The sequence below is a fragment of the Gymnodraco acuticeps genome, unplaced genomic scaffold, assembly GCF_902827175.1.
Source record: "Gymnodraco acuticeps unplaced genomic scaffold, fGymAcu1.1, whole genome shotgun sequence".
NCBI lineage: Eukaryota > Metazoa > Chordata > Actinopteri > Perciformes > Bathydraconidae > Gymnodraco > Gymnodraco acuticeps.
In genome coordinates, this window is record NW_022989979.1 from 2,319,732 (window position 1) to 2,391,820 (window position 72,089).

Sequence of the window (72,089 nt, forward strand, 5' to 3'; positions counted from 1 at the left end):
TCCCAGAACACCCGACTCACTCACAAAGAGACCAGACTCGATTCGAACACTGTCACTTGATAGGCCTCCACAAAAGCCTTCACCCCTTCGGCCTCGTTTACAACCCCCCAGTTGACAGTTGGCGATGTCTCTGGCCAGTGGGTTGTATGCCTCCTCTCGCTGATGGTAAAGTTGAGACACCGGCTGGACTACTTTGGAAGTGCCAGGCTTCCTCCACTGGCACTCAACATCTGTGGAGCTGATCTGCCACATGGCAAATATTGCCAATGCTGCAGCGTGGCTGCATTTGTACATCTCCTGTGCACAATCACAGACAGCGCTCTGCATCGCGCCATCGTCTCCCATGCAGATCTGTAAAAATAAAGTAAGTACCATTTGTTAGCATGCTATAATAGATTGAATGAGCAATAATACAAGGATGGTCCGGATCTGGGGGTGGGAGGGTTTATTTTTCCATAGTTGTGTCCTCTTGTCTGTTGTTATTGTTTGTTTTTCTGTATTTTTTGTAATTTGTGTTGTATTGGTTGTGATTGTACATTGTATTTTTCTAAATGTGTATGAATACGTTTTTGAAAAACATTTGATCAACAATAAAAAAGGATTTGGTCAGGATCTAGACTCAGTGTGTAGTTTATTAATTAATCAATGCTCTCTACATTAGGAAAACACATACCGGTGTACCAGAGGGAGTCACACACAGCTGTGACTAGATAACCAAAATCCTTGAATCGACACACAGCAAATAAACTCAAATGACACAACGAGAAAAAGGAGATCACACATACAGTATAGTCGATATAAAACTGGCCGCTTCAATCTGAAGAGCAACAAAAACAAAACACGGGAGTGTACCTTGTTCTTGTGAACACTAATGTTATCCACAGCATACACAGAGACCACGAAGTTCTTAAGGAGAAAACTAGTTGCTAAAACAAAACACGTTAGTGTACCTTGTTAGCTAATGTTAGCTAGCTGACATTAACGTTACACATTGCACTCATATTACTCACCGAAACCTTGTAAAGCCGGTCCCGCATGCTGGCTCTTACAGAACCGACTAACTCCCCTTTCATATAGGTACAGCTCTCAACGTGCCCAGACTTGTAGTGATTTTCACCTCGTAAAATACTTTTATTCTCATTCTGAAAGAATGTGGTGAAATGTGCTAACGTGACGGCCATCTTTATGTTGGTGACGCGTATTGTGCGAGACGAGAGACCTGTAGTTCACTGAGCGGTTTCACACGAAAAAATGTGTAACTTCACAGTTTTACGACACATTTTTATTTTTTTGACTTGCAAAATGTTCTTTTAAATTGACAAACATCATATGTGTCATTCGTGGCAGAATTCAAACGGGATCAAAAGATAACCTTTCTCTCTCCATTGACTTCAATGTATAATTTTCCGCTTCCGGGGTCCCATGGAGGCTTTCGGAAGGGGAGGGACTTCGCCTCTCTATTGTGTCTGTTTTGATCCGCTCTGTGTGCATTTACGGTAAAACACTGCGGTCCCACAGACAATATTGTAATATATCTTTAACAATCAATACCTGAAATGGGTAAAGATGGTCGCTTAACGTAAGGTAGGCTACAACCTGCCTCAGCGCCCCTAAACGTCGGCACAAGAGCAGACATGCAGAGCCGGACCGACGCAGTAAAGTTCTACACCGCCTGACAGCAGACATGAAACAATAATTTAAAACAAGACGTACCGCAAACATGCCGCAAGCTCATCCATCGGCTATGACTCCCCCCTCCCCACTGAGCTCGGTTTAATGTGCATAACTTTGGGCAAGATTAATAGTTTTAAATATTGTAAAGTGTAGAGCCGATGAATGGGAGTCGGAGGCGGCGTGTTGATTATGGAACTCCACACTTTATTTTCCATTAGTTTACAGAAAGGTAGGAACAACTTCTTTACATGCTACTCAAGCTAGAATGATAACAAACCACAGGAGGTGCAATTTAAACCAATAAATGTCGTATAATTAACAAGGATAAACTGATGTGTTTTAGTTGATGAGTACTGCAGATATCACTGTTAAATCATTGGTTTTATTATGAAAACGTCGAGACCGGAAATACTGTTTTCAACCCGTAACTTTACATGGAGGCTGCCGCATACCTCAAATCATCTTCGTAATATCTATCAAACTATAGATCCTACATATCGACTGGACGTGGATTCTAAAAGTACAATATACACTTCTCCTTAGAAATCTAATCAAAAAGCGTTTTAATGGCCAAACTATCCTACAATTTAGAATTTTACAGAGAGGGTTATTTGTGAATAAACGACCATCTGTAACGTTTGCATTCAACGGTAGCACAAGAGGGCGAAAACTTTAAAACGTAATAATAGGACGTATTAAGCGCTTGAACAAACAACATACTTGGTCGTAATAAGGGCCTGAACAATCGGCCTATTTGGTCGTATGAGTTGGAGGACTTGTTGTAGCATGTACAATGAATGTCGAAGTCAAAGGGCAGATGCAATGCCATGCATCTTCCTTTACATGTTTCTATGACTTTTGGTACAGAAGTAAAGAATGTAAAACTATAATTCATGGTTGATTCAAAGTCCCAACAATGAATGAATTAGTGAAGATTAACCTTTACTAAGTAAGTGGAAATGTACCTTAAATTAAAACTGTGCATAAGTACATGCTCACAGAGCGCCTAGTTTGGCTTCAATACTTTAGTCCGGTCCAGTTTTTGTGTGAAGAGTTTTGTCATCAAATATACACAGTAGTGCTTTTATGTATCAACTGGTTGATTCTCAAGCCCAAAAAAAGTCCCCTGTCAATTCCTGTTTTTCCTGTTAGGGTAGAACACCTCACCCCCTACTGTCTAGGAATGGGTAGATTGGTGGAACACTTCCTCTAACCTGAGCACAAGGTGTGGCGGTCGGTTTTGCAGGTTTTGCAGGTGTCGAGGTTGCCTTTTGAGCTGCCTATGCATAGTGAGTGTGGGGGGGGGGGGGGGGGGGGGTGATTTGTTATTTATGTAGTAACCCCTGTTAGTTAAGTGCTTGTGTTGGATATGATGCCTCAAACTGCTGGTACTTCAATGTGAAACCTTATTACATGTTATTTGTTTTAAATGCAAGTCTTTCTCTGCTCAAATATTAAACAGTAAGTAATGAAAAGCATGTCATGTTCTGCAACTCTGGATAGCAACATTGTTCTAAACACTTAATTCAGTGCAAACTATTTGTTTTCAAGGGTAAGGCCTGGTGAAAACTGTATTTGAATCACACTGCATTCATGTTATGGCATTATTCTGCTGACATTTGTCAAAAGACAAAACAGAAAGGGGTGTTTTTAAAAATGTAAAGAATGGATAAAAAAAGATAAATCTTCAGCTGTCCAGGTCACAGCTCACTCACATTGCAAACAGGTTAATGCCACTGGAAACTATTTATTGCAAATAAACTATGCAAAACTGAGATTAGATACGGCAAAGGATAAAATCACAACAAGCATGTGATCAGAAATGATTACCCGTGAAAAGATTAAACACATTAAGTGTCACGATTCTTGTGTTATGTCACGTTTTTAGTTTTGTATGTCTTGTTATGGGTGTTTTGCTGTTCTCCCTGTCATGTTCTGACGCTGATGAGCACAGGAGACACAGAAGGGAAACAGGTGAACACAATTAGACAATTAGACACACCAGGGAAACTAACGGCAGGGAGGAAAACACAGGGAGAAGGACCAGACAATACACAAGGAGGAAAACTGAAGTTACCTACTGTAACTCCAGCTTCTATGAGTATTGGCGTAGCCCTCTAAGGCTATCGCTATTGGGTAATCCCCCTGCGCACCCGCGCAGCACTGAAACACTTGTAGTCCACGCCCGCCCGCCCGCAAGGTGTAAATAGGAAGGAGGCCCGACAATCTGCTCCCTCTTTTCTTCAGCACACCGTTACTGAAGCACAAGAGACACTTCAATTGCAGAGTAAACATGAGTAACAATTGTGTGAGATATTGTCCCTCATGTGGCCCTGGGTTCATAATGAGTTATGACCAGCACACAGTATGAGAATCCTGCCTGGGGTCAGAGCACGCGTACGCGGCTCTAAACCAGCAGGTATACACACACTGCAGGCATGCACACACTGTGCCCGTCTCCCCTCGGGCGACAGGAAGCGGAGAGCGGACGCTCTTGCTGCTGCGGCCGAGGAGGACGATTGGCCCGTCCAGGCTTACGAGCCTGCGGACGGGGCCTCGTGTCCCTGGGGCCGAGTGCCGGGCAGGAGTCCGACAACTCCTACCCCGCCTCCCTCCACGGTTCACCGTTCGGTTCTCCCCTCCCTCCTCTCCCCCGGACAGGGGAGACAGAGTCGGAGCAGGGTGCCAGCTTGGCGGCCGAACATGCTTTCCCCCTCTCCGTCACCACAGCGCTACCGGCGATAGGTGGCATCCTAGGGGAACTGCCGGAGATCATACGCAAGGCGGCCGCCTGCAGAGATCTCCCCGTTCCCCTAGCTCAGGAGAGGTGTGCTCCGGACGACATGAACGGAGTTTTTTCGCGGGTGCAGACGGTCAGGAGTGACCCGATCTGGCCACGCTTCCCGGCCATCAGGAGGTTCCAGGAGGGGGCGATGGGGAACCCGAGGACCCTGAATGCTCCGGTGGCCACATTTGTTCCCCTCACCAAGGTGGAGGGGTTCACAGATGCTGGTTTCCCAGACCCGTCCTCCGGACCCCCTCCACCCACCCTTTTGGATATTTTGTTCTGTCACGATTCTTGTGTTATGTCACGTTTTTAGTTTTGTATGTCTTGTTATGGGTGTTTTGCTGTTCTCCCTGTCATGTTTTCCTCCTTGTGTATTGTCTGGTCCTTCTCCCTGTGTTTTCCTCCCTGTCGTTAGTTTCCCTGGTGTGTCTAATTGTGTTCACCTCTTTCCCTTCTGTGTCTCCTGTGCTCATCAGCGTCAGCCCCGCCCCTGATTGTCCCCACCTGTGTCTTGTTAGCCTGTATTTAAATTCCCATGTCTCCCAGTGTTCAGTGTCAGTTCGTCTTGGCTTTTGCCATGGTCAGGTCTATGCTCTTTTGTGCTCAAGAAAAGTTTTGTCATCTCAATCTGAGATTAGTTAGTGACCATTTTTTGTTCATCGTGTTTTGGAAAAATAAAGTATCTTACCAATACTTTACCTCTGTCTCCCGGGTCGTGCAATTGGGTCCTACCTGAGTTCTTAACATTAAGTGTGATCGTCACACATACAAGTTTAATATTGAATATGTTTACATACCTGTGTAACTTTGAGGGATGACTAACTATGATTTGGTGATGACATGATGCAGGTCTTTGAGTTTCCTGAAGTGTTAAGGACCCAAAAGGCATGATTTATTTATCCTATTATGTAGTCTGAACTAATGAATGTGTTTTCTTTTCAAATAAAGAATCCTCTTTACATATGAAGTAGATTAAAGCGCCCCATTACCCAATTCCTAACAAAGATTGTTCACAGAAGTTCAAAATAACCAGGGATATTTATAAACCTGGCAGGATATATACCAAAGAACAATTTATTAAAATATAAATATATATATACAAATGCTTCTGTCCTGTGGAAGATGCATTTCATAACTAAAATAACGAAAGTAGGCATTGCTGTTAGAACATGGGTTTTCAACTGCCTTTAAGTCACAGCTGGTAATGTTTTTTAAGTACTGTTTATTATTATATGTTATTTGTAAAAAAATATCTCTGAATTGACCTATTTGAAAAAAAAGAAATAAAAATGACAAAAGTTACATTTACACAACTTTGAAAATAATATAATGAATCATTGGGCATGTGAGCAAACCACAACGGTGCACTCTGAAGGCTTGTAAACTCTCACATAGCCACAGGGCTAAAGTCAGAGGACTAAATGTGAGACTGCATTGTTAGTTACCTGTCTTTGCCTTGAATCAAGCCCTTTTGTACACAGTGGATTAGAAACTGACTGGGTGGATTTGTGAGCCTCCTTTAGACATGGAAATGCACATTAACAAAGCAGGTCTTACAGTTATATAGAGAGCCTTGCCAGAGAGGTTTAAAGTGCATTTAACAATATCTCTACAGAATTGTCCTTAAGGAATTAGGATTAATCATATATTATATTATATATAAATATTCACATGGCTGTATACTAACGGGATTTAAAAATTATCCCTAGGAATTACTTTTAAAATACAACAATAGGCTATAACAATTTCTGAACATTACATTGTTATGCTCTCTAACATACTGCAATGAAATGGCATTTTTCTAATAAACAACTACTTAGCACGTTTAGAATCACCTATAATTGCCATGGCTGTGTTACACCGCATTTTTTAAATGTCATAAGGAACTATAGACTACTTTCTAATTGTTTGACCGATTGGATGCATTTTGATGTGCATATTTTTATTAGCTTACAAGAAAAAAGGGAATTCTTGACTACTCCTCTGGGTGAGTCATGTACCAGGAATGCTCATCTGATAGACTTGTTTCCAGAATGTTGGAAAACCTGATTCATTGTCAGAGTGGTTTAAATTCCTGTACTTTTTGAAGCTACCTTACTACAGTCGTAAATTTGTGTGGTGTGTCACAGCCATTCAGACTTAAAGGAGTCACATGGGGTCTTTCATTAGATTATTTCCTATACTTCTTGTTAAACATTAAGCTGTCTTTGGCTCTTTTCTGCTGGAACAAATGTAAATGTCCCCTCTGCGGTACGATTAAAGGTATTCTGATTCTGATAATATAACTTTGCACAATGTTTTCAGAACTGTCTTCAACATAGAAATGACAAAATTGGTTGTTTCTTATTTTTGTTAAATGTGTTTACATTGTTTTGTTTGTTTTCTCTCTGAATACCCCTTGTTTTGTGTACTTATTTTTCTTTTTGTTTGTGCCAGATATCAACTTTGTGATCTAAGAAAATAGAGATATGAGTTATTTTTGAACACTTCTAAAATATGTTAAATGAAACATGATTTAAAATCAAGAGGACCAACCTTTTCTGAGTTCCCATCAACGTGATGAGCTTATACATGTGTATAATACATTTACCACAATGCATTTATTTACAGTAACACATGAAATAAAGTTGTACATATGTCAATTAGGTTCCTATATTGATCAAAATTATATGTTAGTAAATATTTGATTCAAACAGATGTAATAAGACTTTGTTTACTTTTCTTTTTCATCTTTTTGCATTTAGATCTATTACACCTTGGGTGTGTATTGCTGTGATCATTTTTCTTTTTTTCAGTCTACCCAGTAAACCTACACAAACCTTTTCAAAAAGGGAATACAAAAACAGTCAATGGCATTTATTGTCAGATGTTTGACAATGCTGTCACTGTCAGTGAAACACACATGATATCCTCACGGCAGGAACAGAACATCCAATGTTCTGGTGTTATCCTTGGAAATACCCATGCACGTGACATTACGGTCTCTTAGAACAAATATTGCCATGTTACTAGATACTAAACCATAGAGGCTTTAGAATGTGTGCATAAAGCCCCTGTCACACTGTCCCGAAATTGACACCCGATGGACACACGATAAAGGAAATGTTCAAATTCGGCTGTGATCGTAGCAACATCGGGCCATTCGTGAGGGCATCTTATGCCCCGGCCACACGAGGACAAAAACGGCCGTTTGCGTTACTGTTTAGTGTCATATAGACCATTCGGCCATACGAGGACGACCGAATACGGCACTAAACGACTGAGGAAACGATAACGGGTCCCAAGGTGGATAGAACGGCATACGCAACGCTCTGGGGGGTCCAACGGCTCCGTGTGTACGCCCTATACGATAATTTTCCGATAATGATGAGGCAATAGCCCCGCCTCTCCCCACCTCTGCTGCTCACCCCCGCGTCAAAGTAAACTGCACACTGAATTCAGATTATTTATCTTTCTCTCAATATGAACATAAACGCGAGTGAAGTCTAATCTGACAGGACGGAGACACGCAGCTCTGCTCACCTGCAGCTCCTCCCGCTGTGATGCGGCGGTGAACGGAGTAAAACACACACTTCAAGTCAGATCATCACCCTTAGCTATTTTATTTATTACCTCTCAAACTACCTAAACTAGTTATAAATATGTTTATTTTTACTGTCGGCCGAGTCACTCATTACTGGATCAGCTGCTGCATGAAACAGACACTGGCGTGCTGTCCGAAGAGAGGGAGGAAAAAGAGAGGCTCCGTGTATTTTATTATTATATTATATAGAGTCGTTATTCATTTGTTTTAAAGCTCAATAAATAACAAAGAAGACCTTTGACCGGCACTTTTATAATTTTGTCGGAAGATTTAAACTTTAATACACGTTGACTGGCGAAAAACTCTGCCCGGTTCCCTTGGCCCCCACCGTGGAGAATAAACAGAAGGGCAACCATGACAACCATGCTTCTTCGCTGCTTTTGTGGAGGAAGTTACAGCACCACGTACAGGCTCCTGCATATGTACTGCAGCTTCTCCAGCGGTTGGAGCTAAACGGAGCGGTCTCGTGTGGGCAGACACTATCCGGATAACTATTGCGTGTGGACGGAAGCTTGTTTACGATTGCGTTTGCGTTAATCCTATGCGTTTAGCCGTTTTCGTCCTCGTGTGGCCGGGGTCTTAAGCCATCGTATGACCGCCGGTGGAGTTTCTCAGGCTCCGGCAGCAACTTCGTGAGCGGCAACTTCGTAAGGCACTCGTGAGGGCATCTTGTCAAATCGTGTCATCTTCGTGTTATCATCGGTGCATTCACCCTCACTCTGATCGTGGCGAATGCCCGATGGCACCGATGATAACAAGATGCCCTCACGATGGCCTTACGAAGGGCAACATTTACACACGAATTCAACACGAAAATGAACCTTCGCAAGGTCCTTCGGCAATTTTTTGGCATGCCAAAGATTTTGCCACCGCTCACGAAGTTGCTGCCGGAGCCTGAGAAACTCCACCGGCGGTCATACGATGGCTTAAGATGCCCTCACGAATGGCCCGATGTTGCTACGATCACAGCCGAATTTGAACATTTCCTTTATCGTGTGTCCATCGGGTTGTTTTATTGCACAACAAAATCATGTAAATATATTATGTAAATAACCCAATTTGTGTTCTGTGAAACTAAAAAGGATATAATATATTATTTTGAAGGACAGTTGACAGGAAGTTGTTGTTGTTATGGAAACAACATTACGGAGAAAACGTAATATCTTCTACATATAAAGACGGATAAAGTAAAGAACAAAGTCTGAAGATATCAGTACAGTATCATAGTACTGTAACATAATTGTTTTTGGTACTTTCATTGCAGTTGTATGTCTTAAATTTAATGTAAATGTTGCCTTCGTGTGTGGTTCGGGGCCATCTTCGTGCGAAATTCACAATTCCATATTCGTGTGTCCATCGGGTGTCAATTTCGGGACAGTGTGACAGGGCCTTAAAAGGTATACCAAATTATGCCTTTCTCAAACAGCAATACATTGCACACACAGGAAACAAAGATGATATATTTTCACTATTTTTGACGAAAACAAGATAAATACTCTTGACATTATGTACTTCCTGTTTTATTTCTGTGACAAAGAGAGGATTAAAACGTGGTAGGGAAAGTGGGGTAAATTGAGCCATTTTTTAGTAATGCTGTCCTCTAAGCAAGGAGAAATGACACATAGTAAAAATGAAAACACACACCTATAATTCAGGATGTCTCCTATCAATGGCAATGATAATAATTCATATTTGATCAAGGGCAGTGAAAATATTACTTCTTAAAAAAAAAAGTTGATCCAGGTCAGGGGGTAAATTGAACCACTGTTCAAACCTGGGCATACCTGTTCAAACCTGGGCATACCTACAACAAATCTTAAAGGTAACTATAAACTATAAATAACAAACCAAATACAAGCTTAGTTTTTCAAATATTTTTAATATAAATTTCGATTGAATTGATTGATTTTTTTTTAACATGTTAAAGGAAAAGTAATCATACAAATGGTGATACAATTTCATACATCTTACCAATCAAACACAGGGTAAATTCAACTTTAAATGTAGCCTACATTGAGCTCTTATTATCAACTTGGCCTACTTTCATTCATTTCTCCATTGAAAATCTGGCTCAACTTACCCCAAGGCCCATGGTTCACTTTACCCCATGGCCACCATTTTAGAAAAAATAGCCTAGCATTACAATTCAGAGTAATCTTTAGCTTAATGATTCACATGGTTTTAGTACGCTGCCAACACATCAACGTATACATATATGTGTTTAAACCTGGATACTTTTTTTTTGACATGACAGCCGATACAGCTGACATCTAGAAAATGTACTTTGACAAGCAAAAAACCTTTTTTTGTAAAAATGTTTACTTACCAGACCACAATGAGTATCTCTCTTTCACAGGCAATGAGAAATGGGTGGAGCTTGCATAATTTCTGGTCACTTGATTACAACTATAAGGCGTTGCCTGGTTACAGGGGGTGGTTCAACTTACCCACTGGCTCAACTTACCCCCTTCTCCCTATTTTCTTCTGCAGTTATTACAAGTTTTCCACTGAAAAAACTTTTAATAACTTTTCAGAATTTCAGGTCTGACATTGTGTGATTCTTTCTTTTTCCAAATCACCCCTTTTGTGGTCGCTGAAAAGCCCGGGAAAGATCTTCTCGGCCTGAAACCTCGACATAAATTATTAAGATCTACTGTCAGCTCTTATTACTTGCAACATTTTTCAAGAAAAATACAATAAACGATCTTGGCATTAAATCCAGAGAGGAGGGGTAAAAAGGGTCCAGTCGCTGAAATCACATGTTGAGACTATATCCTAAATAAATAATTAAACTTAAAAACTGCCATTTTAGTGCAATGTTTGGGGACCCTCATGACTGTAGTCATCATCCATCTCACACAGGTTTCAGGATGTAATGTCTTTAAAACTGACACATATCAGGTATGAACTGGGGCAACTCAGAAATTATTTGCTTGCATCTTCCTAACCTATTCCCCCCTATATTTTTATATATATTTGTTGGTTTAATATAACTATTCATCACGTTTTTATTAGTATTTATAAACAGCTTTCAGCAGCTTTACAGCTTTGATGAAAATGGGTGAAAGGGTAGTAGGGATCCTTACACATGACGGTTTAACTTACACTAATAAATAATGAAATGAATACAAAACTAAGAAAACATGGTACTGCACCAAGGTGAAAAAGGCTTATTTTTTCATCAAGCACTGTTTTTAGAAGAATGCCTTCTACATTGCCCCCTCTACCATGAACAAGCCTCTGGGAGGGGAGGCATCGGCACGCCTTTGTTCTGCTGGTTAAACATCTGAAATCTCCCTGTCAAAGCATTTATCTCAGTTTCTGTTGTGAGCCCACACCCAAATCTCCTGATCTGTTCATTACAATATGCAGATATACCGGCTAATGTAAGGCCTTAAGCAAGATGTAGTCATCATTAAGTCCATCGTTGCAGATGTGTGGTGAGGGAAAGTGATCCTGATTATTTGGCAATGTCATTTTTACTTATTTCCACCAATTCATGTATTGGTTGTTGTTAAATACTCTTTAGTACTTTCTATTTGGTCTACTTACTGTACACACCTCACTGACAAATACTTTTTCGAAAATCTCTTAAAAAGGCAAGTTAACCCTTGTGCCCTCCGCAAATGTTCAACCTTTGGACCCCTTTGTGGCAAAATTGTACACGCCCATAATAACTGCTATTAAATCATCATACATCAAAAAAAAAAATTCTACTTTTATTTTTTCATGAATCACTTAAACAACTTATAACGTACTCAAAACTACCAAACATTCAATCATTGTCAGGATTTTAACCCTTTAAACGCCTGTTTCATTATTTTAATTATTTCATTTATCTCAAAAATGCCTCATTGACTTCCATTCAGACCACATTTTTTGATCTCACTGCCATTGCAGTATAAAACCATGCATTTGTAATGTCAGCATTTCATTTAGAAGACAAGTAGTGATATTTGATATTTCTACTCTATTCCACCAGATTACACCATTTTCCCGCTGTAGGCCGATGCATGAAATTCTTACATTTTTGCCAGTTATATTATGGAGCCGTGTGACTACCAGGGGGCCTCGAGAGTGGTGTGTGTGTATGTATGTATGTATGTATGTATGTGTGTGTGTGTGTGTGTGTGTCATTTCCAGCAGCAGACTAGCAGGTCCTGCAGCATGTGACCTGGTGCTCTCTCAGGTCACACACACACACACACACACACACACACACACACACACACACACACACACACACACACACACACACACACACACACACACACACACACACACACACACACAACACACACACACACACTACACACACACACACACACACACACACACCACACACACACACACACACACACACACACACACACACACACACACACACACACACACACACAGAGAGAGAGGGAGGAGAGGTGTGTGCTGGTTGTGCACTGGCCTACAAAATTGTTGTTCTATCACCTGAGAGAGCACCAGGTCACATGCTGCAGGACCTGCTGGTCTGCTACTGGAAATGACACACACACACAGACACAAACACACACACACGCACACATATATACACACACACATATACACACACACACCACTCTCGAGGCCCCCTGGTAGTCACACGGCTCCATAATATAACTGGCAAAAATGTAAGAATTTCATGCATCGGCCTACAGCGGGAAAATGGTGTAATCTGGTGGAATAGAGTAGAAATATCAAATATCACTACTTTTCTTCTAAATGAAATGCTGACATTACAAAATGCATGGTTTTATACTGCAATGGCAGTGAGATCAAAAAATGTGGTCTGAATGGAAGTCAATGAGGCATTTTTTAGATAAATGAAATAATTAAAATAATGAAACAGGCGTTTAAAGGGTTACATTTCTGACAATGATTGAATGTTTGGTAGTTTTGAGTATGTTAGAAGTTGTTTAAGTGATTCATGAAAAAAAAGTAGAAAAAGATATTGACGTATGATGATTTAATAGCAGTTGTTTGGGGCGTGTATATGACACTACGTAAAAAATAATAATGCAGTGAAATACATTTTGCTGCTAATCTTTGACTCATCCAAGACTCTAATAACCACCAAAGTTCCGTCCCTCTACTAATTATTATATTGAAAAAAATTCATTTTTTGTGTTTTCTTTTAAGAAAATTAAATAATTCAAATAATGAAACAGGCATTTAAAGGGTTAAAATCCTGAACATTATTAAATGTTTGGTAGTTTTGAGCACGTTAGAAGTTGTTTAAGTGATTCATGGAAAAAAAAGTTTTAAAAAATATTGATGTATGATTTAATAGCAGTTATTATGAGCGTGTACATTTTTGCCACGAAGGGGTCCAGAGGGTGCAAAATGCATCACGAGAGTATACAAAACATGTAAGAGTAAACGACAATGGATTTCAAGAATTTGACTCAAAAGAAGACTTCTTGCAAAAATCCATGCCAAAAGCTGTAACACAGCTGAAATGATCACCAAATAAAAATAAAAAGTCAGGTAAAAAATGTACAAAAATGCCCGAGGAGGGCACAAGGGTAGGCCCTTGAGTTTGGATTATTTTGTGACAGCTATTGCCAAGGTCAAGCATTTAGCATGCAGTAGTTTACAAATGTGATCCATTAATGTTTTAAAATGCCTGCACAGTGCACAACTCTGTAAATATGTGAGTATAAATTAAGCTGTGCTCTAGGAAATACTTTGTCGAGGATGCATGACAAAAGAGAATCGGATCCTATACTGTACATTTCCTCAATAGACATAGGTGCAGCACTAACATTATTAACTTAGTGTTTTTGTTGACTGATTCTGAGTCGGATACCACAAACCAGAGGCTTCTAGTTAATTTAATCAAACCATCATTGTTGCCATTAGTTATACTTGTAAATTCCCTGATATAAGTCAATAAGTGTGCTTCGAAAAACGTGAGATTGTTTTAACAGATTATCTCAGACTATCTTTAGCATGAAGTTAGTTGAGCGGATCTCTTTTGTCACGTGATGAAAGAATGCATCTCTTCAAATAACATTGACAAGGACTTGAAATACAACATAATAAAGGTTACAAGTGTAAATTGCTGTTAACCCTGTTTCATATGTTGTTGTCCTTTGGTCATCTTTTACGTCATGGCAGGTATGACAGTGTGGTGATACCACGTCACATGTTTGCAGTAGCATTTGTCAAAGAAGCTGTGCCTAAAATTAGTTTTGTTTATGTAGGTCTTTTGTGTCAAGTTAAGTATTGTATATGTCAAATGGATTGGTAGCTCTTTTCAAATATAGTAATCACAGAATTAGTTGGATAATTATACTTTACCACTTACATAAAAAAGCACACTATATGAATTACAGTGACATACATGTTTGATTCCGGTAATAAAGAGCAAAGGGAGTAGGTAAAGGGTTAATTTGTGGTTTTACCTAGTGCACAGTCTAAACAAGGACTGTGCTGACTTTTGAATTCAGTTAGAGAAAACAAGGAAATAACATGAAAATAGCAGCCAACAAGCATCACTTCAAAGCAGTAAAGCCATCTTTCAAACTGAGACATTCTTTTTTGATTGAGACGGTTCGCTGCAATGTTAATGCATGGTCATTATGCAGATAAGTGATGAAGGTTTATAAAGAGCTTGTTTTGTTGTATACAATGATGTTGCTGTAATTCCCGACAAATCAATGTTGCAGCTCTGCGCTTTGCAAGAGTTAATGAGTAGTGTTTTGGCACCAGTTGTTAAAAATAGCAAATATTCTTCCTTTACACTGACAGCATTGGTATTTACATCTCTCATCTCTACTTCCACCAACCCTGCGCCCCCTCTAACGTTTACATTGTGCCTCAGGACCAACTTCATTATTTTAAACAACAAAGCAGAACAAGTCCTGCAAGTTAAGGGTTTAAAAAGAAGAATGTCTGGTCTCTCTCAAAAAGCTCTGACTCACTGACAAGTGTTCACTTCCATCTTCACATCTTCAGGGTGTGTTGTGCCTTCTTTGTGTCAGTTTCTACCATTGATTGAACTGCTGCAAATTTAACAATATTGCTGCACAATTGGACTTGGAACTCCAACGAGGTAAGAATATTCACCTTCATGTTTTATACATTTCAACCTTTAAAGAAATTAACCATGACCAATATCTGTTAACACTTTATTTTAAAATAGGCTGTCGCTAAACCACATAGTATGCAATTTGGTATAATGATGAGTTCATAATAAATGCCTAGGTAAAACATTTTAATTGGTGGTTTTTCTGTACAAGTTTTTTTGAATTAGAATTAAACTGTTTTGAATGAATAACTTCCATTTGGGCTCGGAAATGCATCAAGTGATTTCTAACTTTAATTCACAATCTACACTTTTCCTTTAATATGTGTACTGCTTTTAAATTGCACATTTCTATTGACTCTTACTATTTAGGTATTTGCTAAGAAACACCTTTCATTTTCATTATTTTTAATAACAAAAAAAATCCTGACAAACAAAGCATTAATACGTGTAATGCATGTTATTCTGAAGGCTGGAAAGGTTAAATAATAATTGAACAATATAATTAACATAATGGATTGCAATGCTTGGCTTGTCAGGGTTGGGCCGTGCTATAAACACGTTTGTTGAGTAGGAATTTCAATTAATTTAACCGTTGTTGCTTTTATTTAACAAATATAAATCACTATTTATGATGGAAAATAACCAAATGGTTCCTAATTGGACAACATAATAAAGTATGTATTCTGATATTCGAATAAATAAGGTTTATCACAGACACTAATGAATCCTGGGCTGAAATGTTGATACAATTGTTTTTCTGTTAAATATGAATGTTCAATATAAGATTTTAATAAAATGTTAAAGCCCTTTGGTGTAAGAATCAGAGTCCAGATCACAATCAAATTTGGATAAGATCATTTAACTATTTGATAAAATACATGTTTTTTTAAATTATTCAGTAGTCTTGTTGGCAGAGCATACACCTACATACACCATTACAGAAACTTGAATAGCCTGGCAGGTGCTACACCATCTGACAATGTGAAATACAAGAAAGTTACTGAAACGCGTCACTCAACAATGTTGGCACACCAGATTCTGCTTGTCTAACACTCACAATGTTCAGTCATTCAAGCATCTGCTAAATTGTGTGGTAGAGTTTATAATCAATGCATTGGGACACAGAGGACAAGGGTAGAAAACCATAGTCAAAAGCACTTTGGTAATTTCTGTACTAATTACTTATGTACAAGATTAAATATCTGTGAATTATTATTCCCAAAGGATTTGTAAACCTTGAGAACAACATTTGTATTAAACATCTAAAATAATAACTTAGACAGATGGATCAAATTTGTAACAATTTGTAACATAATTGACCCGAAAATGGCTAATAAATTACTTGTAAAGAACCATTATCAAGATAGATAGCTAGAAATGTGTAAATTGTTAATAATTGGTGTATTTTCCATCTATTTTTATAGATGTTTTACAAACATTTTCATACAAATCATTAATAAGCTCTTAATGAAAGTGATTTTTAAGGATATACTTTTACGTTTCTGTTGAATTGCATTTAGTTAAATATAGTGGTGTTTCTTAAATGTTGCATCCCAATAGATATAAATGGGAGCAACAACATATTACAAATACCTTAAACTATAACCTCAAACTGGTCATTCAGTTGAATAACCCGTCTTTAAGCATGAAACATGTGATGGTAGGATTAACTGTGGAGCTGTTTTGACAATTAACAGTGTAAATTAGAAGGACACATTTTGCATATTAAAATATATATATATTTTTTCTTTTATTTCACAGGAACGGGAAAAAGAGAAGATGATTCTTTTTATATTATTTCTCTTATGTGCAGGTATTTATTTGAATGTATGTGTGTTTGTGTGTGTGAGAAAGAGAGAAAGAGGGGAGGGAAGTGGGGGAAGATTAAGGGACAATTTAATTTAAATGTAATATTATTTTGAATCGGACTGAATTAAGTTGGATCATTGTGACATTTTCTTTACAGGAGAGGTGAGAACAACGTCGGCCTCAACCACTAGTGCAACAACAGGTAACATTATGATACTTCTGTACATTCTTTTAAGACAACAGCAATGAATGAGAACACAATATGTGCTGGCAGGTATCCTTGTTTCTATAAGTAAGTAATTGGAAATGATCAAACTTTATTACTCTGGTCATAAATCCATTGAAATGATATGCATTTTGAAGTGTCAGATTAATTGATAACCCATTTGTATTGGTACAGCTTCTTCTAATGCTTCCACCGCCACACCTACTGCTACAGCTGCCCCTACTGCAGCTCCAACTGCAGCACCAACTGCAGCTCCTACTGCAGCTCCAACTGCAGCTCCCACTGCAGCACCAACTGCAGCTCCAACTGCAGCACCAACTGCAGCTCCCACTGCAGCACCAACTGCAGCTCCAACTGCAGCACCAACTGCAGCTCCAACTGCAGCTCCCACTGCAGCACCAACTGCAGCTCCTACTGAAGCTCCAACTGCAGCTCCAACTGCAGCTCCCACTGCAGCACCAACTACAGCACCTACTGCAGCTCGAACTGCAGCTCCCACTGCAGCACCCACTGCAGCACCAACTGCAGCTCCAACTGCAGCACCAACTGCAGCACCTACTGCAGCACCAACTGCAGCACCCACTGCAGCACCAACTGCAGCTCCAACTGCAGCTCCCACTGCAGCACCCACTGCAGCACCCACTGCAGCTCCAACTGCAGCACCAACTACAGCACCCACTGCAGCACCCACTGCAGCACCAACTGCAGCTCCAACTACAGCACCCACTGCAGCACCCACTGCAGCACCAACTGCAGCTCCAACTGCAGCACCAACTGCAGCACCCACTGCAGCACCCACTGCAGCACCAACTGCAGCACCAACTGCAGCACCAACTGCAGCTCCAACTGCAGCTCCAACTGCAGCACCAACTGCAGCTCCAACTGCAGCTCCAACTGCAGCACCAACTGCAGCACCAACTGCAGCTCCAACTGCAGCTCCAACTGCAGCTCCAACTGCAGCACCAACTGCAGCACCCACTGCAGCACCAACTGCAGCTCCCACTGCAGCTCCAACTGCAGCACCAACTGCAGCACCAACTGCAGCTCCAACTGCAGCACCAACTGCAGCTCCAACTGCAGCACCAACTGCAGCTCCCACTGCAGCTCCCACTGCAGCACCCACTGCAGCACCCACTGCAGCTCCAACTGCAGCTCCCACTGCAGCTCCCACTGCAGCTCCGACTGCAGCTCCCACTGCAGCACCAACTGCAGCACCAACTGCAGCACCAACTGCAGCTCCAACTGCAGCACCAACTGCAGCACCAACTGCAGCACCAACTGCAGCTCCAACTGCAGCACCAACTGCAGCACCAACTGCAGCACCAACTGCAGCTCCAACTGCAGCACCAACTGCAGCACCAACTGCAGCACCAACTGCAGCTCCAACTGCAGCACCAACTGCAGCACCAACTGCAGCACCAACTGCAGCTCCAACTGCAGCTCCAACTGCAGCACCAACTGCAGCACCCACTGCAGCACCAACTGCAGCTCCCACTGCAGCTCCAACTGCAGCACCAACTGCAGCACCAACTGCAGCTCCAACTGCAGCACCAACTGCAGCTCCAACTGCAGCACCAACTGCAGCTCCCACTGCAGCTCCCACTGCAGCTCCCACTGCAGCTCCCACTGCAGCACCCACTGCAGCACCAACTGCAGCTCCAACTGCAGCTCCCACTGCAGCTCCCACTGCAGCTCCGACTGCAGCTCCCACTGCAGCACCCACTGCAGCACCAACTGCAGCTCCAACTGCAGCTCCCACTGCAGCACCCACTGCAGCACCAACTGCAGCTCCAACTGCAGCACCAACTGCAGCTCCCACTGCAGCACCCACTGCAGCACCCACTGCAGCACCAACTGCAGTTCCCACTGCAGCACCAACTGCAGCACGAGTTCCTTTAACCACAACCGCATCAATAATTTCTACCACATCCAATGAGGGAACCCTTGCACTAACATTTAGTATTGACCAAACATATACAGCAGATCTCTCAAACTCATCCTCAACAGCATACCAGACCTTGGCTGCAGAAGTGGTCAAAGAGGTAAGATAAAATAAAGGTTCAACATGTATTAATTTAACAAATATATTTAATTCAATCAGCTAACAATTATGCCTAATTTACTTTTTGCAAATATATATACGTATATAGTGAAGTCATGTTGTTAAAAGTCCTCCAGTGATCAGATATTACTCCTTCTAAATATCCACATGATTTCAATTGTGGAATCTTAATAATAATAATAATAATAATAATAATAATAATAATAATAATAATAATAATACATAACACTTATATACTGTAGCACTTAAAAACAAAAAAGACCCTTACATTTTTAACCTTAAATAAAAACAATTTTCCATCCTTATTTGTTCCAATATTTTGATTGTAGAGCCTGGTATTTTGTCTTTATCTTGTAAACATATAGTGTATACTAGTGCTGTAGCAAATATCGTCGACGACATATGTCCGCGTCGACGCGTCGCCACCATAGACTGTATATATGGTCGCCACACACACGTGGGTCACCCAAAGCAACAAGCAGTTCGCAATCGCACTTCTAACACAATGGAGACTGAAACGGCTACCACCTCCTCCTCACAGGATTGCGCACGAAGCCCTCAAACGAAAACATCTCGCCCTAGGTCTTCAAAAGCATGGGAATATTTTAAAGTTAGTCCAAAACGCAAAGATATTTATATATTTATATCTCACTGAGACTGCTGCTTGACCGGAAGCAGCAGCTAGCTGTGGTGGCAACCATTAGCAGCTAGCATTTGCTCTCCGATTTTTACATAAAAATGGAATTATGGATTATAAATTAAATAATTTGTTTATACATAGACGTTAAAAACCTATGGATTAACCGATTCAGCCGCGTTTTTTCTCATTTGAATGCCATTGAACACGTATTTTTGATCAGATTGACAGCTACGGCGGTGAGACGATCTCCCTAGAAGCTCTGTGAAGGTACGTGTTGTGATGACTGTATTTGCTTCCCCTGTCGCGAGTCCGGATCACTCAGTGATGATACTATGTACCTACATAATCTGTGGAGTCTCATCTTTAATCGGATATATTGTATGTGCAGCTACGATAAGTAATAAGGGTACTTTTATCTTGAGTTCTGTGCCAATGTCCGTTAGCATTTTTCGCTCAGGGGTCATTTAGATAGCATTTTAGTTTGCTTCTTATGAGACTTGTGTTTTGTTTTGTGTTGGTAAACATGGTTTGTATCGTCAGTTAGCTGAGATTATTTCCGTTAATCTGGTATAACACATTAATAGGTTCTTAAATATTAAGAACCCCTGAGACACAGTATTGTGAAAAAAAAAATGTTACATTACGTTTTTTTTACATTACGTTTTTTATGAATTGAACAACAGAAAAATAATCGTTCGATTAGTCGACTAATCGATCAAATAATCGCCCGATTAATCGTTTTCAAAATAATCGTTTCCCCCCAGCACTAGTGTATACAAAGGATTATTTAGGATAAAAAGCTTAAAAACTCAACAGAGCAAAACGTTTTGTGCATTTGTTGTAAGGCATTACAATGTTAATGACTTTAATGTCTTCTTTCAGCTCAACAACGTGTGTACAACTCTGTATGGATCATCTTTCGTTCGCTCCGTTGTTAACTCATTCAAGTAAGAATTTATTTTATTAAGTTACTTGTTTTTTCTGGACATTTTCAAGTCACTTGCTTTTAAAAAAGGTTTTGCTCTCTCTGTGTTTTCATTGTAGGAGTGGCTCGGTGGTTGCAGACACAACCATTGCATTTAAAAATACAAGCTCAGTTCCTTCATCAAGCACAGATACTTCACAGCTCAGCAGTGCATTAACAAGCAACTCTACCTCCCTGAGCGTTATATCAGGCAGTGTTTCTATAAGTAAGTAATTGGAACTTATCAAACGTTATTACTCTGGTCATAAATCCATTGAAATGATATGCATTTTGAAGTGTCAGATTAATTGATAACCCATTTGTATTGGTACAGCTTCTTCTACTGCTTCCACCGCCACACCTACTGCTACAGCTGCCCCTACTGCAGCTCCAACTGCAGCTCCAACTGCAGCACCAACTGCAGCTCCTACTGCAGCACCAACTGCAGCTCCAACTGCAGCTCCAACTGCAGCTCCAACTGCAGCACCAACTGCAGCTCCTACTGCAGCTCCAACTGCAGCACCAACTGCAGCTCCAACTGCAGCACCAACTGCAGCTCCAACTGCAGCTCCAACTGCAGCACCAACTGCAGCTCCAACTGCAGCTCCCACTGCAGCACCCACTGCAGCACCCACTGCAGCACCAACTGCAGGGCCAACTGCAGTACCAACTGCAGCACCAACTGCAGCACCAACTGCAGCTCCAACTGCAGCTCCAACTGCAGCACCAACTGCAGCTCCAACTGCAGCTCCCACTGCAGCACCCACTGCAGCACCCACTGCAGCACCAACTGCAGGGCCAACTGCAGTACCAACTGCAGCACCAACTGCAGCTCCAACTGCAGCACCAACTGCAGCTCCAACTGCAGCTCCAACTGCAGCTCCAACTGCAGCTCCCACTGCAGCTCCAACTGCAGCACCAACTGCAGCTCCTACTGCAGCTCCAACTGCAGCTCCAACTGCAGCTCCCACTGCAGCTCCAACTGCAGCACCAACTGCAGCTCCTACTAAAGCTCCCACTGCAGCTCCTACTACTGCCACAACAACAGCTTCTACTGATCCTCCTACATCCAGTGAGGGAACTCTTGGCCTTCAGTTCAGTCTCAACCAAACATTTACATCAGACCTCTCAGACTCATCATCAACTGCGTACAAGACTTTGGCTGTAACAGTGATCAGTGAGGTAAGATCCCTTAGCACTTTGATAGTGTATTGCAAACAAAGTTAGATTTTCTTTCAACAATAAACATAAGAATACTGGAAAACACTTTAAATGTTTTCTATTGTAAAAATTATCAAATGATCCCTACTATTTTAAATGAACCTGTTAACATTAATGGATATAGACCACATTAATGACATAACCCAGTCATAAGAAGGCAAACAGAAATGTTCAAAACTGTCAATTAAGTTTATTCCGTAGTTAAACCCTTCAGGATATTTTAAACAGATAGCTAATGCTGTATTTTAATGTACACCAGCCATGTTTAAGGACTATATTCACTTGTATAGTCCTTACAGTAATCCTGTATTATATTGAAAGGTGTTTTTCTCCGAGTTTGCCACTTCCCCTTAAGTACAGTTAAACGCAGATCATAGTGTGTACTAATATTGGTAAGCTGCTTATAGATGCTTGTGACCATAGTTTTTATTTTGCATTGCAATTGACAGTAATGTTTTCTTTCAGGTAAAAAAAGCGGCTCAAAAACTCTATGGATCATCTTTCCTTCGCAGCATTATTAACAAATTCACGTAAGACTTAATTTCAGTCCCTGACTTTTATGTTAGACATTTGCCCTTTCTACTCCCTGTCACTAAGTGTCGCTTTCTCTCTTTGTCACTCTAGGCAAGGATCAGTGAAAGTTGACATGACCCTTGTGTTCACAAATAAAACCTCAACTCCTACAGCAAGCGATGCAACTTCAAAATTCAGCACTGCGCTTAGCTCTTCATCCCTGAATGTTGTACAAGGCAGCGTTTCTGCACGTAAGTGGTTGTAAACTATAACGTCAAACTATGAATTTAAGGTGTAATTATTTATTTATATTAAATAATAAAACACATGTCACAATGTCATATTTGGGATTTTCTGGTGTATATTAAAGATATAACAGGGCTCAAGATTTGGATGTAGCATAGCCTTTATTTCCTGCCTTAGAATTCAGTTTTAGTCCAGATAATAACACTGACCACAAACTTTGCTTTTTCTAATATTTCAGAATCAACATCCACGTCAAGCAGTCCCCCTCGGCCCACAATGGGCTCACTGGTCGTGTTTTCACTAACCCTGCTGGCTGTGGCCCTGACGATGACAAACTAATACCAAACATCAAAGGCAGATACACTTGGCTAAGAGCTTTTTCTATGCTATCAAGTGGGAACAAAGCAATGTACCACCAAACTGAGAGCAAGACATAACATGCGTGCAAAATGAAATTTACCAATACAATGTTAAATGGTAAAATGATGTGTACTCTGTGTGCAAACGATTTATTTTGTTCAGTATTTTATACATTTGATGTTACAATCAATTGTGATCAATTCAATTTATTTTTTATTTTCTTTAAAAATAACTTGTCATTGAGATAAGTAATCAAAAATACCATATTTTATTCTATTTTGGCTTTTTATAACAGCTTCCATTCAATGTATTTGTTTTGTAAATGCTTATTTTTATGCTATTAGTCATATGTCATTTGTTCCCAAATGTTAAACTGTATAGAAGATAATGTAATACATATTTATTTATAATAAAAAGCATATAAAGATCAAGCAGGACACAAATTACATTAAATGCCATTGTTAAGTGTGAGTGATGGAAGAAGTGTGCAGGTGATGTAGCGTGGTGCCAAAAGCTTGTGTTTTTGTAAAATGATCTTGATGCGGAAAAATAATGATTCATATGACTTCTGAGGCAAACTACCAGTGTAGGACATGTTAGACCATGCTAGTCTTTCCCTTACCCAAACCATGTCGTTTGTGAAAACATTTTAGTTTCCACAGAATGTCATTGCAATACAAATAATTGTCATTGAATTGATTAACAACATTTGTCCTGTATGACTTTGAGAAGGGGAATAATACGTATGTGTATCTTTGTTAATCAATAAAGTATTTAAATATTACCTTGGGAGTTACTTTACTTTTTTTTTTCTTTTTTTTAAATATCTTCTAAACAAGAGTATTTTGTCTCTAATCCAAAGTGTCTCTTGTGTGTAAGCAATGACTATGTCGCCCAAATTATTTGGCAGGAAATTAACCAAATGTCGCATAGAGTCTGAAAGGGTTTTAAAAAACATCTTAGCGCTTCTCACATTTACCAATTTGTTACTTGAACACCTGGTTGTCTGGTGAAGTAGTAACAACACACTTTTTGGGTAAAGAGCTTATACCAGACTGTACTTAGAGTTATGATTGTGTCGTGAATTCTGAACTGGTATATCACTTTTAAGCAAGAATATGATCTTTTTTTCCCAATGGTATCTTCATTCATCAAAGTAGTTTGAATGGAGGAAGATGTTAACTATTAATGTATCATCCATAACCAATAACGTACCATATAATCAATATTGGTCCGCGTGTACACTGATATATCACATGCCATAGCGACAGAGTTTTAAATTATTTCCCTTTTAGACGTTTGCGAGAGATGAATATTAGGCAAACCTATGAGGCAGGAACAAGTCTAGTGTCCATCCTAATTTTCTTCTAGGTCCTAGTGCTTTTGTGGCTGATTGTGTGACGTGGGGTTTTATTAATCCGATTAAAAGACTCCATGTTGGGTGCAGTGCATACATTATTTTAATAATGCTTTGTTAAGTTCAAAGAAATGTACATGCAGTAGGAATGGCACACCAGAAGAGGGCTGCATTTCACCAAGAATCATTAACATCTGTTCGTCAAGGTCACAAAGCCCTCACATCACCTCTGGTCATGATGAACATGACTTGACGTCATTTTCAATTTAAATAATTAGCCAGAGCAAACCATTTAAAAGAAAAATAACAGTAACAAGTGAAGTCCAATAAGAAAAAAAGAACATTCCCATTTTTGTCATGCTCTTGAATGAAGAATTGTATGCATATGCATTTGCATATTGGTGTTTTTTTAAATAACCTGTACATGTATTACACCTCTATGTCATGGCAGATGTATTACTCAGGACTCAAAAAGCTACGTTTTTTAGCAATGGGCCCATTCCTAAAAGGCATAGCATGGTCATAGCTAAAATGAAAATGTAATCTGTGAAAATGTAATCTACCTGTATGTCATGTATGTTATGATGAATTTAAATGGGGGACCCTGATGTAAACAAGACGAAAGTCTTTTTCTGGTCTGCATCCCCTTAACAATTGTGTGTATTGAGCTGTACTGTACTGTACCCATTCTGCAATCTGTTAATAAAATGTTCAATCAATCAATCAATAGGTGACATTAAAATAACAACTTTACTTAACTCAACACTTTACAGATGTGTTTGTTAAAATGTGTCCCGGTGTATGATGATAATTAAAAACGTTTGATTGCTATTGCATATCCATTAAACCAAATTTGAAAATGAATATACACATCAAGGAGACACTGTTGCATTTTCAAGTCCAGAATAATATATTACAAATTTAAATCATGATGTAGTGGTTGTACCATGAATCAATATTACACTTTAATGAAATGTGTAATCATACTAAAGAGGTCACTTTATTTTCCTCCTAATAAATGCAACAAAGCACAGAAATCAACCACTCTTTCAGAAACAAAAGAACAGCTGTGCAGCCAGTCTACTTTGTTTGTTAGACCCACTTGCATTACACATATGAATGACTGGTCTGAAAAAACCCTTACTATCCTGCCAATGGGCCTTTTATTGCACCCTTCATTAAAATCCCCCAATGTTTAATTAAAACATGTCCTCCACACTTGAGATACGTCTGTCACTGGCTGAGGCCCAAGGTATTCAAGCTTGGTAGGATTGGCTGTGCTCTACTGCACACTGAAACACATGAAAGGAATGACGAGAGCTGTTTAAGGGTTAATAGGAAAGTGAAGACGCAGTCATTCAAAACTCATTTATGGGAAGACAAGTATCCATGCTTTTCAATCATATGTATTTACAATTCATTTTTGTTTCCCTTTTTCTTTATTTGTTTTCCTTCTCCGATTAATTAAAAATGTTATTTTGTCAAGTATTAGGCGAAAACAAACAATAATCAACATTTGTGTGTTATTTTTGTTTGTTATTTTACATTTCAGTCATTCGCCCACCCTTTGTGAATTCCTCTGTGTATGTATTCAGTTTATCCGGTTGTAATGGAGTTCTGGAAAAGCAGAGAAGGGGTTTCTGGCTAAACTTCATATATGTCCTGGGTGCAAAGAAAAGGGAGAATTACGCTTGAAATCATAGTGAGCTCTGAGCAAGGGTCATTCTTTATAAATAGCAGAGGTTGTTTCTGTGTATGTGTGAGTGTGCCAGTTCAAGTTTATATGAATTACTCCTAAAAGGGACATACACTGCCTGAATCAAATATCATTCCATTCCATTCTACAGTTGTAGGCAATTTTCGCTAAAAAACAAAACGTGTAGTTTTTTGGTGGCACTACAAGAGATCACTCCCTCTGGGGACCATGCATGTACAGTATGCCAAAAAAGATGTATCTTCAGTCTGGATCAAAATGGTGGACTTAATGACAATGCCTTCCCTAGAACAAAAAAAATAAGTGATTCCACAAATAAGAAAAACATCTAGGGTTTGCACTGCTTAAAATAAATGGTATGTTTTAGAATAGTACATTGTGTGAACTCAGACTGATAATAATAATAATAATAATAATAATAATAATAATAATAATAATGATAATCTTTATTTGTATAGCACCTTTCATATAACAAGTGCAGTCCATAGTACTTTACATAGACATTTCACAGAAAATCACACAGAACACAGATACCAGTAAAATGCATAAAAACAAACAAAAAATGGCATAGAGTAGACATATATAGAATTTAATTATTGATCAATAGTCTTTAGGGTTCTGTTCTTACATTTGTTTGCTATTAAATAAAATATCCTATCTTTTTTAGACAGGATTTTCACGCACTGCTGTACAAATCTGCACATTTCAAAATGATACGGTTAATGGTCCGTCCTTACTCAACATGTCACAATATTTGTCAGTAGTTTGAATTGGCAGGGGAGATGGCAGGAGACTGTTGTTTTGTTACTGTGACTATTGTTGCATGCGCCCACTTCCCAGCCCTCCCATCCCCCTGGTCTCTTTGTAAAAGGTGCAGTACGATTCAGACATGAAGACAGACAATCATCTCTTCTTTTTACAGGTGAGTGTCATTGTTTAAAATGTTCTAGTAATGCCGGTTTTTGTTATTAAACCACAATCCAAGACCTTGTTTGAAATGCTTACATCTATAAGCTAATCTGTAGTCACTGTGCTGCTCTTCATAGAATCAGATGGAAAGATGAAGAATCCTGTTTATGTGTGATATTTAATATGTGGCTTTTCCAGGGTTATGATTAAATTAGACATATTTTGCAACTTCTTTCTTTGAATATCTTATAATAGATCCTAATCTGTATAAAAACATCATTCTAATATTATATATTCACAAATAAAACTGAGATGTAGTCATCAAGAATGCATTTTAATCATAACCAAACTGTTAAATGGCTGTTAACTCTGTACAACATGTATCAGGGTATTTATAATAATCACCTAGCAATATGGGCAACATCATCACACTGAATGTAATGTTTTTTATAAGCTTGATTGCAAAATGTAAATGTCTACTCTCAATGTAAATTGACATTAAGTTCAGGATTTGCTGGATGATAGCAGAGGCATAACACAAAAAGAAAACAGACTTATAAAATTATGATTCTTGCAGACGTGATGTTTCTCAATTAGGTAAAATTATAAGAAGGACAAAGGGAAAATGGCGTGTGGGGGCTGTGAAAATGATTGCCGAAGTGCCCTTCGCCTCACTGAGGGGGGATTTGCAGAGTTTTTGGCACTTTTTACCCACCAACAGCCTTTGTGACAAGATATAGAGTAAAGTTGTACTAAAAGTAAGATTTACAAACCTGAACCTAGATATGGGTATCATTTCATATTTATTTGTTTACAAATTTGTATACATAGTACACGCCAAACTAAAATCAAAATGTTCATTCAGCATCATTTTCCTATCACAGTCCCTGTGGTGTTCATTACAATATATTACAAGTTAGCTTGAACATCTGCTCCCTGCTCACTTTGCTCGCACTGAGAATTACACGCAATTCTCTCAAAACTCACAAAAACTCACCTCTTCAATCTGGCTTTTAATGTGTGATTGTTTTTGTATTATTTGACTTTAACTTTAACTATATATATTTATTTGGTGTTCTTTTATTTTCACTATATCTGTAAAATGTCTTTGAGCACCTGAAAAAGCGCTAACGAAATAAATCTATTATTATTATTATTATTCTTAATTCTGCTCATTACAGTCATATTTCTTCTGCTGTGTGATAATCTGTAATGAGCAATGCATGAATCCAGATGAGTAAAACTTAATTGCCAGAGGAGTTAAACTTATTTGCTGGTATGAGCTGAAATGTACGGAGCCCTAAAGGTTCATGGAGGGAAAAAAAAGTATCTTGTGCATACGATACTACGGAGCCCTGGAGGGTTCATAGAGAGAAAAATAAATAAAACGAGGCCACACTTTATTAACTTGTGCGCACGAGATGTAATTCGTGGCCTCAATTTAAATTAAACGAGGCCACACATTTGACCAACCACAAACATGGAGAAGCGTGCTGACAGCGCAGCGTCATATTTCATGAATGAATAGTAAATAGCAAATCCTGCTTTGTAGTACAGGCCACTGGTGCTGCAGAGATTTCATAAAGTGAAGGAGGTTTTCCTTCTATAAAACAGCTGTGGGCAGCAGATACTGTGCTTACTTCACTGCGTTTCCCTTCATTAGAACAGCTGAATAGAGATCGAGGCTGCTACGTTTAACCACACACACCTCGACTACACACATCGAACTGTCCGATTATTCCCCCTATTACTCGTTTTATGAAGGAGATGTCCGGTCACAAGGGCGCATGATGTGTGTGTGTGTGTGTTTGTGCTCAGCTCCACTCTGTGTGTCTGTGTGTGTGTTCGGTGTGTTTGTAGAGACCGGCATTAGTTTTCAAATTACCATGAACAGTAATTTACACACATCTGGTTCTCCATAGTTATATGTGTATTCCCAAGTGAAATAAATGTGGTTAATCTTAATCTCGATGTAGTGCTATAGTCCTGCCGGAGTGCACCCGAACGACACACACACACACACACACACACACACACACACACACACACACACACACACACACACACACACACACACACACACACACACACACACACACACACACACACACACACACACACACACACACACACACCACACACACACACACACACACACACACACACACACACACACACACACACACACACACACACACACACACACACACACACACACACACACACACACACACACACACACACACACACACACACACACACACACACACACACACACACACACACACACACACACACACACACACACGGCGACCGGACATATTCTTCATAAAACTAATGATATGGCGTAATAATCGGGCAGTTCGATGTGTTTTACCATCGTGCGCAAAAATTCATAAAACGTGGCCTCGTTTTATTTATTTTTCTCTCTTTGAACCCTTCAGGGCTCTGTAGAAATGAAACTTGTATAAATATAACACATGCAGGTTTCATAGTTCTCTTTGAGAAAGTGTGAATGTAGTTCCAATTCAACAGACCTGATAGCTAATGTGGATAATTCCATGCACGTTAAGCTAATCAATAACTTCCCTCTGTCAGAGCATTTATTGGTTATGTAGACACAGGCGAAAAGGGAAATACATATCGTTCTCCTCATTATATCAACATCTGGGATGAAAATAACATCTGTCTTTTTTTTCTAAACAAAGCATAGAGATGGCATTTTAGATAAGGCAACTCCACTAAAACAATGTATTTTTAAGCCCACAGACTTTAGTGATTCCTTCATCGAACTAAAATGTACTTAGAGATTAACTAATGAGAAGTAACCATGGAGCAGCAATTGGGTCATAATAAACACAATTCTGGGTGGTTCGTCAAATCTTTCGCTGTTAATGTACCATACAACAGTGTAGGCAAACTGTGATGAAATGCCTCACTTAATCTGCAAAATCAGACTGAAACAGTAATTTCTCACAACTGTATCCATGTGTTTTGACAGGCTTGATTAGACCATGGATAACGGCAGCTTGGAAATGTTCGAAAAGGCTAACACGTCTCTTCAGATTGAACTTCAATCCTGTACTACATTTAGGAACCAGGCTTCTCGCATTTTTCTGTATGCCTTCCTCTCTGTTGGCATCATGTGCACAGTGGTGGGAAACTTTCTGGTGGTCTTGTCCATTGCCTACTTCAAGCAGTTGCAGTCCCCCACAAACTCCTTCGTCATGTCCCTTGCAGTGGCTGACTGCCTTGTTGGCCTGGTAGTGATGCCTTATAGTATGATTCGGACGGTGGAGGGATGCTGGTACTTTGGTGTCCTTTTTTGTCAGCTTCACTCTAGCCTTGATGTCATGCTCTGCACTGCCTCTATATTCCATCTCAGCTGCATTGCATATGACCGCTACTACGCTGTCTGCAACCCGCTAGTTTACTCTTTAAAAATGTCCCACAGTCGGGTAGCTCTCCTTATTTTTGTATGTTGGGCTGTTCCCATGCTCATCTCCTTTTGCCCAATAATGCTAGATCTTCATGTGGCAGGTGTGGACATCCTGATCCCTGAAGATTTATGCGTGTTCCTGGTCAATCGCATTTATGCTGTCATGGCTTCCTTGGTAGCCTTTTACTTGCCAATGGCTATCATGCTGATCGCTTATTGGAAGATCTTCAAAGCTGCCAAGCGGCAGGCAAGGCAAATCAGCGCCATGGAAAGCCAAATGGCTTCTGGAGTCGGAAAGGATTCAAGCAAGAAAAAAAGACACAGAAACACTATGAAGAGGGAAAGAAAGGCAGCAAAAACTTTGGGTATCATCATGGGAGTTTTCCTAATCTTCTGGATGCCATTCTTTACAGTCAACATTGTGGACCCTTTTATTGAATACAGCACAGAGGTGGTTGTCTGGGATATATTTTTGTGGCTAGGATATATCAACTCCTCTTTAAATCCCTTCCTATATGGTTTCTTCAACCGTTCCTTCCGTAGGGCATTCCTCATGTTCATTGGCTGCAGGGTATGCCTGCCTGGATCCTCCCCTGGGATGGATCTGTCACACACTAGGAAAGACCCAAATGAACGTGCAGATCAACAATGAATTTAAAGAAAGTGTCTGTATATTTTGTGTTGCCTTTTGTAAATTAAGGGCAATATTAAGAGTGCTTCAATTGCAAATGTTTTTCAACTTCTCGAAAAAAAAATGTTTAAAATCAGAATAAATGTAATACAATAACAAATAGTGACGTGGGTCTGCCTCCAACCACCCCTTAATAAGGATTGTTTTAAATCACCTGTTTTTATTTCATGTAAAGGAAGTGTGCTCTTGATGTTCTAACTTTTGTTTTGCGTCTGCCACAAAGGATTTTCCTATTTCCACTTCTAAGTATTTTACCTTTGGATCTTTTTTGCAATAAATGTGTCATAATCATTGTTATATTTTTAAATTCAACCAGAAGTGTGAACTGCAGGAATAATTTGAACAGATCTATCCTCTACCTGCCAGTCACCGTCCACTGTTTATGTCTGGGTCTAGGATATGAAAGGCTCTATCTTGAAGTTGAATCATTCATGTGTGTATAGCGACAATCAAGGCTGTGGTATGTTCTTTTTTCAATAATAAGAAGAGAAGCTTCGAATGGAATCAGATAAGTCTAGACATTGCCACAACTGGAAAATATATATACTGGTGAGGTGAAGGGCAGAGAAAAACAATTGATGTGACCTAAAAAAGGGGGGGAGATTTGGAAGATGTACAAGGCAATACTTGAAGGGCAACGTCAACAGGGTTTGTGAAGCATCCAAGGGTGACAAAGAGAGTTTTATACATCAGGTAAAAACCTTATTAATACTTTGTCATGAGCTTAGTTTGTGTGTTTAACTTTTTTATTTGACCTGTGTCATGTCTGTTCTATTTCGTATAGGCTTCGCCCTCTAAGGCTATCGCTATTGGGTAATCACCTGTGCACCCGCGCAGCACTGAAACACTTGTAGTCCATGCCCACCTGTGAGGTGGGCCCCACCCTCGGGCTCACTTCCGGTATAAATAGGAAGGAGGCCCGACAATCTGCTCCCTCCCTCTTTTCTTCAGCACCCCGGTACTGAAGCACTGTAGAAACACTAAAGAGTAAAGGCTCTTTAAGAGCCACCTCGAAAAAGATCCTTAAACATGAGTACACAAGGTTGTGTTAGAGTTTGCTCCTCATGCCAGACGAATCCTGCCTGGGGTCGGAGCACGCACACGCAGCTCTCGCCCAGCAGGTGTCATGTGCTCATTGTCATTGTGCCCGTCTCCCTCTGGCCGACAGACAGCGAAGAGCGGACGCTCTCGCTACTGCGGCCGAGGAGGATGATTGGCCAGTCCAGGAGTCCTACTCCGTGTTTCTCCTGGGTACAGACCGCCGGGAGTGACCCGGTCTGGCCGCGCTTCCCGGCCACCCAGAAGTGCCAGGAGGGAGCAGCGACGGATGTTGGTTTTCCGATCGCGCCTCCCCTGGAGCCGAACCTGACGGCATTGTTCTGGGTGAAGCAGGCCAGCACGGTCGCCACACGGCGTCCCTTGCTTTCCTCCCCCGGGGACCAGGTTGTCGTCCGCCAGACTGACCGGATGCAGCAGTGTGCCTTCCAGACGTCTGCAGCACGACATCACTCTGCTGTCTCACTCCATAGTGAGACTATCAGAACAGCCCTCCATGCCCTCCGAGGCTTCGGAGGAGATAGAGGAAAGTGCTGCTGGATGCTCCAATCAGCCCGGACGGGCTGTTCGGACCCCAGTTCCACGCCATGATAGAGTCCATGAAAACTGCCACAGCAGCAGAGCCCGCAAAGCCTGCTGTTTTTAAACTATCGGTCAATAAACTGCAGAGCTCGCGGCATTCCTCTGTCCGAGATATACCTCCTACATACGGTCATAATGAGCCCACGAGTGCCGTTATAACGCCTCATGTGGATAGCACTGCACACACCTCCACTCATCCCCTGAGCGTGTATGATGCATGATGAGAGCCGGAGTGAAACGCAGCATGTGGAGGCTCCCTCACAGCCCTTTCGGTCCAGGCCCACCTTGGGTTGCCTCACGGGCAGCGGCGGCGAGGGCTCTGGTGTGGCTCGTCACATGACGACCACAGCACATCACGAGCATGTATGTCCGCTCTCAGAGTATTTCTCAGAGTGGCAGCGCATGTGTCTGATGGACAGATGGATGAGCAGGCGTAGCACTCTAAGTGCTGGGCCCCACTGGCTCCACGAATAGCTGAAGAAAAGCTGTTTGTGAGGGAGCAGATTGTCGGGCCTCCTTCCTATTTATACCGGAAGTGAGCCCGAGGGTGGGGCCCACCTCACAGGTGGACGTGGACTACAAGTGTTTCAGTGCTGCGCGGGTGCGCAGAGGATTACCCAATAGCGATAGCCTTAGAGGGCTACGCCTATACTCATAGAAGCTGGGGTTACAGTAGGTAACTTCAGTTTTTCCTTCCTGTCTCTGTTTTCCTTCCTTTTTGATTACCTGATTTTGTTCACCTGGTGCCTTTGTTTTTTGCCTTCCCTCAACAGCTGTGTATGGTCTTTATGATTAGTCTTGTGTGTTCTTTGTCGGTTTGTCACCTCCTACCTGTTTCCCGAGGTCAAGCCTGTATTACCGTTAATTTTTCACATGCCCTCAGGTCTCTACTAGTTTAGTTTTTCTTTACTTTTTGTTTGGTTCTGCCATGCTTGTTCTGGTCCCGTTTTTTTATCATCTTCATTTGATTAAAAGTTAGCTTTTTGTTTATACTTTATACTTACCTCCTGTTGATTCTGCGTTTGGGTCTGGATGTGTCTTATAATTCTGCTATTCTTTAGGATTTTGACTTACTTGTGTATGGTGACCTTACCGGGCTGTGTCACAGATGGTACTATTTATTGGTATTTGAATGCCTCTGTGCCATTACTAAAAAAAAGAATACTATGATTTGCAGGTCTTCAGACAACTGCAAGACCTGGAGATACATGTGAAGGTGAGTGTGAACAAAATAAATGAAAGGCAAAACTCACATTTATTGTGTAAGTCATATTTACGCTGACAACCTGTAATTTTACTGGCAGGGCTCTTAGTTTCACTATAAACCACAATCAGTCTTCCATCTAGGTTATTTGCAAGTAAATGAGGAGAAGTTCTGGGCAGTGGCGAGCCGTGACTTTTATACCTAGGCCCTCTGACCCCCCCCCCCCCCCCCCCCCCCCCCGACCCCTCAGTCCACCAAGATGGCTGGTGGTTATTTTATACAGGAGTAAATCAAAACCAATTAGAAAGAGTACTGTAGCCCTGTAAATTGCACCTCAATAGATGTTTCAAGCAATTTATACTTCTGGTCAAAATCCCCAGTGACTCATTTAAAATCTGATATTTTGATAGCAGTTGGCCAGATGCTGATATTGGTTGAGATGTAACATGCTTGAAAAATGAGCAGTGCTGCAGCCTTTTTCTGATGTGTGTGATTTGGTGTTTAAATTGACTCTTGCAGTTTGAAAACAACTGCTGCGCTTATAAATTAACAAATAACTTGAACATGTTAACATTGATACTTGGCCACTTTGATTTGCCAGATTAAGCTCAGTTTAATCAGATTGACTCTGATTCTATTCATTTCATATTTAACTTAATTATATGTAGTGTGACATTGACAACTTTTGCTATTTAATTGTAGATTGGGTAGGTATGAGGGGCAGAAGAAAATAATGAATGCATTGAAGCAAAGCTATTATACTATTGTGGTTGTTATACACAGTGGTCTAATCATAAAGCAGGATTCATGTTGTGAACAAGCTGGCAAAATAGAGTCCTGTGAAAATAGGAATGTGAAATTAGGTTCTGATTTGAAAGTATAAAAGTAAATGTTCATCTGCATTCTCTTTAGCAGCTCCAAGCCATTGTTACAGTCCATTATTGTTTTAGCACCGGTGCTGTCTGTACAAAATAAGCAATCAAGCGAGTCTCTAAGGAGGGCAGTCTTTCTTTGTTAACATGTACCTATATAACAGCACATTGCAGTAAGAACCAGTGAATTGTATCACTCCATTTAAAAAACAACTTTGAGTTATGATGTTAAAGTCTGTTTTCTTTACAGAAGAATGAGTGAGAATAATGTAATAATGTTTTGGAGGGCATGTGTTAAAGACCAAAACATAGAGCTGTGGAACCATGACAACAAGCTATTATTGATTTATTTGTATTTGTTGTTGATCATTGGTTTTGTGTGTATACCATACATTTTTATTCCTACCAATAATGGCCGGAGTTTGATAGTTCATCCCATATACTTAAATATGTGGCCGCCTTTGTATTTTTTACTGTCAGAGGTATCGTATGTTTTAATCCTTTATGGGTTGTCTTTTGAAATTAATTGTATTCTGTTTTTTTTTCATCTCTTTATTTTAATTGTCATGTTTTTGGTCATGATTACAAATGAAAACTACTTGTTTGACTTTCCCCTGTGTGAAAAACATTAAGTATTAATGTCATTGTGGAATGAAGCTACAGTAGATGGCAGTGGCGAGCCGTGACTTTTATACCTAGGCCCTCTGACCCCCCCTCCCTCGAGAAAAAAAAGAAGAGATATTACGTCACAGCGTATACTTCAGCGGAATATCAAAACAGCGGCCCGGGGTGCAAAACGCATCAATGACAGCGACCCTCTACCACACAAAACAACACCATTTATATAAACACCTATCATGACAGGGCACCCACAGACAAGTAACAATTACAAATGAATTAAATCGGCACGGCGGCCCACATTGAAAATGACTTAGACACAAAGTCCATCCTCCTGTCCTTTTGGATGAAGCACTTGCGGGGCATTCAGCTGAGCTGATCCTTTGCCACTCCAGTTTATCATTGTAATTCAATCTTGAAAATGACTCGGTTAATAATTTCGCAACGATGTCCTCACTATCACTGAAGTGAGCCATCATGAACGAACTTATGCTAATTATAAATCTATCGATCATAAATCTATCGATCTATCGAAAATAATAAAAGTAGGGTAGACATGTGGATATTATCCGGCTGAACAAAACGTGAATTTATCTAACAGGTTCGTTTTCCACAGACCTTATTTCGAGCTATTTTCCAAAATCCTCTGGAGAAATCCCGTTGCTTTCTGTCGAGGGAATCCGAGCGAAGCTTACTTCCGGGTTTTAGGACGCGTCACCGCACCACTTGCATAGACCTCACAGCGGGCGGAACTTGTCATAAAGTCCGCGAAAATAAAGCCCGCCCATTTAGAGGGAAGATATGATTGGTCAATTGTACTGTCATTTGACATTACTCTCTCGCTGAGTTACTATAGATGGCCCTCTGTGAATGTAGAGAGGGACCAACAAGCTCTCCCGTCTTCACATAACTCGCAGAGACGGCATTTAACCATTCACATTTCAACAGAAACTGAACAGGCAGATTCGAAGGATTTATTTCTTTAGAAATATTATTTTAAATACAATTAAATCAAGTTATTTTGGTAAAACTAATAAAAAATGTAACAACAAAAAAATATTCCAAAAAATATTTAAAAAAAACGTTTTTAAGAAAAAATGTTTTCAAATATTAGTTTTTAGAATATCTTAGGCCCTCACAGAGGGCCTAGAGGGCCCTGACGGCTCGCCACTGGTAGATGGTGAATTAAGGTTAAATAGTGTTGATAGAGTCTCTAGCTTTTTTCAATTTGTTTCTGTATGTTGCTTGCAGCTACAGCCTCATGTTAGTCTGTTACTCCCTTTGAATCATTCAATTTGCATTTTTTTTCAGACATCAGATGCTCATTTACCTGTTTGTCTTTGTTAACACATGCAGATATTGATTTCTGTTAATCCACTTGATTTGTCTATTGTCTAATACTACACAATTGTTACCTGCCAAATACGTAAGACCTTAAAGGTGGGGTAGGTAATTTTGGAGAAACCAGCTTGAGTGCGCTAGAATTTGAAAATACACAGCCGGAAAAAATCTGCCACTTCCTTACAGAGCCCCTCCTCCAACACACACGAACGCGCACATGACCAATGAGGGCACGAGATAAGCTTGTACACAGAAGCCTACTACGGCTTCCACAGATGAAATGTTTTAATGGATTTTTTTGTCAAAGCACTTCAGATATTCATTGCTATCGGGATGTTAAGAGTATTCCATGGAATATAACAACAAGTGTATCTCGAGCCGGTTTCTCAAATTGACTTACCCCACCTTTAAGGGGAAAGGAATTAGGAGGTAAAACATTCAACGCAATGGTGACCTCTGCTGGATGGGGTTATTATTATTATTATTTTTACCACGAATCAAGGATTCCTTACAGTAATTTAACAGACAGACAAAGTCTGTGTCCTCTCTTTTTTTATTTACAAACATTACATAAAGAAAATACAAAAAAAGCATGTTCATTTCACATTCACTTGTTGATGCATATGACAAAAGGGACAAGGAGATACATGGGTTTATATTCACACAAGTGTACATATTAATGCCAAGTCAACTTATAAATCAACCACTTGGAATAAATACTGCGCAGCATTTTTATTGTTTGATGGACTTTTATCATTCACAATGCCTTGTCAAAAAGAAAAATCGCAGATCAAATATCACAATACATTTTGTTGATTAAATCCAGACATCCTGACAACATAACAATTGCACTGCTCTTATTTCATTCCGTTTCGTTTAAAAATATCTTATTTTATCCTTTACAATTGTGTTTTTTTAATTTATTTATAATCAGCTGAATATCAAACAAAGCAGTCATCAAATAGTGTCAAATCAAATGTTTTATAGTTGAAGACATGGAGACTGATATACACATTTGAACGTTGAAGGAATAAGCAGTAATAATGAGGCTAATGTTAAATATCTTGTCAAAAGTGAGTTAACCTGTGGGCTGTACAATGTCGATGAACAGAGTTTCCAAGTGACAGCAGTCAAAGTTAGTCCAAAACGTTGGCTACTCCTTGTCTCTTATAAAAGTGGCTTTTAGGAGTTTACAACAATCGTTTCATCTGATTTAACAATAAGGATTGAGATCAAGTTTAAGTCCTATTTGTGCTGGGTTTAAGCCATCATTCTCAGTCCACAACTTTGATTCTCAAATGTTTTGTAAACACAAAAAGTAAGGCCCATCACAGTCTTTCATACACGTTGATGGCCTTTTAAGTTATTCAAATATTCTCTGGTGGCCCTCTAAATGTCTGTCTCTTTCAGGCCGTAGCAGTCTGCAAGATCATATAACTGATGACTGCTCTGCTCACAGGAGTTGTAAATCCCCATAGAGACGGTGTCCACTATGTCAATCCGACCCACTGCAGGTGAGCTTCCTTTTCCCGGCCCTCCCTTGATTTTTTTTGACAAGTTGTTCACTTTCTCTTTGAGCTGGAAGGAGGATTTTTGCAGTGGTGGAAACAGACTCCATCTTTTGAAAGCTGGCGAGCGCCCTTTCCCCTTGTGTAACAAAGAGCTGCCACAGGATTCGTTCACAGGGAAGCCAACCTTACGCTCTCCCCTCTGATCTCTCGTCATTCCCTTAACAGCCGTCCGCCACTTCTGGTCATAGAAGCGACGCAGGACCCTCTTTCTTTGGTGACACTGGCACCTGAGGATCCGAGTGAACGCCCGCTGGAACTCTTTGCTGGAGCAAGGGTAGATCATGGGGTTGATGCAGCTGTTGAAGTAGCCCAGCCAGAAGATCACCTTGAAAAGCGTTTCCGATGGCTTCAGTGCTGAGAAAAAGGCACCTATAGAAGAAGAAACCATAACAAATATTAGTGAGTAAATACAAACTGCAAGTACTGTCTACTGCTGCATTTTCACAAAGTATCTTAAACTATACACCAAGAACAGTTACAGAAAAATGTAAATAGATCATCATCAATCATGATTTTTGCAATAGTATGCTGTATGGCATTTTTTTTTTATTTGGACTTATAAGTTTACATTATTTAAAAATAAACATATAATCCATTTTAAAATGGGGTAAGGTTTGTAAGAAACAATATACAAAAGCATTGTAAAAATTAAACAATGTGTATTTACAGCTGTATTATTATTATGCTACATTTATACATTTGTCATCCTTCTGACACTTGGGTGTTCACAGCACTTTTTTATGATGATTTATAGTGCAGCAATAACGAGAGTTGACATTGTGTAGACTTTGATTAATGGGGAAAGATATTAACAGTGCATGCTTCCACCACAAGCCCTAATGCAAAAAACTATTTATGAAGCTCATGTGATAATAAGATGGATTTGTAAAGTGCTAAGTACATTATATTTTTGAATGATTGTAATGTATGTACATTTGACCATCATTAACTTGACAGCTGACAACATGGAGGGAATTTATATAATTTCCTGAGGTGTATGTTTTTTCTGAGGGCATAAGGTAGAATATACACCTTGTCTTGATAGGTGTTCAAATGAGACAGCACAAATGCAGAGTAGTAGTACCTGATTTAATATGTAATGCATGTATGCTGCCCTGACTTGTGCAGAGGTTTATTCAAACCTTGTGTGTGTCACTAGTGTCAAAATGATGGAGAATCCAGCCTTAGACTACTTTAAATATTCCTGATCAGCTTTCTCTGAGATGATGGAGCATTAAAATTGAAGAGCTTAGTCTTTTTCAGGGACTAGTTGACTAAAGACAATATGATAACTTTTGGCTGTTAACAAGATTTCATATATCTTTACAATAAAGAATATTACAATAATTATAAAATAATAGTGTGGGGTTAAAAGGTCATGTTTTCTGCCCTAGTTGTTTGGTTCAATTAATAATACTCGCTATGGCAATTTATTTATGATATTAATGCTGCCTTTTCCTATTGCTTTGAAGACTCCCATGGCTTGGATTTAACACAATTGTTGACCCTGGACACTGACGCAACACGTCTCATTGGTCTGCACTGCCTGTGCCAAGTAGTCCATTTTCATTTCAGTTATGTTGGTAGGATAATGTGGAAATAAACGAAAATGGCTTGTATGTGATTTTCCAAGTAATGGTTTCATGCTGCTTTGACATCAGCTACGCACAGCATACTGTGTACTTGATTGTGCCATTAACTCAGACACAAAAACGGTATAATAACTCTGAGTTCTCACTTTTACTAGTAACATTATCTGCAGCATGAACAGTATTATGTGTGTAGCATCGGCTGCCTGCCACTTTACTTCTATTCCTGTGAGACCTCATCTGTAAACAAGGCTCAACCCGGTAAAACAATAAGATAAATACAGTGGTTAAATAAGGTGATGCTCTCCATTGATTCTTCCCACTGAAATGATCTCACCTTAACCCTCCTGTTATCCTCAGATTTACTTTACACCCTTTAACCTCTGGGGTCAATTTGACCCCAGTAGTTTAAAACTCAAGACAATGATCATATTCCAAATCTTAACCAAAATGTATGTCTCTGGTGCTTTAGGTATCTTAGTTGACTACCTAAATAACCATTTAAATAAAACATTACCGCAACCTTCCCCCCCACAGACCCATTTATACATCCAGAATTCCTATTATGTGACTATCGAAAAATATATAAATCACCATAAAATCTCACTGACTGAAATTAAATGTTAAAGTAAGATCTTTTTGATGTTGTTAAAGGACCAATAACTAAAGCAGAGGTTAGTTTATTTTTACAATGATACATTTGCATGTAATAGTCACCTCGATATCATCCCACACAATCAACACAAATATGTGTAAAATGTTGACATTTCTATATGTTTTGTACTACTCAAATTGACCCCAAGGGACACCGATGCGTACAAAGTGCGTAGAGGACATATCATTTTTTAGATACGTAAAACATTGAATGTGGTCAAATTGACCCCATGGATAACAGGAGGGTTAAGGCAGTCAGCCATTGATTTACCACTCTGAAATACAACTCTGACACCACAACAACTTTTATATCCGATGTTTGCAAGATGATTTATAATTTTGATATTTTTGTGGATGGGATTTTTGTTAAAGTTCATTCTTATACATGTTACATCATTAAATGCTTTGAATACACATTAAAGCTGATAAAGGAGTGTGGGGACCTGTCCAATAAATAAAAAAGTCTGTGTGATTAGAGGAATTCCTGATCTGTCCGTTCCGAGTTATAGAACCTACAGTTTTATCCTATTGACATGAAATGTTCTGTGTCAACCTTTGATCGCTCTTTGAAACTTGCCCTCGACATAGCGCCACAAAAGAGCAAGCTTTAGTTCAGCTAAACTTTGCATGATCACTGGTATGGATTTATAGTAAGCCATGCCCATGTTGATCAAATGACACATTGGAATGATAATAATAGCCAGCGTGCCACTTATGTTACCAGAAACTGAACATATTACAGTAGGTGGAATATTGTTAAAGTAAAAAGCATGCAATTTACTTTAATTCTTAAGTGTTATGGCTTGAAGAGAACATAAGTCTTAAGGTAATGGTTTCAATTTATCTTAGTAATCCTGTAGTGACTTTAGAATTGTCCCCAATATCAATACACATTTTTTGTATTGAAACAAATTCTCTATGCATACATTTATTGCAAACAGTCATTTTCATCCAACCTAGTGCATTACTATTACACAGTAAGTGTAGGATGCACAATACCTTTTTCAAAACAAAGTCAACTATAAATCTTAATAATTGGAGGCTTGAAAAAAGTATTACTGTGTGTCTTTTATACTGATTGGGCTTATTTCAGCTACAAATAAAGGAAAATCAGCCCATTTCAACACTTTTGAATGATGCATACAAAAAAATGAACTCTAATCATTGAGTGAGAAGTGATTCTCAAAGGCTATTTCTCTTTTTACCATCAGTTTCTGGTATTCATGGATCTGGTGCACTAATAAAATACATCTTGTTAGGGCACTCTCTGCAGCTTCAGATGAGTCAGACTACTCAGTCTAGGTTTGCATCATCACAGAGAAAAGGCCTGATTGGCCCAAGAGGTGCAAAGAGTGCAGGTCTGCCTCCCAGCAAAAGGTTACTCATTAATGATGTGCCTCAGCAGCGTACCAGCATCAATCTGTCTGAATCACCAAGTAAGCTGGGCTAGAAATGATAGGTTGTGTCTATTCCACGCTGTTAATCAGTCCTTTAGGAAACAAACAGCCTGCCCTCATAGGGATCAACCCATCCCTATGAGGACTTTGTGTTTTAAACAACTTCTTCCGAATTCTGAGTCATATTGCTGTTGTGTACCGTCAAAATTGTTGAGTCTAGTCATGTTTCATGTTTTTATTTAGTCATTTTTTGTCTCCTACTTCCTGTTTTATTTTGACACTCACCTGTTTCATTCCAGGTTCCTTGACTCCCTATCCTCGTGTGTCTCCCACTCTCATCAGCACCAGCCCCGCCCCTGATTGTTTCCACCTGTGCCTAGTTACCTCTTGTTTATATTCCCTAGTCTCCCCTTGTCTTGTGTCAGTTCGTCTTGTCCTGTCTCCATGCCAGTAGTCAGCGTACCAGCTGACTACTGGTTATTTTGACTAAAGCCTAATTTATGCTCCTGAAGTATTTTGTAAGTTTTGTTAGATTTTCTTTTGTGCCTTTTTTTAAACCTTTTTCACCTCGTCAAGAGTGTCGATCCTTATTTGTACATCCTATTTTTGGAATAAGTACTTTACCTTTGTCTCCCGGATCGTGCATTTGAGTCTTGTACCTTGTGTATCCAAGTTCGTGACAATTGCACAACATCTTGTCAGAGAGGATTGTGTGTAGGACAGATGGTTTCAAGCAAAGACTTTAAATTACCAAGAATTCTTACATTTATAGGCTTTTACATCCATTATGATACAGCAACAGCTATGATTACATTTGGATAATTTAGGGGTACTTGGTGGTCTGACCATAACTATTCCTCTCATGATAATCATTTATTTTCACCCTTTTGTTTTCTCTTTTGAATACTGATCCCAAGGAGTGCCACACTCAATCATGGACTCTTTCAGACGTGAGATCCTGGGGGACGAATTCTAAATCCAGGCTGTTTATTATGATCAAAAAAGCAAAGTTAATGTAATTGTATTATGAACGTTCTTTCTTAAGGACACTGATTCTCTGTTCATACATTAGCTACAATACAAACAGAAATCCAAATCAACATGTTTCAGAATGGTCTCAATATGTATTTTGCCTAATCTTACTATAAAAATGTGTAATGGCGATATAATGTGTGTAATGTCCCATTGTAGTGAGTGATGTATTCGTACAACACAATACACTTTCATAAAAACTAACTTCTCTCTTGACACATTTTCAATCATATGATGAGTTGAAGTATCCATATAATGGATACAAATAAACTTGGCCTTTCTCTCCTATTAACTCAATAAAGTGATTAACAGCTCCTTCTTCATTTACGGCACCTTCTCTCTCCCTGCAGGCTTTGCTTTAATATTTCATTTCAATCAATCTGGAGGTGGAGCAAGAAAGAGAGTGCTGTAAGTGCTATTGATAAGATACTGGCCATTTGCTCAGCTTTTACAATCAATTATGTGAAATATATTCTAAATTAAAATTCTAGGGGCAGCCGAAAGTGTGGATGTTGTCAATACTATTATTTTCTGTAAGTGCCACTGTACGCATGATGCATACTCGAGTTATGTGACTTGCATTGGTCATTCCCTGCAAAGCATTTGAACCCTTCAGTGAGTATGTCTCATGCTTGTTTCCATATCTCATCCTGTCAATACTGTGGTCAGTTTAAAAGCTCTTAACATAAAACATGCAAATGTTTGCATGTTTGATGTTTGATGCAGTCTTCAGTTTAATCCCACATTTTCAAGTCTTGCAGGTCTAATTTGTTGTTAACATTGAGCAGTCCAAGCTCTGCTACAAATATAGACACTGAAACAAGACGCTGTAAAACTCGCTTTCTTTCGTTGTGTTACTATGTGAGAGTATTACTAAAATAGGTAGCTCACTGATGCTACATGTCATTAAATGTAGCATATTCAGCTGTGATGGCTGCAATTCTGAAATAATTCAGTTTTAGAGTGCTCATTACTGAAGAATGTCAGTCTATTATGACTGCTCTTTCAAACATTTGATATACTGTAGGCCATCTGAATGAAAATAGGCTCTCAGACAGGAAAACAATCCACATCGTGATCATGTTGCAGATTTGACCTTTTCTGACCAAAATATGTGTTTTCATAACAATTGTAATCTTGTGGATCAATTCCTGGCCTATTTCTTAAAATAAACAGCAATTAAATTAAATTAGATTTATAGTTTGCTCTTGTGTTAAAATATTATTGTGTATGTACCTAGACGTAGTTGATGTACGTTTTCATTGATAAAACACCGGCAGCCATAGCAGGCTGAACAAGTTAAATCACTTCAAATTAAGCAAATGCAATGATTTCTTACATTAGCTAGAACAAAATATAACTGCAGACAATTGCCAACAATATCAGCAGGTGGGATCATAAATTCAAGTGCGTATCACAAGGGCTTTGCTGTCCTTTAGAATAGTAGCCTACATTTAACATTGAGCATATAAAGTTATACATCTATAGGTGAACAAGACGCACATGGGGCAGATTTGATCGTGGACCACTGGAAATAGAAATATATTTTAAAGTTATAAACATACCCATCGACAGGAAGAAGAAAAAGGGCATCCAACATAGGATGAACATCCCCACCACTATAGCGAGGGTTTTAGCAGCCTTCTTCTCCCTGGAGAACTTCATCAGTCGCACTGAGAGCGAACTCCGGAACGGGTGGTTTTTTGAGCTGCTTGGGCGCGCGTCCTCCAGCACGCTGCGACAGTGTATCCGGAGGACCACTTCGATCGACTTATTTCTCTCTCGTTTGACGCCCGCTTCTAGACTCTTAGTAGTCCTGCGGGCCACCACGTAGACCCGAAAATACATGATGAGAATGACCATAAGCGGGAGGTAGAAGGAGAAGAGAGAGGAGAAGAGCGCGTAGCCCGGCTCCTCTGTGATTTTGCAGATTCTCTCGTCCACAGGCGGCGGTTCCTTCCATCCGAGGAGCGGTCCAACAGAGATAACAGTGGATGATACCCAAACTAACACTAAAATAGCCACTGCCTTCTTCTCTGTCATTATAGTTGGGTATTTCAGGCAGTGTTTAACACCTATGTACCGGTCGATGGAGATTACGCAGAGGCTGAGGATGGATGCGGTGCAGCAGAGCACATCCACCGCTGCCCAGATGTTACAGAAAACACGGCCAAACACCCAGCATCCCAGAACCTCCAGAGATGCAGAGAAAGGCAGCACAATAATGCTCAGAAGCAGGTCCGCGATGGCTAAGTTGACAATGAAGAAGTTTGTGACAGTCTGCAAATGTTTATTGCAGACAACAGACAGGATAACCAAAATGTTGCCAACAATTGCCACCGAAATAAAGACGGCGAGAAAGACGCCAACCCCGACTACCTTTGAGTCCATTGTGAAGTTCGCACATGGCGTGATGCTGTCGTTTTGGTCCACAAGAGATCCATTGAAAGTTTCAGCAAAATAGATCCCATAGTTGCTTTCGTTCCTCAAGTTATGCTCTGTCATCTTGAAACGCCATAAAGAGAACTTTATAGTAAGTTATCTTTAAAAGAGCATTTCACCTTAGGGTTTTCAGTCTCTCTTTCCAGTCAAACGGTCGTCCTCCGGGAAGAGCGAATTATATTTGAAAATATATTTCGCAAATGAAATCATCAGAGAAAAGTCAACATAATCACATGCTATTGCATGCATGGTTACGAAGCTGTTGTTTGTCCAATCGATAAATAAAACATCTGAAAGGTTTTGATTCTGAAAGAAACACAAGGCATATTATTTAGATTGTAGAGCCGATGAATGGGAGTCAGAGGCGGCGTGTTGAGTCCAACTCCACACTTTATTTGCCATTAGTTTACACAGAAAGGTAGGAACAATTTCATTACATGCTACTCAAGCTAGAATGATAACAAACCACAGGTGCGCTACTTAACAGTTACGTGGCGCCACACACTTTCTATAACACAGTGAATTATGTCCCGTAATGTTCCACCACAAGATACAATTAGAATAAGAACGAAAATATCTGATAAATCTTGCTGTATTTCTACGCATTTCTTACTTGTGATGGTTTTCCTCTGACTGGTGGCATCCTTTGCAACAACTCCCCGATCACTGAGTCAGAGCTGGTACAGCAGGTCTGAACCTACAGCTCCTCCCACAAGTCACATATTTACTGTTGCGTTCAAAGTCTCCACAAAAGAGCGTCACCTAAAAGCTAGCCACGTATGTTACATGACACACCTATTGACACTTTTCATGTCCTTAGGTGGACTATTTTCATTAACAGTGGATACATGTTTATGTTTACCATAGTCATATAATGCCCTTCCGGAAAACTGCCCGACACAACCTCTCATCCATCATGCAAAGATAAGACAAAGCAGCATCTGACAGATAATCTAAACAGCCACCAGGCAGGCACCAACAACCCAGTTCTTACCACCAGAGTAAAACAAATGAGAGTTCCTTCTTGCAAAGCTGTGAAGTTTCCCAGTGACACTGCAGCTGACATCCTCAGGGCTTGTGTGAACAGCTCATAAGCAGGACAGGCCACCAGGGAGCCTGCAGGAGAGGACAGGTCAAGAGGCAGGGTCAGAGAGCGGACAACCAATCCCTGCCATGGGAAAACATCAGCCCAGTGTGCTGTGATTTACAACTCCATCTTTTATTATGTGTTGGAACTCAGTGATTGTGCTATATGTTAAATGTTTGTTTTTCATGTATTGTGTCTTGATATCTGTCTATGTTGATGTTACACATGGAGCTGCTGTGATGCAAGTCAAATTTCAGACTTTATCTGACCATTAAAGTATTATCGTATCGTAACTCAAACATGTAATCGTGAAAAGTAATCAAGTATCTTATATCGCCATGTTGACTTATCCTAAGAGGTGAATCCAGATTTCACAGTTAACCTTTAGCTGATAATTCCCTCTTGTTGTGTACACATCATGTACAATTCTTTAGTTTTGAAGGATTAGAAGATTCTAAATCTAAGCATACACATTGCAGTTTCTTGCAAATTAATCTCCAAACTATTCAACATGTACAATCAGTTTTTGCAGGAATAAGCTAATTAGTGGAGAGATATGTTTTTTTCAAGTCAAACTTTACTGGTGTGCATTTCATTGCAAACAAAGCCAGGCACCAAAGAACACAATTAAGTTCCATGATTACACCTGACAGTATACTAAAGCTGAAGAATATTGCATCACCCTTTTGTTTCCCCTGTCTTCGTTTTATTTTTACAGCTTCAAATAAGGCTAAACGTTTGTAGTCATAGCGGGCATGTTGGATGATGTGTGTTTCCGAGCAGTTCAAAAGGCATTGGATTCAAAAAATGAATGCAGCTAAAATCTATAGATTTAGCCTGGGCTAATGTGGGAATTTTTTTAATTCATGCTTTTTATTGAATGGCAGATTGAATGTGATACAGCTATCCTCTGCTCTCCAGTTTGGTTATCCTTTAACAGTTTATGTTAGCAAACTAGGTTCTGATATTCAGACAGTGCTCTTTCCATGTGAGTAGTCACAGTGAGTCTGCTCAGCTGTCCGAGCACACCCTCTTTATTGGATTCAGAAAAACAGCCTCATCCAGCCCACATGCTCCCCCGTATGAGATGGCTAAATCTACCGTCACGCAGAGCTAACTTCAGGTCATTAGAGGAGAGCTTTTTGTTGGTCAGGGCATGTGCCTGTCAAAATGAGGATGTTTCAAGTAATGATGTTTAGGATTAAATGCAGTTTACATGTTTGGTACAATGTTGAAATAAAAATGTTGTTTTAAGAGCATTTCATATTCCAACGAATCCTTTTGCTCCTGACTTATTGTAAATGGTGCCTCTTTAAATGATCACTCTCTGATTTAGGGGTGTTTGAGGGTGTTGAAATCCATACTGTGTTTATTTTGTAGGACATGCCCCTTCTATTTAGGGTACTATTTATAGTACCCTACTTTAAGGACAGTGCACCAGGTAAATGATCCTAAACATAAAACTAAAGCAACCAATTCGTTTTTTGGACAAACAGTGGAATGATGAGTGTGTGCTTCAGAGGCTAAAGACCAGAATAAAGGCAGAAAAACCTCCAAAACAAGCAGGAGTTGGCTTCAGTACAAGTCTTTTAGAAGACACCACATGTCTGCTTATGTCTATGACTGCAGGTTGACATTGATCACAATGTTTTACATTCAAAACAGGTTTACATTGCATTGGTTGCATTTTGGTCCTCTAAAATTGGGGGATTGCACACTGTACATACCTGCTCTTTGGCTGCACTTTGACCTCTATGCAAATTCCATGTATTTCCTGTAATAATGTACTTTCATATTACAGAAACAAAGAATATTTTCAGCCTGTCTGCCTATATGTTTATCATTAGATTGTTTGTCTAAACAGCTGTCAGCAAAATGTCATAAGTAAAACATCTTTTAAAGATTTTGCTGTTACTGTATGTGTGTTTTTAAATATTCGAAAAGATGTTGCCGGCTGACGTAAGGAGAAGGGGGGGGGGGGCTTTTCTTGCCTACGCTTTTTTTTCAGTTCCCATTTCTGATTTTTTCCACACATCACACATGCACTTAAACACATTCTTTCTTTCTTTCCCCCTGGGACTCTCAATATGCTAATCTGCCCGATACATTGACTCTGTTCATCTTATCGGTCTTCAGCAGAGCGCTGGGATTCAGCCATGTCTTGTTTTGACATCACTTCATACATGACTGTTCTAATGCTTAAAACAAAGAAGGTCAAATTGCTACAGGTTTCTCACACTGCTTCTTGATTGATTTGTTAAAAGTGGTCAGGAAGACAATTGACCAGGATCTGTTTTTAGGGAAGATTCTGCGGGCTTTCCAACATGGCATAAGCAAGCTCCTTTTTGCTGTGAATTTAAACCACTTTGCTTCAATGTCAAACTAAAGTTTCAGGTTAAACCAGCAGGAGCATAATTTGCCTCTCACCCTCTCTGCATTCAAAAGTGTTGATTTACAGCTGGTAAGTGTGCATCAAAGAGCACTTTAATCAGACAGGGGAAATTAGTCACATTCACTCTTTTTTTTAACAGTATTGAAATGGGTGCATTTATCACACTTGCCAGTGCTTAATTAATACCATTACAAAAAGGCACCTATCTCCTGGTGGAGGAGGGTGGACAAAAAAGAGAGCGTATAAATAGAAATAACAGCATGCCATTAGCCACTTATCATAAGAATGCTGTCCTCTCTGGCTTTGACAGTGATTTCAACAACATCTTTGCATCCTTGCAGGTAAAGTCTTGCATTTTTATTTGAATGATGACAGCATCAAACTTAGCTATCAGGTTATTCTTCTGATATATACTTGTTTTTATTTGTTAAGATTTCTAAGAACAATTGTAAAATGTCTGGATACTCTTAATGATTTCGTGAATTTTGACAAGGCAAGACAGGAAAAGGATGTTGTGACCCTGAGATCTTGAATTAATATGTTGGAAAACATCAACTTATCAAAGCATCAAATGAGGCCTTATTATGGCAGCTGTGGAATGTGAATCATGTTATGATTGTCAGTTTGGATTGGCATGTTACGAGATGATTCTGTTTGTCCAAGAGTTCTGGAGGCCATGGCACTGCTGGACCTGAGATTTGCCAGAGTACCAACATGCACACTTTAATCACTGGGAATGATAAGCTTTAAGAATTAGCAATGAGCTACACTGTTTCACATATTCTCTGGAAATTCACATTACAGATAATTTACCGGTCAAATTCAGGGTTTTGTATGTTACAATGTTGGGGAAAATAGAGATGTATAGACTGTTAAGATGCACAGAAAATGTATATATAGGATTCATTTGAAATAATATTTTTGAGGAATAACAGATTTCGTCAAAGCAAATAAGGGATTAGGCCTGAAAAATGCTTTGCCCTACTAGGACTGGAAAGCACACGACCTATACTACGTGCCAATCCAACAGGCATTTGTTGTACTTCTCAGATCATCATTATCGGCCATGATGCACAGACACACAGATGCACATAGCTACCATCAAAGCTATATTTTTCCTGAAGAATAGACTCGGGTCTGGACAGCTGCTGGAGATGCACAGGTGGGACACCATCTGTTTACTGAAAACTGACCAAGTAACATAAATGTAATGACTCAAACAATACAGAATTAAAATGAAGTAGTGAAGAAAGATTGCAACAACTTTAACAACTAAATGTCATGAGCAGCAAACACAAGCACCCAAAAATATTTTCCTTCCGATTGTTTTTAAGGAATAAAAACTGAGTAGCGGGAGGTGGGCTGTCAGGCACTGCTTGGCAGATAGTCATTTTAAATGTTTATTTATTCTATCTTATTAAGGTTTACTTTTTGTCTTGTTGACAGCACGAAGCACCAACGGCAATGTGAGTTCTCTTGGCATTTCAATGTTTTTCTCATTTTGCTTTTGTTAAACTTGATTCAGTATTGCTAAAAGACTACTCTCAACAGTAGCATGCCATTACTTTTGAAGGTCAAGACACATTTGTTATGTTGTTTGAAAGTGCATGGTGTATTCCAATTTCAAGTGGCTATCCACTTGGAAATGATGACTCAAGGGGAAAACAGATAAAGGTAGAATGAAAGGCCACTCCAATGCCTTTTGGCAGGCTGTTCTTACATGATTCTACTGTGTCCAACAGCTGAAGGGCATGATATGTTTACTCTGTTTGAGTGCTCAAATATGAAACATTTTGTTAAGAGACATAGTACAAAGTTGAACGTCTAACATCCTTGTTTGCCCTTTCTCTTTGTACTACAATACAAATAATGAAAAGGAGGAAAAGCAAATGGGGCTGAAATCTGACAAGATGAAAACACTAACATCAAATGACATATCATGTGATTACAGAGATAAAAGCAAAGAAGCATTTGTGGTCTAACATCAGAGACATAACTTAGCCCTCTCTTGGACATTCAACCTCATTTTTAAAGTGAACCTGTTTTTTTTCCTGCTTACATAACTCTACTATAAAACGATAAAAAAGCACTATTGAGTTCTCTCAGATACGCTGAGATTTTCCATCTTGATAAGACCAGTGCCCAAAGCAGCACAAGTTAAATAGTCCTTGAATGTTGGTATTTGGAGACACGCAGTGAATCTGTCACTGTGAATTACAGTGCAGGGAATGTGTTTGTGATTCAGTGCAGCCCAAAACCTTTAAAGAAACAGGGAACACAAGTTATAAATAGCTCTAGCTACCAACATGAAAAAGTATGTATAGGTGTAAGCAAAAAGCAGTGTCAAGTTGAATTAACACAATCAAAACAAATTCAAATTCAGTGTGTGAATTCATATTAAGTGTGTAATAAAGTAACTCAAAAGAACATCTCTATGTCACACTGCCTAGCGATCACTATATATATATATATATATATATATATATATATATATTTGACACTCATAGCATACTCAGCAAATGTATCATAGTCGTTGTTAAACTCTATAAGATCACATCTGACAGCATTTATTTGAATCCATAATTTATTGTTAGCCCAAAAATAAAAGACATATTTAAATATACACCACTTAGGAGTTAACATTTAACATAAGTTCAATACATTCTTACACAATGTGTGAAAATAACAACCAGCAGTGCTCAAACTAGCAGCAGGAAGTGTGGATACTATTGGATGCATACCTTTTCCATCACTCCTATAACTCAGTATTCTACACATAATCTGTTTGCCACTGTTCCTCCTGTCTGGACATGATTTCCCAAATGCTTCTGAAGTCAGGATTTAGTCCAACCAATCCTTTATCTGGTTCCTCATTCCCAAATGTTGAGTTGCAGTTTTCATTTGTCATCTTCTGCAAGAGGTACCTGTTTCACGGCAGACACAGAGGCAGACACTTAGCATTGATGTGCAACATGAAAAGGTTACAATTCCAATGCCTGGGGGAACAGCTTAATAGAAACCAAATAATGTAAGGGAAAAATGTTTCCTATATCTCCTCTGAGTTGGGGTTTAGGTACAATGTACACTGGATTAGTGCTATTTGAAACTGAAACCTCATATATTTTTTGTGTTTACGGAGATATTAATTATGTTGGAGGGGGGGGGGGGGTGACAAGGCAGATAGCCTAAGGTTTCAGGCAACAAGTGAGATGGATCATAGTAGTTAAAAAGAGGGCAGGGGTCATGACACACAGGCGGCCTGCAGGCACAACCAAAAGCTGGAATGCTCATCTGTCAAAGAGGTGAGCTGGTGGACCAGGCAGGTGTGGAGGTAATTGGATTACATCAACTTGAATTACTGAAATCAAGTTGCTTTTTTGTGTGCTATATTTGTGTTTCTTTTTATAAACCAGGATATTTTACTGTAGGCTTACTCAAGTATTTTTTCATACATGCAATAATAAATCGTAAGCTACTACTTCTCCACAAGTTATAGAGTATAAGAACAAAGTCACATGCAAAAAACATGATGAGAGATGAACATAAAGGCCATATCACCCCCCGCAGAGGACACAATGTGACCCAAATCAAACGCACCAACAATGAAACAACAGGTGCATGCTGGGTGCAGCTGGAGTCCTTAATGCTAACGGTGGATGATGCTTCAGGTGACATGTGCTTCTACCTTCAGTTAGGTGTGTGAGGCCTTTCTGCCGTTTCGGATTTGAACCCCTGTTTCCCCAGTGACTGCAGAGCCTCGTTTACTTAAAAATGTTTGAGACTTTGACGCATGGACGTGGGACAGAACGTGTACAGTAAATGGACTGATGTTATTCTTTGAGAATGAACGAGCAGAAAGGTTGAATACTAGAGGACTTCGCGGTGCACAGAGCTCGCAGAATGAAGTTTAAACGGTGAGTTCAACACACAACAAACTGTACAGAAGAGGATGTTTACAACAGCTTTGTTGCCTAGAAACTTAGCGTTGTATGTGTTGCAGTGTGTAAACAGCATCAACTGTAGCAGAGGTGGAAAGTAACTAAGTAGCCTACACTTACTCAAGTACATACATAAGTACAATTGTAAGACCTTTACTTTAGTATTTTCATTTCTTCTACTTTGTACTTCTACCCCACTACAATTCAGAGGTAAATTGTGTACTTTTACTCCAGTTACTTTGCAGATTTGGATTTATGATGTGAAATAAAATGAACCCTTAAATCAGACTTTAGTTACACCTGGAGTCAATTCACAAGCTACCCTGCAGTGCAGTATACAAAGTCATTAAAACTAGCTGCACCTTTACCAGCTTTGATAATACTTGAATGCATCAATAATTATAATCAAAACATATAATATATATTATTCTTAAATGGACCAATCTGCATAATGAGTACTTTTACTTATATTTTGATGCCAATACTTTTGTACTTTTACTTGAGCAACATTTTGAGTGCAGGACTTTTACTTGTAACAGAGTATTCCTACACTCTGGTAGATCTGAGTACTTTTCCCAACTCTGCCTGTGGTCAAAACGTAATTCCTTTGAATTACTAATATGTTTGCTGCTGTCTGTTTAATATACTTTAGGGCCTTCATGTGTGGTCGGCCTTTTCTAAATCTTGTTATGATCATGTTGGATATGTCTTTACATGAATGTGAAAAAAACTTTTTTGCACCTGCCGCAGTGTGCTAGCTCATAGTGATGTATTTTTCTTTGTTTTTGTGTAATAGTTTGGATTTTTTTGCTGGTTGGTTTAGTTAGGCAGTAAAGAGTTTGGCAGTTACATTTATAACCGGTTATGTGTGATTTGTGCACAGGCTGCAAAATGTCAAATGAAGATGAATTTATGTTTATGTTATGTGGTTTAGACATGATGTTCCACTAAGCTGACTTGTTGATGACATTCTTTTGTAACATTTCATTGTAGGGTAAGTAAGAATGGAGAAACCAGCTTGAGTGCGCTAGAAATTGAAAGTACGCAACCGAAAAAAATCTGCCCCTTCCTTCCATGGATGTATAATGAGAACTGGATACAGCGTCGGAGGCGGGGTCTCGTTCTTTCCTATGAGAGCTGCTCATTGGCGCATGAGGACAAAATGGCCCAACTTTTGAGAGAGCGAAACGTCACAGATAGGGATGTCCCGATCACCTTTTTTTGCTCCCGATCCGATTCCGATCATTTGATTTGGACAATCTGCCGATACCAATTTTTCCCGATCTTTATGCAATGCATTAAGAGAAAAAAAAAAGGAAAAAAGCATTCAAGTTGTCCCTTAAGGTTATTTTTTTATTTAAATGACAGTACCCAAATATTCATTCTATCCAACATGGATATAGCTTCTTTTTTTCACAGCAGCATTGGATCAGTTCAAAACAAAAATAAAGCTTATCAGTGGTCCACCACAAAATAACCATGTAAACAAATTGAGTGCAGATAGTGCAGTATCAAAACAAAAATAACTCTATACTAGAAAGAAGTAGCTTGACTAGCTTCACAAGTTCACATTCAGTCACAAATAATAAAATAAAATAAAAATGTGGCTTAGTGCAGAATTCTAGCCTTAAGACTGTTTATTCATGTTATGTTAAGCTGCTGTTGTTCATTGCATTATTACTAGACTAGTTAAAGTATTATATTTCCATCTTACTGGAGTAACACAATTCAATAGTAATCAGCAGCAAACCACTTATTTTTGTTATTCTACAGTATTGTTGTTTTATAGTTATTTGTTAATGTAACCCAATTTGTGTTCTTTGAAATTGAAAAGGATATTGCATTGTGTTTGTTACTTTCGTTGCAGTTGTATATGTCTTAAGTGTATATTGGCTTGGCTTCCTATTTATGGACATGTTTTTATTTTGTAGGAGAGGTAGCGCTATTGACAGGAAGTTGTTGTTGCTTTGGAAACACCGTGACGGAGATTAACGGAGAAAAGTAATATCTACATATAAAGACGGAGAAAGTAAACGATAACGTTTATGGTTAAGTGTTAGCACCCCCCGAAGAGGCACAAGCTCTTACGTTGATATTGGAGATTTCAATAAATTCAATTTGAAAAAAAAATGGGGGAAAAAATGAAAAAACAAACAATTGTATTAGATTGGTCGTGTTGAACGTAGCTCTGTTCTTTCCACCACGCGGAACCTCCTTCTTGCAAACATTGCATCTGGCTGTTACACTGCCTTCGCTTTCAATTTTATAATACTTCCAAACTCCTGACATTTGCTCTGTCCCGACTCCCGAGTCACCAGCTAAACGTAGCCTCTCGTTAGCTTACTGCTACTATTAGACACTGCGCCCACTCTGTTGCCAGATTTGAGAGAAATAAGCAACCAGGTCTATGAAAACAAGCCCAAAAGAAGCAACACATACATGATGTTGTGTAATTTTAAACCAAAACTAAGGCCTCAGGATGACTTTAAGACGTGAACATGGTCATTTTTGTTTTGTAACATTAAATAAAATATTTTTTTTAAGGATTCCCGATCACCGATCTTTTTCTCCCGATTCCGATCTTTTAAAAATCACGTGATCGGATCGGGACATCTCTAGTCACAGATTACCTGTCATGCCTGGCCTGGCTGTCAGAGCAGAATAACCATGGATGTATAATAAGAACTGGATACAGCGTGGGAGGCGGGGCCTCGTTCATTCCTATGAGAGTAGCTCATTGGCGCATGAAGACAAAATGGCCCAACTTTTGAGAGAGTGAAACGTCACGAAAGTAATCATATAATCCGTTCTTATTGTGCATCCATGGGTAAAGGTAAAACTCATGTAGTACTGAACACGTCACATGAACGTGCCGGGCGGCGCGGTCCCGTGGGTTAGATCCGCGTTCATAATGCAGAGGAAAATAACTCAGAATAACGTTATTAGCATATTTTACAACTTGAGGACTGAACGTTTTTAATAAGGGCTATACAAATGTTCATACTGGGTAGTTTATTTAGTTTAAAAACAATTATCCAACGATATACAGACGTCTCTTTCCCAATGTTAGTCAATGGAAAAAAGTCTTTCCGGGCCTAGCGACTGATACGGAAGTGTAGTACCGCCGTTTGGCCACAACAAATATTTTCCTCCGAGTCCGGTGTCAGTACCAGATATGTTCGGGCTACCAGATATGTTCGGGTGTATTTCCGTCGCATCCGTCATCCGTCATATTCGTCATATTTTACGGCAACTCAAGAGGGCCATCACGGTCAAATTCCGAACATTTAAACATAGCCGACACTTCATTCTTTACTTGTCCGTTATTATATGTAGAAGATTATACTTTTTCTCCGTCATGTTGTTTCCTTAGCAACAACTTCAAACAGGCATAGCCTACACTTCATTCTTTACTTTGTCCGTTATTATATGTAGAAGATATTAATTTTTTCTCCGTCATGTTGTTTCCATAGCAACAACTTCAAACAATAACAACTAACCGCTAGCCGCAAAGCTAGCTTCACAGCCACTGCTCCGTTTTCGGAGACTTTGCACACGTTTTTCACAAACATTTTCACACGCTAGGAGTACTTCCACTAGCTTCGTCTTGATCTGTAGATGTGATTTGATGTGTCGTGTGTCCCCCAACTCCTCTCCAAAGTTCAGATATTTAATAAAATACTCAGGGGAGTTTCCTGAATTTTCATGCCCAAAGCCAAGCACTAAGCCCTGGGTAAATTAAGAGGCTGATCTCGGGCACTTTTGTCCACTTTCCCTGGTGGCCGAAACTCAAGCCAGACATCCATGGAATCGTCTCAGAGAGTAGATGATCAGTGGGGCCTTGTTTTTACTGAATGATGTGTTTTTTTATGGGGAATTCAAATATGAGCTTATTTTTAGGATTTTCGGAGACTTTGCACACGTTTTCACAAACATTTTCACGATAGGAGTATGGGAGTACATCCATTCGCTTCGCCTTGAGCTCTAGATGTGATTTGATGTGTCGTGTGTCTCCCAACTCCTTTCCAAAGTTCAGATACTATATAAAAATACTAAAAAGGTAAATAAAACATTAAACATAATGACAAAATAACAACCTGAAATATATGTATTCTATCTACACATTTCGTAATTATCTAATCTAGTGGCCTTATAAAAGTGTTGGCTAAAGTAACGCAGAATATATATATTTTTTAATTGTAAATAATTAGAAACATTATTTATGTGCACAAGTACATGGGACCCCACCATAGCACCCCACACATAACAAGCTGTCCCGAGTTCCTCCGGCTGCAGTTCCGCAGACGGCCGGTGTGTGGCAGCAGAGCGCTGGGAGCAGAGGGAGGTGAGTATATGACGGATATGACGGATGACGGATGCGACGGAAATACACCCGAACATATCTGGTAGCCCGAACATATCGAGAAATCTGGTACTGAGGCTGCTTCTCAGGTCGATTAAATGAAATCCTTGCTTCCCTCACTTGCGTCGTTTCCCTGCGTTTAGTCCCTCCCACCAGGGAAGCATGGAGGGACGCAAGGAAACCACGAGAAGCAGGGAAATGAGTTTTAAGAGCAATGGGACGTCCTTTCCTCCGGAGCGTCACGTGAAGCGACGTCCGTTTGTGATGACGCTGCACAGCTGATCGTCTGACAGCAGCTCTGTCCCCGTTATTTCCACACACACCCCCGCCTCTGTAAGTACACATTTACTGACACAAACATTTGTATCATCTGTTGTAGACCCAAATAAATTAAATTAAATAAGAACTCATTCTCAAAAAAGATAAACGCCATTCTTAAAATGTATAAACGAACAATAGTTTGATTCATATTGATTAGAGTGCACAAAAGAAATAAAATAATTGAGAGAAGAAAAAGAGATATGTTATCTATCAAAACCCAGTTAGATTAACATTCATTGGATTGCACACTTTGTTTGTTTGTTTGTTTGGATATGTAGCACATTAACATTTTAATAGCACTTAATGACTGACTGAATGGAAATGACAATAAATGAAAATGTAAAACGAAAAAAGCGATCATGAAAATGTTTCCAACAAATGAATAAAATGATTTTTGACCATTTTGTTGTTCAGATATATCACATATTTGTAACTAAATGAAACAGGAATTGAAACAAAACACGGTATAAACTGAGGAGTGACTCTCGTGGGTTTCATGTATTTTCTTCACTCCGCTGGGAAACGGCTCTCATGTCAAGAAGCATGAGATCAGTGCATGCACTGCATCGTCCAATCAGTGAGCGATACACAGTAAGGGGGCGGGGCGAGTATCTGAGGATTTCATCGGAGGATGGTCTGGTGGTTCCTCGATTATCGCTCCTCCATTATCGCTCCTCGATCCTCGTTCCTCCGGCAGAAATAAGAGCCATGGGACGGTACTCAAGATGGCACAGGCAAATCAACTTCCGGTGAGACCGAGGACCGAGGAGCGAGGAAATGAAAATAGTCGACCTGAGAAGCAGCCTGACTGTCACTACCCGATCTGCAGCTCTGCCCGATCTGCTGTGCGCATGTACGAGATGGTCCGCCATATTGGACAACGCCGGACGGCAACCCAAGTAGGACAAAATTGACATCTAGATCGTCTGAACCATTCGCAAGTTTTTACATGTGACAAAATATGCATTGCGCATTCGCGAGTTTTTACATGTGACAAACGGTGATTTGCAGAGTTTTTACATGTGACAAACGTGATTTGCCACCATCTTGAATAAACTTGAATAATGTACATCATTTGAATGTAATAATTAAGTTGATTGTTGTTTGTGGAAGCTCCAGTGAATGAGCCCCATTAACTGAGTTTTAAACATCAATTTAAATGGAAGATTTAAAGTGATGTTTAAATCTTCCATTTAGGCCCCGCCCACTCGATCGGATCGGCGATCGGTATCGGCCGATACTGATTCCGGCGATCGGCCCCGAAATTCGCGATCGGAGCATCCCTATTTTTGAGTAATCAAGCGCCTCTTCAAAGACACATTTGATTTGATTTATTTCAACCGTGTAATACAATAATACAAGAAATTATAATAATAATGAAATGAAACAAGAGAATTATGATTGTAGAAACGTAAGCAGTATCAAATTGATAAACAAAATCATATTGATTTACAAATTATATATAAACAAATGATCTACCTAATTACACATCCGAAAAGGCATGGGAAGGAGTTTACACTTATTTAATCCCACCCCTTCACCCAAAAACTAAATTAACATAATATACATCTAAATGTATGTCAATATACATTTACAATTATAAATAGATTATTACATTACATGTCACTTGTTAGACACTTTTATCCAAAGCGACTTACATACTCAATACTGTGGGCAATCCCCACAGGAGCAATTTGGGGTGAAGTGTCTTGCCCAGGGACACAACGACATGCTGATTGCAGTGGGGTTTGAACCTGTGACCCCCTGATCCGAACACCAATGCACTTGCCCACTGCAACACACGCCTCATATTTTCATGCATTTTAAGATCGTTAATAACAAGCATTACAATGTCTAAAGAGACTCGCTGTGTATGAGACTCACATTCAAGAATGTTAAATAGAAATGTCAAAGATGGCTGAAACTAGCACATTTGAATGGTAAATCTCTGCCCATTGGTATGAAATGCACAGGCATGCATTTACTGTTACTTAAAACAAAACCCTCAACACTTTTCATCCTCATGTTGTTCTGGTGGCCTCTGTCCGACACTATAGCCTAAATCCCCCTCAATTACTGAGTTTACTGAGACAACTCTCCTGAGATCTGATCTGTGCACTGAGTGTCCTCCAAAACACTGGGACCCTGCAGCGCCTTTCTCACGCTACATACAGTACACGTGTGTGTGTGTGTGTGTGTGTGTGTGTGTGTGTGTGTGTGTGTGTGTGTGTGTGTGTGTGTGTGTGTGTGTGTGTGTGTGTGTGTGTGTGTGTGTGTGTGTGTGGAATCAACACTGATCCCCTCTAGAATACTGTTCAACACAACACACACTCATATCCTCTTGGCCTGTATTAGTGTGGTATAAATCTCACTTGATTACTCACCATGGACCGATTTATAATGACAACTTCTCATCGTGCATTTGTTTGTGTGTGTGTATATGAGAGAGAGGGAGAGAGGGAGAGTGCTTGTTGAAGATGAGATCAACAGTCAAATTATCCAAATTATTTACAACACCATCTCCTATTTATATCCTTTACACTTCTGTCTGATGATTTAATCACTTCCTCCATAATTAAAATGTGTGCTTCCTACCTATAGTAATTATAAATGAAAGTGTTGCCTGCGGTTACACTCTCTTCTTAGTGCATTATTTAATTCCTTAAAGACCCTTTGGCTTGGACATTTTTCCATCAATCAATTGACATTGTCCATTACATTTTAAGCCAACATTACCCCTCTTCTGGGACACTATGGTTTTCATTCTTCCATTACTCTAGATTAAAAATAGCTTACCCTTGCTTTGTCTACGGTAAATGATGCACACAGATTTTGCCATTTGAGTGAACCAGGATGAGCACCGAAAAACGTTTGAGTCATCAATTCTGAGATGATCAGCAATTTGGACGTCAGCGAGCTTTGCAATAAGAAAACGTTTGGAAATGTTTGCCTGGCATCTGTGTCCGCATCATAGTTGGCTGCAGTATTGGTTTGACAACATGTATTACTGTAAAGAGCACGTCATTTTTGCAACATCACTGACCTCAACATTTCTGTCTCAACACTGGCTGTCGTTGGAATCAACAAATTATTTAAAAAAAAATGTTTATCCTTTTCCCTTTATTCCAGTTCCCTAGCAGGCAGGCAAATCTTGATTTCAACTTTTCATTATGTTACAACCAGTGTAGCCTATTTTGCAGATTTCGAGTAAAAGACCAAAATTTGGTCTTTTGTTGTTTTTTTTTTCAATATAATTGGAATATCATTTAATGATATTCCAATTATATTGAAAAAAAAAACAGTAAAAGGTTAAAATCTTATATGTAGCCTGTTGAATGCATAATATTCAACTGCAAATGTATATTTTTCAGAAAGATTATATCAAACAAGTAGCCCTCCATATTCTTCGTTATCCTTCAGGTAGCTCTCAGTCTCAAAATGGTTGGTGAGCCCTGACTTATTAAAATATGTTGAAAGAAGTGAGTCTTAATATTATATTAATACTCAGCTGATCCTTTGCCACTCCAATTTATCATTGCAACTCAATCTTGAAAATGACTCGGTTAATAATTTCGCAACGATGTCGTCACTATCACTGAAGTGAGCCATCATGAACAAATGTATGCTAATCATAAATCTATTGATCTAATCTATCGATTAGATTTATGATTCGAAAATTATTAAAGTAGGGTAGACATGTGGATATTATCCGGCTGAACAAAACGTGCATGTATCTAACAGGTTCGTTTTCCACAGACCTTATTTCAAGCTATTTTCCAAAATCCTATGGAGAAATCCCATTTCTTTTTTGTCGAGGGAACCCATTGCGCAGCTTACTTCCGGGTTTTAGGACGCGTCACTGCACCACTTTATACACATGCATAAACTTCACAGCGGGCGGAACTTGTCATAAAGTCCGCGAAAATAAAGCCCATCGATTTAGAGGGAAGATATGATTGGTCAATTGTACTGTCATTTGACATTACTCTCTCGTTGAGTTACTGTAGCTGGCCCTCTGTGAATCTACAGCAGGACCACCAATCAGCTCCTGTCTTCACAGTAACTCGCAGAGACAACCAAATGAGTTTCTTTCATGTAACCCTTCACATTAAAACAGAAACTGAACAGGCAGATGCAAAAGATTTATTTCTTTGGAAATGTTATTTTAAATACAATTAAATAAAGTTTTCTTTTTTTTTTAATGTTTTAAATTGTTGTTGTTGTTGAATATCTTATCGCCACTGCTCACTGTCTCAGGCTGAGTTCAGGCTGAGAAATCCGCGGAGCTGAGAAAAGACAAGGCTGAGTGAGTGTGTGTGTGTGAAGAAGTCCGCGTAGCCGTTACGTCACTTAGCCCCTTACGTCACTACGACCCAGGAAGAAAAAAATGGAAAAAGAGAAATCTCCAAAGAGGCGTTCTGGGGCAGCATAGACAGGTATTTTCTGTGTTAGAGTTTTACTCGCTACAGGGTGTACTTTGAGGGTTTGTGACTTTGCAGACCGTTTACATGCATAAAAAGCTACATAACACACAAGGGGACGGGTAATAACCGGAAAAGCATGACATGGTACGAGTTATAAAAGTGATTTTCATTTAATGAGAAGTTGGGTAAAATACCATTTCAAAGGGTTTAATACATGAAAAAATGTAGTCGAATCATCACAGATGACTGAGGGGGTACTTTAAGAATGGAGACCAAAGGTTGGGAACCACTGACAAAAAAGGTTGGGAACCAAGAAAATCCCCAGTGCAATTTATCAGAAGAAAAGTTGAGATCTTTGAAGGTCCAACCAACAATCTAGTTGTTTTTTTCACAGTGATGCTGTATGAAGGATAAGCTTTCACCAAATAATTGCTTAGAAATATCCTAAACACTGAAAGGAGGATTACATATTTGTAAGCCAACAAAAGTGTTTCATAAAAATATTACCATTGGGTTAAGTTGCATATTGTTTTTTTATATTGCAAAAGCCAGCCATGTATTTAGAGGCTTATCACGTGCAGTCTATGATGGTGTCCAAAAAACCATCCTCTCCTTATTGTGCCTCAGGAAAACATAAATATCATACATAATTTACAATAGAGAGCACAGGAAGGAGGGTGTTTCTGGTGATACAAAATAGAGAGAAAACTTTCAAACCAAATATTTGAGCAAAGTAGGTGTTTGTAACTCTGAGAGCAGTAAAGTAATAACCGATTATAGTAGCTGTCTGATAAGAAACTGAAAATACCAAACAAATAACTTTGTCTTCTGTCCAATGCTTTACAGATAAAAATATAATCGACAGTTTATATTTTATGACGTTGCATAATGCTTCGACTGAGAGATTTTCACACATTTCATAATTATTTTATGAGCATCCGTGTGTTTTGGGATTTGAATTCATCAGAGATGCAGGATGCATATATAGCAACATACTGAATATTAATCTATTTTCACTGTCTGGGACAACAGACGGCTTAAGAGTCAACATGACAGTAATTCAATATTTACAATTAAAAAAACTTCTGCTTCACTGAACGTTAATAGGACATTTGTTTTCTGTTTTTCTTTTCTATGGGATACCTTTTGTGCACCACTGTGTTGCTTGTCATGGCATCATGGGTCAGATGGAAAACAAACTCAACTGGACAGTCACAATGATACTGGAGAGTTACTAAAGGGGGGACTTAGGGCAAAAGAAGGCAAAATCAATATGTAACGTGACCTTGTTGTTTTAGTTTGTCTGTAGCAGATATTTTCTTTTCATTCCATGTTGGATATTAATAATTAACATCATAATACATTTTATCTATAAAGCACCTTTCATGCTTGACGCAGCCCAAAGTGCATGACAGAAAATGACAATAACAAATGAGGAATATAATTAAAAACAAGGTAACAAACAAAGTTATGTCACTCACTGAACCATAAAACCGTAAAACAATAAAACATGAACAGCGATACTACTAACAAATTACAATTGCCCCAAATTATAAGCCAAATTAAAAAGATCTGGTCTTTAATTTACTTAAACAAATTCCAATTGAGGTTGCTGTTCTAAGATCAAATGAGGGGAAAGACAACAGACATTACAAAATATGCATTAAGTCATTAACCAACATTTAGTGTAGTTGAATCCTCACATCAGAGGAGCTGGGGATCACCAGTTCAATCCCGCCTTGACCCCCACTGCAGTCAAGATGAAGGCAACCCACTTCACCCTAAATTGCTCCTGTGGGTATTGTCCACAGTTTGAATGTATTACATGTCTAATATATATAATGTAAAGCACTCGTAAAAGTGCTAAAATAAATGCAATTAATTCTTATTAGTATTATGAGATGTCAGCGTAATTAGAGGAAGAACATTTCTAATTGGTCATTACTTAGTCTTTAGGAGAGGGAGGTGGACAGATGTTGCTCAATAATGTTTGCTCCTCTGGAAACTCTTAACGACTGACAGACCTGTGTCATTATTTATTAGGTCCCCAAAGTGACTGGGGACTCATAAACTATAATATGCCTTCTGTGTAGAGTGGAAAGATTGATTTAACTATCTTAATTTGAGTGCCAAATGTACCTGCCTTTTTAAACATTTTGGCTGACAGGTGAAGGTTTAATTAGATGATTATATTTCTCCACAGTCGCTGAGATTGCCTATTTGGTTCTGGTGATTTGTGGCAATTACCGGAAATCATTTTCACTCTCCAGGCAGACTTGGGAAGACTGACAGATGTGAGAAGCATTTATGTGATTTGAAGTGTCTCCACTAAACTACTTTGCTGTCAAGTTAGAGCTCACATGTTACCCCAAATTGAGGTGCATGCTCAGACTACAGATGTTAAACACACTGGGAGCCACATTTAGGATAACCTTTTTTGTACAAACTCGTGCTTGTACTGAAAATACAAATGTGGGGTCTTGTCATCATGCTAATCCACACACATTTATGTCTTCATTTAAATTACTTTATGGATGTTGTAGGTTCATTTTTTTGATGAAGGATCTAATATTGTGTACGAGTTACATTTCACAGGACATGGCTGGTGTTTTTCATTTTTTTTCTTTTCAACAAATCTCATGAAAATAATAATCTCATCTCTTAAACCAACACTTTCCAACCTCATTAGACTGTTTTGCCTCAGCCCCCTTTGTCTCGTTTGTTTCTTATAAAAACGTACATTTTTACACAGCACCTATAATATGTGTTTTCATTTTGATGAAAGTTTAGTATAAAATAATAATAAGAAGAACAGCTTTGCCCTTCAAATTTGAGTAAACACCACAAAACAAAATAGGTGAAAAATGCATCTATTGGACTTTTTCATCTGCAGACTGATACACATTTGTTTATCTAGTGAGTATTTATATTTATAGCAGCAAGATGGTGTATGTTGCCACTGTTGCCATGCTCATCATAATAGGGTTAGGCATTTTAATGGTGTGACTCATTTATGATCATCAGTTTTATGATCATCAGTTTTATCCTTCACCAAATATTATTACTTCCATTATACACATGCTGGGCAACTGATGGGATTCTGTTTGTGTCTTTTTTTTCACCATAAGCTCCATCTAGCATATATGCTGATCTTGTTTACAATGTTGACCCGAACAGTTTAAAAATGTCAGCGACAAGTTTATTCAACCATCGTGTTTGATATGTTGTCATAACAGATGCATGTGCTGTGGATCGGTCCACAGGGAGGTATTTCTCATAAATGATATTGTATTCTTGTTGGTTAGCTGTGTCTGTCACCACTTTCCAGTTGCAGTTTGGGAAATCACTGCTCCTTTATTTTCATTCCCTACAGCAGTTTGCTTTTATCTGCTGTGTAACATTTGCAATAACAAACACACTAATTATCCACTCCAACCTCAGGCACAGAGGAAGAAGAAAGCCTCTGTGGTCGCTGTCTCTTGGCCTCAGAGTGTTCACACAGGTCGGTTCACATAACCTCAGCTTTGTGCAGAGCAACTCGACAGCAATGTTTTTATTTCTTTCATGGCCGTGTGTGGTGTTGCTGCTGCTGCTCTAAGCAGTTATCGCTGTGTGCGTCCATTAAGCATTTGTTCATGAGATTGAGTTTGGATATCTCAGTAAAGTAGATAGTGTTTTTCTTTTTTTTCAAGGGCTGGCAGGTCGATTAACTATCAGCTGGTGCCTAGTTAATATCTATACATCTCCTGCTGAAGAGGATTACACAGAGGGTGAAAGGAAATCTGTCACCTTGGTTTAAGTCACTGGTATCCTCTTGATTTAAATTAAGTTCATTTTAATGCAGACCTGTAGTCCACAGGAGAATAAGATTACATATGCCGCATAGCTGCCTGATAAATTGTGACTTATATGCAGGCAGTTCTGTTTGCCTGTGTGTGTGCATGCTTTTATAATTCTTTAGCATTATACTTAAGTGGTATAGACAAATCACTGGAAGTGTACCTAAAAATAGCAATGGTCATTCATTGTAATTCCACATGGCACAGCTCCAACTTCAATGGACATGTGGAAGAGAAAAAACTGATATCTACCAAGACATTTTATTTCTGTATGAAACAGCACTTTATATAATGAAGTATTCTCCATCAGTGAAGCAGAGAGATATGGCCATTAAAGCCAAACTGAAAACAATACACTTTCCATTTCCTCAGTATTCATTTGAAATTAGATGCTTGTATAAAAAACAACATTCGGCAGACTTGAGATTGTTGTGATTGCGTCTGAACTGTGATTGAAAGAGAGAGACAAGGCTGCGTTGATCTATATGAGCTGGAACTGACAGAGTTTGCACAAAGTGGTGGTTTGTGGAGGTAATACAATCACACAACTCTATGAAAGCATTTGAAAACACAGGAGCCAGTTAAGACTCAATATCTCTGACAAGATGAAGGAACATGGCCAATCTGGAGAGGTGGAAAATAAATGTTAGGTGAGAGTGCAGATAGACTGATAGAAAGAGAAATAGACGTGTCATTGTTTGGAATTGACATATTTGTCTGTTCTTACTATTTTACTTTTCTTCTTTTAACTTTTTTCCTTCATGGAGCTTGAAATACGCAAGGCTTAACACAGCTGAGTTGATGTAATGATGTTTTCCATTTTTAGTTTGAAAATGTACATTGTCTTCCCTCAGTGATGTGCACAGGCAAATAATGTGTTCACGTTATACAGTGGGGCAAAAAAGTATTTAGTCAGCCACCAATTGTGCAAGTTCTCCCACTTAAAAAGATGAGAGAGGCCTGTAATTTTCATCCTAGGTATACCTCAACTATGAGAGACAAAATGAGAATTCCTCCATGCAGATCTCCTCTAGAGCAGTGATGTTTTGGGGCTGTCGCTGGGCAACACAGACTCTCAACTCCCTCCAAAGATTTTCTAAGGGGTTGAGATCTGGAGACTGGCTAGGCCACTCCAGGACCTTGAAATGCTTCTTACGAAGCCATTCCTTCATTGCCCGGGTGGTGTGTTTGGGATCATTGTCATGCTGAAAGACCCAGCCACGTTTCATCTTCAATGCCCTTGCTGATGGAAGGAGGTTGTCACTCAAAATCTCACGATTCATGGCCCCATTCATTATTTCCTTTACACGGATCAGTCGTCCTGGTCCCTTTGCAGAAAAACAGCCCCAAAGCATGATGTTTCCACCCCCATGTTTCACAGTAGGTATGGTGTTCTTTGGATGCAACTCAGCATTCTTTCTCCTCCAAACACGTCTAGTTGAGTTTTTACCAAAAAGTTCTATTTTGGTTTCATCTGACCATATGACATTCTCCCAATCCTCTTCTGGATCATTTAAATGCTCTCTAGCAAACTTCAGACGGGCCTGGACATGTACTGGCTTAAGCAGGGGGACACGTCTGGCACTGCAGGATTTGAGTCCCTGGCGGCGTAGTGTGTTACTGATGGTAGCCTTTGTTACTTTGGTCCCGGCTCTCTGCAGGTCATTGAATAGGTCCCCCCGTGTGGTTCTGGGATTTTTGCTCACTGTTCTTGTGATCATTTTGACCCCACGGGGTGAGATCTTGCGTGGAGCCCCAGATCGAGGGAGATTATCAGTGGTCTTGTATGTCTTCCATTTTCTAATAATTGCTCCCACAGTTGTATTCTTCACACCAAGCTGCTTACCTATTGCAGATTCAGTCTTCCCAGCCTGGTGCAGGTCTACAATTTTGTTTCTGGTGTCCTTTGACAGCTCTTTGGTCTTGGCCATAGTGGAGTTTGGAGTGTGACTGTTTGAGGTTGTGGACAGGTGTCTTTTATACTGATAATGAGTTCAAACAGGTGTCATTACTACAGTTAACAAGTCGAGGACAGAGGAGGCTCTTAAAGAAGAAGTTATAGGTCTGTGAGAGCCAGAAATCGTGTTTGTTTGTAGGTGACTAAATACTTATTTTACCGAGGAATTTATCAATTAATTCATTAAAAATCCTACAATGTGATTTTCTGGATTATTTCCCCCCATTCTGTCTCTCATAGTTGAAGTGTACCTAGGATGAAAATTACAGGCCTCTCATCTTTTTAAGTGGGAGAACTTGCACAATTGGTGGCTGACTAAATACTTTTTTGCCCCACTGTATATGATGGGCATGAATGATGAGAAACACAAATATTGACAGTTAAAGCATGTATGTTTATTTAGTTATCACCATACTGCTCTATTGGAGCATTCAGAAAAACACCCCCAGGAATTTTTTTTACAAGTTTGATAATTAAAGGGATAGTGGAAATCCGCGAATTTTGGGTTTAACTTATTAAAAATAAGCATAATAAACAATTTTTTTTTATTTCATGCGCCTAGTTTCATTTTATTTTCAATTTTACTGCGCCCTCTCAATGAAACGAAATACTTCGGGAATCGTCGGGAATCTTCGGGTGATGACGAGAGCATAGGAAGACGGGCACAAACAATGGCGGACATTCAATAGCATTTGCATGTGAATAGCCGAGTATATTGCCATATATATGATGATTGATTATCAGTAAAAAATTCTACGTGACACAACGACATTGGATTAACCTTGAGATGCGTTTTTATTCCGTTGAACACAACTTTTGATCACAAATCAAAAAAGGTAAGACGTAATTATTGTAATATTTTTGGAACCGGATGTTGTTTACTTTCTCTTTTCTGGCTGATAGCTATAGGAATTTGAGGTCTTACAGTGATGACATTACATCTGTGGAGTCTCAGCTTTAAATCGTATATCTTGTTTGTGCAGTTAAGATAGTAATAAGGGCATTTCTACCGTGTGTGTGTGTGTAAAAAAGCGTTAGCATTAGTTAGCATTGTTTCGCTCAATGCTAATTCAAAGGCTTGGTATTACGCTTGTGTTTTTTCTAGCTAACAATTGTTCTTATTGTCAGTTAGCGGAGTTTCTTACCTTTAAAAGGGTATGAAACATTAATAGTGTCATAAATGTTAAGAAGCCCTGAGACATGTGAGAGAAAAAAAACTGTGGGAGGGGTGCACTGGGGGTCCTTCGGGATTAACTGGTTAACAATGATTAATATTTGTAAAGGCTACAGGTGATCTTAAGATGCGTGAGCTATGCTTAGGGACCTACCAGTCAAGATTATTTGTGCGTAGGGGTGCATCATCTGGCGCCTGGTCCTGGTCATCCTCGCCATTGCCCATGCCGTGAACCATCACCTCGGGCTCGGGCTCGAACAAATAAGGACGTAATGGTCCATCGTCTGGCTCAATATTGTCACCATCGTCGCTTACTGAACCGGATTCAGATTCAGTTCCTAAAACGACATTTTCGTAGGAAAGCCGAGAGGATGTTTCTGACTCGCTATCATCACTGGATACCTCGTACAATCCTTCTTCTTTGTCTGGTATATTTGCCCTTCCACGTTCATTCTGCATAGACGCCATGGTTTGTTATCGTATCGTCTTCCTAAGTTTTCGTCACTTCCGGTTTGGCTGAGTCGAACATTTCGTTTCTAAAAAACTTCGGGGAAGCTGCAATAAAGTGCTTCTAACATGCGTAAGGCATTTATTATATTTTTTTAATCAGGTGTGATTGTTTTGGTACGTAATTATGCTTGTATATAAGTTAAAACGAAACTATTTGAGGTTCCATTTCCACTATCCCTTTAATGTAACTAATATCTAACAGCCAGGAATGAAAGTGCTCGTAATTTATCTAGATATTTCTAACTGGAAGATAATTTAACACAAGTGTATTCAAGAGATGCATTGTGCTTTTGACTCCTATATTTGTACTGTCTGCCAACAGCTGCTAAGACAGAGTGGGGTTATACACTGCCCTTCCAACAAAAAAAAGTTGCACACTCTAATATTTCGGTGGACTGCCTTTTAGCTAAAAGGCATGCGGTCACCATGGCATCGTTTGCTGTAAAGCAGGGGTGCCCAACCTTTTTTGAACCGAGAGCTACTTTTAAAGTTGCCAGTCTGCCGAGATCTACCAGTCCAAATAGAGAGGCGTAGCCATTACTGACAGCCTACTACCAGGTATAAATACACACTTCTACTTGTATAAAACTGACCTTTGTACAATTAATACTTCATAAAATCCTGCAGATCCTTTATCTTACCTCTTTCTAATCTACACACATACAAGTATTCAACTGAAGTTACACAACAGTGTTGTTGATACAGAGTTGGAATTTATTCACACGTCACATACTACAGTGGGTAATGTTTTCAAGAAACATTGAACAGTGCTGCCACATATGACACAGGACAAAAAGAAAAGACTCTGAACCCTTTCTTTGCCATTATATCAAAATAGTGTTGCTACAAAAGTATAAATTAGGCTTACTAATAAGACAATTCAGATCTGAAGCTACACAGTAATCTGCTGCCAAAGTGCAATAAAAAAGATTATCTAAAAAATGTATAGAATCAAACCCTTTTTTTGTTGCATTTTAGTAGAGTATAAAAAGAAATGCCTTTTAAAATAGGATGCAAGCAACTCTAGTTTCTTAACCTGAATTGATAATAGACTATAATCAATTTAAGTTTGCATTCTTATACCATTTTGTACAATAATTATAATGAATAAGTTCAAACTTACAGCTGATTAATAACGGTATCTAACTTTAGTTTTTATTATATCAAAAACCTGTTGAAATGCTTGTTATTTTTTACTGTCCCCAAAAAGCGCATCGGCAGCCTCCAGTAATGCTTCTTTCACAACTTCGCCATCTTTGAAAGACTTCATGTGTTTCTCAAGAACGTGACTGACACGATAAGATTCTATGGTAGCAGCCTTGCTCTTGTTGTTGGGCCTGGTGAAAATGGACTGCTGTGCATTTAGCTGTCCTTTCAGGCCCCTCCCCTTTTGGGAGCGTAGGGCAGAATTAGGAGGGAATTCCGTCTCGGAGCGTTTGTGCTCCTAAATTACTCTTCTTCGATAAAGCCACGCTCGCATTGCAGATGAGACAGATGGACTTTGAATTGGAATAGATACAAAAATAATCATCCTCACACTCGGAGTGAAAATTATATATTTTGGGCTCTTTTGCTTCTGCCATAATTGCGGTCTTGTGTGTGTGCGGACTGTCACTCCTGTTGACACGGACAACGTCAGCGAAATAGTGCCCACTGCCCACCAGCCACGCCCCGACACATGGGGTCACGCCGGCCAATCACAAAGCTTTGATGCGTTCAAGTTAGGGGTGTAACGGTTCACAGAAGTCACGGTTCGGTTCGTACCTCGGTTTGGAGGTCACGGTTCGGTACGGTTCGGTACAACAAGAAAAAGCAAAAAAAAAGTCCCAAATGCATAATTCCAGGTTTGTTGTTATTTATTTTTGAACAGTAGTGCAAGTTTCAGTTTAAAAATAAAGAACTCTGACATTTTGAATAATTAACTGTATTAAACAGTTAAAAACTAACCACAAACAGTACCATACATACCATACACTCAGATGGCCAGATTATCTATAATGGCTGATGTCAAACAAAAAGGTTTCATCAAGCTGTAAAACTAAAAATAATGTCTTGAAAATATGACATCATAAATAATAAGAAAGTGTTTCAAGACCGCAAAATCGTTGAAAAACATTATGCCAAAAGCTTCCGTTATTTATTTTGGTCTCTCGGCTCTCATTTCTATTGGTTTCTTAAAAACAGAGGGGATCAGCTGTTGAACTGCTGTTGTCTTTTGCCGGGCTCCGGCAAATCTGGGTGATACCTTCTGATGTGATTTAGCATGTTTGGCGTGTGTTTCTATTAGCATACCGCACCACTGTAGAACAACGGCGACACATCGTCCTCGTCCGATCCACCACTCGCACTCCACCGTTATTGTAGTCCACAGGGAACCCGAAATGTTCCCACACAGCTGATTTAAAAGAAGCAGGTGGGTTCTCCTGTGTGTTATCTGAAATCGCCATACTAACTTTTCTTCTTGTATTTTGTTCGTTTTGTTGTT

The 72,089-nt window shown here is 39.3% G+C and overlaps 4 protein-coding genes across 4 annotated transcripts; 3 read left to right on the plus strand and 1 right to left on the minus strand.

Moving 5' to 3' along the window:
• Positions 1-4,112: 4,112 nt before the first annotated feature.
• LOC117543387 (uncharacterized protein YBL113C-like) lies at positions 4,113-21,017 on the plus strand. Its single transcript, XM_034211619.1, has 4 exons — positions 4,113-4,672; positions 17,546-19,167; positions 20,710-20,774; positions 20,872-21,017. The coding sequence occupies exons 1-2, from the start codon at positions 4,113-4,115 to the stop codon at positions 19,059-19,061; spliced, it is 2,076 nt and encodes a 691-aa protein (XP_034067510.1). The 3' UTR covers positions 19,062-19,167; positions 20,710-20,774; positions 20,872-21,017.
• Positions 20,735-22,674, plus strand: LOC117543388 (Y' element ATP-dependent helicase YJL225C-like). Its single transcript, XM_034211620.1, has 5 exons — positions 20,735-20,774; positions 20,872-20,881; positions 21,126-21,973; positions 22,478-22,542; positions 22,637-22,674. The coding sequence occupies exons 1-3, from the start codon at positions 20,735-20,737 to the stop codon at positions 21,799-21,801; spliced, it is 726 nt and encodes a 241-aa protein (XP_034067511.1). The 3' UTR covers positions 21,802-21,973; positions 22,478-22,542; positions 22,637-22,674.
• Positions 22,675-23,116: 442 nt separating this feature from the next.
• On the plus strand, positions 23,117-32,049 carry LOC117543397 (5-hydroxytryptamine receptor 4). The gene is made up of 2 exons (XM_034211654.1): positions 23,117-27,124; positions 30,113-32,049. Exon 2 carries the CDS (start codon positions 30,126-30,128, stop codon positions 31,200-31,202), a length of 1,077 nt encoding a protein of 358 aa, XP_034067545.1. The 5' UTR covers positions 23,117-27,124; positions 30,113-30,125; the 3' UTR covers positions 31,203-32,049.
• A 5,402-nt stretch (positions 32,050-37,451) lies between these two features.
• On the minus strand, positions 37,452-46,579 carry adra1d (adrenoceptor alpha 1D). The gene is made up of 3 exons (XM_034211550.1): positions 46,213-46,579; positions 44,723-45,905; positions 37,452-38,854 (listed from the first exon to the last, which is right to left on the minus strand). The coding sequence occupies exons 2-3, from the start codon at positions 45,660-45,662 to the stop codon at positions 38,304-38,306; spliced, it is 1,491 nt and encodes a 496-aa protein (XP_034067441.1). The 5' UTR covers positions 45,663-45,905; positions 46,213-46,579; the 3' UTR covers positions 37,452-38,303.
• Between the last annotated feature and the right edge of the window lie 25,510 nt (positions 46,580-72,089).

Bases quoted from the DNA above. Each gene is read 5' to 3' on its own strand.
- LOC117543387 (XM_034211619.1), top strand. From the start codon at position 4,113: ATGCACACACTGTGCCCGTCTCCCCTCGGGCGACAGGAAGCGGAGAGC. The intron at 4,673-17,545 runs GTTCACAGATGC...CTCCTACTGAAG, and splicing joins CCCCTCACCAAGGTGGAGGG to CTCCAACTGCAGCTCCAACT.
- LOC117543388 (XM_034211620.1), top strand. From the start codon at position 20,735: ATGGATCATCTTTCGTTCGCTCCGTTGTTAACTCATTCAA.
- LOC117543397 (XM_034211654.1), top strand. From the start codon at position 30,126: ATGGATAACGGCAGCTTGGAAATGTTCGAAAAGGCTAACACGTCTCTT.
- adra1d (XM_034211550.1), bottom strand. From the start codon at position 45,662: ATGACAGAGCATAACTTGAGGAACGAAAGCAACTATGGGATCTATTTT. The intron at 38,855-44,722 runs GTATGTTTATAA...CTTCTTCTATAG, and splicing joins TTTCTTCTTCCTGTCGATGG to GTGCCTTTTTCTCAGCACTG.